The sequence below is a fragment of the Gopherus flavomarginatus genome, chromosome 16 (genome assembly GCF_025201925.1).
Source record: "Gopherus flavomarginatus isolate rGopFla2 chromosome 16, rGopFla2.mat.asm, whole genome shotgun sequence".
NCBI lineage: Eukaryota > Metazoa > Chordata > Testudines > Testudinidae > Gopherus > Gopherus flavomarginatus.
Genome location: NC_066632.1, coordinates 11,764,790 through 11,834,928, shown reverse-complemented (window position 1 = coordinate 11,834,928; position 70,139 = coordinate 11,764,790). Strand labels below are relative to the sequence as shown.

At 54.9% G+C, this 70,139-nt stretch overlaps 3 non-coding genes across 3 annotated transcripts; 2 read left to right on the top strand and 1 right to left on the bottom strand.

The window, feature by feature from the left end:
• Positions 1–2,355: 2,355 nt before the first annotated feature.
• Positions 2,356–2,427, top strand: TRNAQ-UUG (transfer RNA glutamine (anticodon UUG)). The gene has a single exon. It is a non-coding gene; the product is annotated as a tRNA-Gln (tRNA).
• A 34,242-nt stretch (positions 2,428–36,669) lies between these two features.
• TRNAQ-CUG (transfer RNA glutamine (anticodon CUG)) lies at positions 36,670–36,741 on the bottom strand. The gene has a single exon. It is a non-coding gene; the product is annotated as a tRNA-Gln (tRNA).
• Positions 36,742–56,932: 20,191 nt separating this feature from the next.
• Positions 56,933–57,004, top strand: TRNAQ-CUG (transfer RNA glutamine (anticodon CUG)). The gene has a single exon. It is a non-coding gene; the product is annotated as a tRNA-Gln (tRNA).
• The last annotated feature ends 13,135 nt before the right edge of the window (positions 57,005–70,139 follow it).

Sequence of the window (70,139 nt, the reverse complement as noted above, 5' to 3'; positions counted from 1 at the left end):
GTAGCTCAGTTGGGAGAGCGTTAGACTGAAAACTAAAGGTCCTTGTTCAATTATGGGCTTTGGCAGGCCCTTGTCATTATGCTTGTGCAGAGATGGCTGCCCTCGTAGCACAGCAGTGCCTCCACCCAAGGTGAGTTTCCTGACCTTGGGATCTGCAGTAGGAAAGGAAAAAACAGAAGGGGCTTACTTGCCCCTAGTTGGCCCATTGACCTTAATGAGGAAAGCTGTCTTCCCAACATGGTGGAAGAAAGTGAGGCAGGCAGCCTCAGGAATGGTGCCAGAGGGCTGCTAAGCAGGGTTGGGGATGAAAACTCTTCTGTGCAGCTGAGCAAGAGCAGTACCAAGCAGGGGGCATCTGTAAAAGTGACCCACACACTCTCCTCCCTGGGCAGTGGTGCTGACAGCTCCAAGGGAAGGCTTAAAAGCCACAGAGCAACTGAGGGCAGGACCCATATCTAGGTGTGGCCTTCAGACAGGCACAAAACACCCACGCCAGGCTGCTCCCGCCATGCCAAAACACCACTGAAGTTCACCAGGATGCAGACGCGCTGGCTGATGCTCTGTAGCCAACATCAGAAGATAGTAGGAGGAAGCAGGGCCAGGCCAGCCCCCATGGTGGGGCTCTGACTGGTCCCACTCAGGTTATTTCACTTTTGCTGTGGGCAGGAATTTTACCACCAAGAGGCTTTTCCAAGGGGCAAGAAGCAGAGAAACACCCAGGCTCCCAAGACGCTATGTAGCAAGTACCTTCCAGCACAGGGACAGGGCACACGCTAGCCCAGGTGCCGCCCACTTTCTTTGGTAAGTCAGCGAGGCAAAGCTAGACTGGAAGCACCTGGGGCTCCTGCCGCAGCTTTGTGACACCCAACCCCAACTCCTTCCCAGCCTCTAGCTGAAGCCCAAGGCATTGGTCTGAGCAGCCAAGAAGAGGTTCCAGCCTTGACGGGAGCAGGACGTTCAGCACAATAGTAAAACTGCAGAAACACAACCACCTAAAGACTCAAACCCTCAATTTTCTGATTCACACTCAGACGCCTTATCGTTAGGCCACATGTAACATAAAAAAGACCCTCCAAGCACTTCTTTTGAAAAGGCAGGACACTGTGTTTCTCAGGTCATCTACTGAGGGGGGCTGAGACTCTCTGCGCACAAGAAGTCGAGTCCAGCAACACGTGAGACTTAATTCTATGGAGCTAGGTGCAGGGCTTTGGAAGGGAGGCTCAGGCCATGGGGATTGGGGGCAGCGATGGACCGGCTGTCTAGGTGTGGAGATTTAGTCACACTGAGGCACAGAAGGGAGGAGAGGAGTAATCCTGCTGACAGTCAGCGGCTGTGCAGAAAAAGAGGAGGGGTTCTGGGGACACATTTTTGCCTCTCTTTTGCCTATCTGCTCGCTCTTGTGGTGAACTGGAGGAAATGATCTCAACTAGCTCAGTTGGTAGCACATCACGCTCCTAATCTGAGGATCAGGGTTCAAGCCCCTGTCTAGGCACCCAGTTTTATATTGCCTTGTGGCCAGGAGCCAAATGATTCCTGTGCTCTCCTGCCAGCCACATGCAGATTCCCAGAATCCATGGCCATTTCCTGGAAAGGTTCCTTTCCTCAGGAATCAGGAGAGAGGCAACATCCACAATTACCAGAGGACCTCCTGTAGGCATGCTGCTGAAGGCAGCCTGACTGCCACCCTCACAGTGACTGGCAGGCCGTTCCCTGCAGCTTGCCGTCCCAGGCATGCACTTGCTGCGCTGGAGCTGTCCCTGTCCCTGACCCAGGGCAGAGGACATTGGAAGCTGAACATCCAGAGCTTGCAAGATAAAGGAGCAGGGGGGTGAGGCCTGGCGGTGTTGGCAGAACAGGAAAGCATCAGAGGGTTCTATGGCAACCAGAGGGATTGGCGGAAGTCGGTGAGGGAGGAGTTGGCGGCTTCGTTCCAGCGGTCAGGCACACACTGCAATATCAAAAAACCAATGGTGCCAAGCCCTGCAGGGTTGCCTGTGGGATTTCCACAAGAGCATCCAGACTGGGGAGCCAGTGATCCTGTGACTGTACAACCGGATCAAGTGACAGCTGCCCGAGTTCCATGAGATGAGGCTGCAGCTGGCCGATATGAGTGGAAGCATCGAGTGAAGGGAGGGGCGTCCTCCCCTGACATTTTTGCAGCCTGCAGGGAATGGAGACCAAGCAGGGGGATGTGGGGACTCAGGGCAGGACCCGCGGATCCCATAGTGCAGGACAACAGTCGCTGGAGGAGGAGAGAGAGACCTGCGAGAGGAAGCCACTGGTGGGAAGCAATAAGTGCAGAGTGCAAACCAGTCAGCCGAGAGACCCAGGGGTCTAGAAAACAAAATGGGAGCAGGTTCCATGGTGTAATTGGCAGCACTCAGGACTTTGAATCCTGGAATCTGAGTTCAAATCTCAGTGGGATCTCCTGTAGATATTGTAGTTTGCTGCAAAGTCTTGGAGCTCAATGTGTATAGTTACTTTCTACCTGGGTAAACTTCAGCAAGGGTTTTTTCTCCTCCTCATGGGTCACTGATGCCCACTGGAGATAGACCTTTGGTCCAGCTGGCCGCTATAGGGTGGGGTCCTAGAACTTAACTGTCTGGCTAGAGATTCTTGCGGGTTGACCTGATGGTTTGGTTTCTTGCTGCTTCATCTGATGTCCACAACTTTGGTCCCCGTAGCTGCAGCTCTTCCTCTTGCCCACATGGCATTTAGAGGAAGGAGTGCCAGGGCCAGGCTTCCCAGGCTAGAGCCCAGCACACCTCTCCTCCTCTGGGCACCTAGAGCAGAGGCGGCTGGCGCTGACAGCTCCAAGGGAAGGCTTAAAAGCCACACAACAACCGAGGACAGGGCAAGAGGAGGGCAGGACCATGCCTATGTGTGGCCTTCAGACAGGCACAAAAACACTCAGCCAGCCTGCTCCCTGCCATGCCAAACACCCACTGAAGGCCACCCACAGACCAGCATGCGAGGCAGCTGCTGATGCTCTGTGGCCATTATCGAAGAGGGTAGGAAAGCAGGGCCAGCCCCCCTGGTGGGGCCTCTTACCATTCCCACTCAAGGTGCTCACTTTTGCCATGGGGCAGGAGATTTTACCCCAAGAGGCTTTTCTCCAGCTGGCGAGAAGCTGAGAAACACCCAGGCTCCATGTAGCAAACCACCTCAAACACAGAGACTGGCGCACATTTGGAAGAGGGAAACTGCTCTACACACTAGCCCTGGGCAGCCACCCATTTTCTTTGGCAAGTCAGGAAGGGCAAAGGCTACACTGGAAGCACCTGGGGCTCGTGCCCCAGCCTTTGTGATGCCCATTCCCCCCAACTCCTTCCCAGGGCTCTAGCTGAAGCCAGAGCATTGGCCTGAGCAGACAAGAAGAGGTTTCAGCCCTGAAGGGAGCAGGATTTTTAGCCCAAAGGTAAAGCTGCACAAGCACAACCACGAAGGGACTCAAACTCTCAATCCCCTGATCCGAAATCAGATGCCGTATCCATTAGGCCACGGGGTCACATAAAAAAATGCACTCCAGGCACTTCTTTGGAAAAGGCAAACACTGATACATCCAACGAAGTGGGGATTCACCAAAGAAAGCTCATGCTCCAATATGTCTGTTAGTCTATAAAGTGCCACACGACTCTTTGCTGCTTTTGCAGACGCTGTGTTTCTCAGGTCAGCTACTGAGGGGGGCCGAGACTCTCTGAGCACAAGAAGTCGAGTTCCCAGTGAGATGTGAGACTTAATTCTCTGGAGCCGGGTGCAGGGCTTTGGCAGGGAGGCTCAGGCATGGGGGACTGTGGTGCAGCAGATGCACCAGCTGTCTAGCTGCGGAGATTTAATCTTACTGAGGAGGAGGAGGAGGAATCCTGCTGATAGGCAGTGTCCAGGACCGGTGCAACCACTAGGCGAACTAGTCAGCTGCCTAGGGTGCCAAGTGGTTGGGGGAACCAAAAGCCACACTCAGATGAGGCAGTGGAGAGGAGGTAAGCTGGGGAGGGGGCTTTGGGGCGTGCGGGGAGAGGGCTTCCCACAGCAAGTAACAAGGGCGGGGGCGTGCAGAGGAACCGCTTCCTGTCCCAGCTCACCTCTGCTCTGTTTTCTCTCCTGAGCACGCCGCCCCCGATCTAATTCTCCTCCCCTCCTATGCTTGTCGCACTAAACAGCTGATTGGCACCGCAAGCCTGGGAGGCAGGAGAAGTGGAGCAGTGCCGGCGTGCTCAGGGGAGAAGGCAGAGCAGTGGGGAGCTGGGGCTGGGAGATGCTGCAGGAGGGGGTGCCTGGCTCTTCCCCATGGCCCCTGCCCCTGCTCCGCCCCAGTCCCGCCCTCCTGCCCCTGCACTCACTGCATGGTAAATAGAGTGACCCAGCCCCAGCCTGGTCCACTCCCCTGGTTCCCAGCCATGCCGCCATCAAGTGCTGTGGGGTGGTTCCCCCCTCCCGCCAAACTTGGGAGCCATGGGAGTTCTATGGCCCTGGGTCTCTCATCCCTCCATCCCTCCCCTGCCCCCAATATCCCTCCTGGGCTCTTTGGGGCTGGGTCTCTCTCTCTGCCCCTGTGCTCCCCCCTGCACAGCATGTCCTGGGAGAGACTCAGTTTCCCTGGACCAACATTTCACCACTCCACACATGTCTCTTCTGTTCCCTACCTCCCTCCACCCCACCTCATTTTCCCTGCACTCCAGGCTGGGTCTCTGCCAACCTCCTCTCCTCTCCTCCTGATCCCCATATCTCCTGCCCCTATGGGTCTATGGGGCTGGGTCTCTCCCTCCCTTCATCCCCTCCCCCAATATCTCCCTGCCCCTATGGGTCTATAAGGCTGGGTCTCTCCGTCCCCCATTCTCCCCTCATCCCCTCCCCCAATATCTCCCTGCCCCAGGCTGTGACGTGCTATGATGTGTGCTTGGGCTGTGACGTGCTGGGGCCAGGGCTGGGTTTTTGCCACCCCAAGCGACGGGGAAAAAAAACAACCCACGATCGCAATCGGCGGCTGCTCCATTGCGCTGCCTTATTCTTCGGTGGCAATTTGGTGGCAGCTCCTTCCCTCCGAGAGGGACCGAGCGACCTGCTGCCGAATTGCTGCCAAAGAGCCCGACGTGCCGCCCCTTCCCCTTGGCCGCCCCAAGCACCTGCTTGCTGAGCTGGTGCCTGGAGCCGGCCTGGCTGGGGCTGTGACGTGCTGTGACCTGCTCACTCCCCAAGGGCAACTCACTCCCTTGAAACCAGCAGGAGAGAAGGTGTCACGTGTCCGTGGGCGGGGTTATGCAGATGAGCAGTGTCTGGCGGCAGTACTGGGAGCAGCGAGATGAACCGAAGGAGCCGGGCAGAGAGAATTCTCTGTGTGTGGACAGAATCCGGTGTGGGGAGTTCGTGTGGGGAGTGCCTGCACCGGAGTCACTTCGGGGCAGTGATTGCCACAGAGCTACGTAGTGACAAAAGGTGTGTGAATGGGATGTGGTGCCTTGCTGGGAGCAGCTTGTGGTGATAAGAAAAGGGGTGGGAGCAAGAGGTCCTGTCCTAGCAGGGGGTGTATAGCCTGAGAGGGTGTTTTGTGGGTGCAAGTAGGTTTGGGGGCTTTTTGCAATGACAAGGGGTGTCTGCAGCTAGAACCCTCCTAACCCCACTAGTTTTCTCTGTGTTGGGGGGGTCAGTTTCAGTGATGTCACATTCCCTGGGGGAGGAGTTTGAATCATAACTCCAGAGTGGGAGAACAACTCCCCCGACTCCTGCTCAGTCTCCACTAGGGGGCTGGGCTGGGCTCTCGAGGGAGGGAAGCAAAGGGAAAAACAGTCTCCCCTATGGAACCCAGGAGTCCTGGATCCCAGTCCCCCTGTTCTAGACCCCTTCCTCTTCCAGAGCCAAGGATAGAACCCAGGGGTCCTGGTGTCCAGCCCCTCCCTGCTCTGACCACTAAACCCCACTGCCCTCCCAGGGTGGTGCAGGGGTCACTGGGTCTGTGTCCCAGCTCTGCTAAGGGCCTTGATTGATTTTCCCAAAGTGCTTCCTTCTGAATCTAGCCGACGAAGTGGGAATTCATGCACGAAAGCTCATGCTCCAATACGTCTGTTGGTCTATAAGGTGCCACAGGACTCTTTGCTGCTTTTAAAGATCCAGCACATCTGCCCTCTCTCCCCGGTCAATGCCCACCCTCGTGTGGGGGCACCAGCACTGTGCCGAGTAGTGATGGACAATTGTCCAAGCTGGCCCAGGGGAGACGTGTGTGTCCCTGCTGCCTTCTGCTGAGCCCTGCTCTGTGTGTGTGTGTGCATCTGTGACACTGTATCAGTGTGTTGCTAGGCTAACCAGTAGGAAATGGCTTTGCAGGATTTTGTATTCTGCAGCGAGTGACACACACACACACACACACAAAGGGACTCACACAATCCCAAGAATACTCACATACAACACACCCAGAGGGACATTTTAGTCCAACCCCCAGAGAGAGAAACATTCACACCCCCAGCCACACTCACAATAACCCCTCACACACACCATAACATTCACAGTTGTGCTCAGAGACACAACTGCACGCAGTTCACTCCCACTGCTCCAAATACAAGGACCTCCTGCCCCACACAGCATGTGCCAAGGCCTGTTGAACTCACTGCCACGAGACAGCTACCAATGAGAATGACCCCCTCGTGCTCGATCATCTGCTTGGCCCCCCACTCCCTCTCGGGGCACGCTGTGCGGCATGGCTGGGGATTGTGCAATAGCAGGCTGGGGCCGGGTCACTCCACTTCCTGCAGGAAGTAGGCAACCCCCTGTCACCCACAGAGGCCTGGGACCAGCCCCCCTCTGCTTCCCCACACACAGGCCTGGGGCCTCAGCCTGCTCTGCTCCCCTGGCTCCCAAGTTTGGGGAGAGAGGGGAACTGCCCCACAGCACTCGCCGGCAGCATGGCTGGGAGCCAGAGGAGTGGACCATGCAGTGAGTACAGGGGTGGAGGGGCGGGGGGGCAGGGCTGGGGCGGAGCAGGGGCGGGGACCATGGCAAAGAGCCAGGCAGCCCCCCCTGCAGCAGCTCCCCAACCCAGCTCACCTCCCTTCTGCCTTCTCCTCTGAGCACGCTGGTGCCGCTCCACTTCTCCCGCCTCCCAGACTTGCAGTGCTAATCAGCTGTTTAGTGCGGCAAGCCTGGGAGGGGAGGAGAATTAGAGCGGGGGCAGCGTGCTCAGGGGAGAAGACGGAGCAGAAGTGAGCTGGGACAGGGAGCAGTTCCCCTGCATGCCCCCACCCCCATTACTTGCTGCGGGCAGCCCTCTCCCCACACACCCCCCAGCTAACCTCCACTCCTACCCTGCCTCTTCCCCCAAGACCCCTCCTCCCGCTCACTGCTCTCGGCCCCCTCCCCCTCACTCTTACGGTCATTACAAAGTGGCAAGGCAGAGCTCTCCCATTTTTAAAAGTCCTGGGGTGTTGTTCGCCCCTGTTCAGGCACCCCTGGGTCCCAGCACTTCACACAGCTCTCCCTGATTTCAGCTGTTAGTGAGGGAGCCTCACTGCTAGCGCAGACTGGGCAGTTTGTTGGATGAGAGACGCTGTCTCAAAGCAGGACGAATGCTCAGACCTGGTGATCAGTGATTTCAGATCTGTTGGTCTGCAGCAAGACTCTACAGTGAGTCTCAGTCAGCTCTGTTATTACACAGGGACGAACAAAAGGGTCAAATGGTGCCTGGAAGCCTTAAGAAGAATCCACCCCACCAAGTACAACACTTGTTGATACCAGCTTCTAACCCCACTGAGAATGTTTTGGGGTCACTCCTTGCCTTTATCAACCTAGGGGACTGAGAGACTAGGAATTAACAGGTGCTCCAGTGGCACAATTGATTAGCACACAGTACTTATAGGGCAGTGCTGAGGTTGTGAGTGCAAACCTCCCCTGGATCACTGGTTTTCATTAGCCAAATGGCTTCACCCCCTCATTTGGCCCTATGGAATGTAGAATTCTAGCCCTGGGGACATTGAAGCAACGTAAGAATCAAAAATACTCCTTCACTTATTACCTCTTCTCCAGAGTGCAGGTCAGAATCTACAATCCTTTCTCCCCCACCAGCCCCTGTGCCAGGATCCCTCAAGCAGAGCCTGGAGTCCTGCCCATCCTTGAACCCTGAGCCTGGAGGGAGAGGAGCAAGGAGCCATTGTTAGAGGGCTTTCCCTTCCCCTGCCCGCTTCCCTGGCTCTTGTCACACTGACAGCAAGCAGCAAAAGACCAGAAGTCCGAAGCGCAGACAGAAGGATGTTTACTGGGGTTAGTTTCAAAGCAAGCAGATTCCAAAGCCCTTCACACCAGTCAGGCTGATCTCTATACATGGACAGAGTCCGTTCCCCAGTGTTCCCTACCCAGCTCTGACACCACAGAGCGTTTACCCCACATCCCTACAGACAATTCTTTCCTGGGTGTCCGGCTGGTGAGTCTTGCCCACATGCTCAGGGTTTAGCTGATCACCATATTTGGGGTCAGGAAGGAATTTTCCTCCAGGGCAGATTGGCAGAGACCCTGGGGGGGTTTTCACCTTTCTCTGCAGCGTCGGGCACGGGTCACTTGCTGGAGGATTCTCTGCACCTTGAAGTCTTTAAACAATGAGTTGAGGACTTCAGTAGCTCAGACATAGGTCAGGGGTTTGTTACAGGAGTGGGTGGGTGAGAGTCTGTGGCCTGCGTTGTGCAGGAGGTCGGACTAGACGATCATAATGGTCCCTTCTGACCTTAAAGTCTATGAGTCTATGAGCTCTCACACTGCAGAGTGTTTACCTCACGTCCCCCTTCCCAGCTCCGACACTCCAGAGCCTTGCCTGTGTCCCTGTTCCCCGTTCCCTATTCCCATCCCCCCGTTAGCAAGCATGATTCCAATTTCCCCGCCCACTGCCTGTTTGACCCCAGTTTATACGGTAATATTCTCAGCGAGACCTTAACCAATCATTTTTCTGAAATGTAATTAACCAATTCTAACCTATTGTAACAGAATTCTCTAACCAATTACATCTCACTCCCCTAATTAACTTACACCCAGTAAAATTAAATCTGCAGCAGACAGAAAGAATTAGAGGACCAGACAGACTGACAACAGAAAAGCGGGGGCCATAAAGATAAACTCTACAGAAATGACGGTTTCACAACCACAACCACTGAGAAGAGATTTCTTGCCAGACCGGATGCTCCCTTAAGATCTGTTTCTTTATCTGGTGGTGATGGACACTATTGGGAAAGGATCATTTTCCTAACAGCCCAACCCCACATTAGTTCAGTGTGACGGGTTTGGGAGGTGAGGATGTGACCGTTCACTTCCCAGTGTATGGCTGCCCCTGCTGCTTAGCCAAAGGCCTTAGCCTACTGTCAAGGTTTTTTCCCCACTCTGAACTTTAGGGTACAGATGTGGGGTACCTGCATGGATCCTTCTAAGCTTAATTACTAGCTTAGATATGGTAACACTGCCACCATCCAGAAGTTAGTGTCTGGATCACTCCCTGTCCCCCCAAAACATTCCCCTCCCTGGGCAGCCTTGAGAGGCGTCACCAATTCCCTGGTGAACACAGATCCAAACCCCTTGGATCTTAAAACAAGGAGAAATTAACCATCCCCACTCCTTTTTCCCTACCAATCCCTGGTGAGTCCAGACCCAATCCCCTTGGATCTTCAAACAAGGAAAAATCAATCAGGTTCTTAAAAGAAAAAACTTTTAATTAAACAAAGAAAGATAAAAATCATCTCTGTAAAATCAGGATGGAAAATACTTTTCAGATTTATATAGCCCAGAGGAAACCCCTCTAGCCTTAGGTTCAAAGTTACAGCAAGCAGAGGTAAAATCCTCTCAGCAAACAAGGATCATTTACAAGTTGAGAAAACAAAAATAAGACTAACATGCCTTGCCTGGCTAATTACTTACAAGTTTGAAACTTGAGAGACTGATTCAGAAAGATTTGGAGAGCGTGGATGGACGTCTGGTCCCTCTTAGTCCCAAGAGCGAACAACCCCCAAAACAAAGAGCACAAACAAAGACTTCCCTCCACCAAGACTTGAAAGTATCTGTCCCCCATTGGTCCTCTGGGCAGGTGTCAGCCAGCTTTATGGAGCTTCTTAACCCTTTACAGGTAAAAGAGACATTAACCCTTAACTATCTGTTTATGACACCTACGAACAAGGGCTCAGACTCTCCTAGGGAGAGAAGGCCCAGACAGGCAGACTGGGACTTTGGTTCTTTGTTTTATACCCCTGTCACTAGCTGAGTGATAAAAATACACCTAAGTTCTTAAAGTCTAGGCCTGTACAAGCAGCCTGAATAGCTCTATTCTAACAGCCATCGGTCCCTGTGGAAAAATCTATTCAGGGTTGTCCCTAGACATTTTGGTGCCCTACACAACACCCCGTCCCCCTGTCCGAGCTGGCAGAGCGGAGCAGGCTGGGGCCAGGTCACTCCACTTCCCGCCGCCCGGTAATTGCAGGGCAGGCCAGACCCCACACTCACGGGGCAGTGGGAAGTGGAGTGATCCAGCCCCAGCCTGCTGCACTCTGCTCCCAGCCTTGGAACTTGGGCGGTGGGGGGAAACGCCCCCCAGCACTCACCAGCGCCGCAGCAGGGAGCTGGTGGAGCAGAGCAGGCTGGGGCCAGGTCGTTCCACTTCCCGGCGCCCGGTGAGTGCAGGATGAGACTGATCCCTCCTGCAGTCCACCGGGATGCAGCTAAGGGGAAGGGGAGGAGTGGGGAGGGGGAATGGAGTGGAGCAGGGGTGGGGAGAGGCAGCATGGGGGCAGAGCAGGAGTGGGGGCTTTGGGGAAGAGGCGAAGCAAGGGCAGTTTTCCTGGCCGTCTCAGCCAGCCGGGGGATCGGGCTGGCCACCGGAGCAGTACACAGCTGCGTAGGGCACCAGGAAAAATGGGGCAACTTGGTGTCTCCACATCCTTTCACCAGGCAATGTCCCTGTAGTGTGTGCTGTCTTCATAGGTCCTTTCGCAGTCTTTCTCACCCTCCTGTTTTGAGTCTCCTGTGTCCCTGCTTTCAAGCACAGACTAACTCTGGCTGTTCAGGAGAGGGGAGGACCATGCCTATGTGTGGCCAGCAGACAGCGACAAAGACCCCTAGCCAGCCTGCTCCCTGCCATGCCAAACACCCACTGAAGGCCACCCGCAGACCAGCAGGCGAGGCGGCTGGTGATGCTCTGTGGCCAACATCAGAAGAAGGTAGGAAAGCAGGGCCAGCCCCCCGGTGTGGCCTCTGTCTGTTCCCACTCACAGTGCTCACTTTCGCAGTGGGGCAGGAGATTTTACCCCAAAAGGCTTTTCCCCAGCTGGCGAGAAGCAGAGAAACACCCAGGCTCCCAAGGTGCTATTTACCAAGCCCCCTCAAGTACAGGGACAGGCGCATATTTGGAAGAGGGAAACTGCTCTACACGCCAGCCCAGGCAGCTGCCCAGTTTCTTTGGCAAGTCAGGAACAGCAAAGGCTAGACTGGAAGTACTTGGGGCTCATGTCCCAGCCTTTGGGATGTCCAACACCCAACTCCTTCCCGGGGCTCTAGCTGAAGCCAGAGCATTGGCTTGAGCGACCAAGCGATTCCAACCCTGAAGGAAGCAGGACTTTCAGCACAATAGTAAAACTGCACAAGCACAGGTGCAGGGCGCTGGGCTCTGATGCACCTGGAAGTCAGATCCGTTGGGTTGGGGTGGGGTGGGGCAGGGCAGGGCAAGGCAAGGCAGGGCCTGTGGTTTACGTTCTGCCTTGCCTGGTGCTGGGCCATTGCACAATCCCCAGCCATGCCGCACAGCGCACCGCAAGAGGCAGGGGGGCAAGCAGATGATCCAGCACAAGGGGGGAGAGGAAATGTGGTTGGGGAGAGGAAAGGCCTTGGGTTGCACCGAGGGAGTGCAGATCAGGGGTGACACCTCAGAAACCTGCAGCAAAGGGATGGACAGGTGGGCTGCGTGGATAGAAAAGGCAGCGAGCCTAAAAGGGGAGTGGGGTCTAATGGTCAGAGCAGGTGGGGGTTGGGCTCTATCCCTGGCTCTGGGAGCAGAGGTGGGTCTAGAGGTGAGAGCAGGGGGACTGGGAGCCAGGACTCCTGGGTTCCATAGTGGCGGCTGTTTTTTCCTGTGTCTCCCTCCCTAGAGGTCCCAGCCCAGCCCCCTGGTGGAATCTGACTGGGGGAGGGGGTTGCCCTGCCACTCCAGATTCGTGATTCGAACCCCTCTCCCCACGGGCTCGGACATCACAGAACCTCCCCCTAAGTCAGAAAGTAGGAGCCCCTCCCCGCATGCAGAGGAAGCTAGTGAGATTCTAGGGGGTCCCTGGCAGAGGTGACAGCACCCACCAGACACCCACTCATGGTTGCAAGGAGAATCTCCTGCACAGCCCCCTGCTACGTGGGACCGGGGGCTCCCAGCCAGGGTCAGGAGGTGTGCTCCCCCTGAGCCCCTCCCCCGTTACTCCAGGATCTGAGCATCTTTCTAATTCGCAGGGTAATTCTCCTCCCAGGCTCGTGCGAGGGTGGGAAGCGCCACCAGCCCCATTTCCCAGACGGGAGAACTGAGGCCCAGAGAGGCTGAGTGATGTGCCCAAGGATACCCAGGAAGTCTGTGGCAGAGCAAAGCATGTTTCTGCCTCCTCACTCCCAGGTCTGGCTTGCTCCTGGGTCACTGGATGGTGCAGGGGGGGGGGCCTCGGGACAAGGGGCAGTGCAAGGGGGGGCCTCAGGGGAAGGGGCAGTGCAGGAGCGGGGTCCCAGGAGAAGGAGCAGTGGGAGGGCAGGGTCTCAGGGGAATGTGAGGGGGCGGGTCCCAGGTGAATGGGTGGTGTAAGGGTGGGGTCTCAGGTGAAAGGGTGGTGCAGGGGCGGGGTCCCAGAAGAAGGAGCAATAGGAGGGCAGGGTCTCAAGGGAATGTGAGGGCAGGGTCTCAGGTGAATGGGTGGTGCAGGGGCGGGGTCCCAGGAGAAGGAGCAGTGGGAGGGCAGGGTCTCAAGGGAATGCGAGGGCAGGGTCTCAGGTGAATGAGTGGTGCAGGGGCAGGGTCCCAGGAGAAGGAGCAGTGGGAGGGCGGGGTCTCGGGGCAATGTGAGGGCGGGGTCTCAGGTGATTGGGTGGTGCAGGGGGGTCTCGGGGCAATGTGAGGGCGGGGTCTCAGGTGAATGGGTGGTGCAGGGAGGTCTCGGGGCAATGTGAGGGCGGGGTCTCAGGTGAATGTGTGGTGCAGGGGGGTCTCGGGGCAATGTGAGGGCAGGGTCTCAGGTGAAATGATGGTGCAGGGGCGGGGTCCCAGGAGAAGGAGCAGTGGGAGGGCAGGGTCTCAGGGGAATGTGAGGGCAGGGTTCCAGGTGAATGGGTGGTGCAGGGGCAGGGTCCCAGGAGAAGGAGCAGTGGGAGGGCGGGGTCTCAGGGGACTGTGAGGGCAGGGTCCCAGGTGAATGGGTGGTGTAAGGGTGGGGTCTCAGGTGAATGGGTGGTGCAGGGGCAGGGTCCTAGGAGAAGGAGCAGTGGGAGGGCAGGGTCTCAGAGGAATGTGAGGGGGGGGGTCCCGGTGAATGGGTGGTGTAAGTGTGGGGTCCCAGGTGAATGAGTGGTGCAGGGGCAGGGTCTCGGGGGAATGTGAGGGCAGGGTCCCAGGTGAATGGGTGGTGTAAGGGCGGGGTCTCAGGTGAATGGGCGGTGCAGGGGCATGGAATCGGGAGAATGGGCAGTGTGGCACTGGGGACTTCGGGGAGGAGGCAGTGTGAGGGCAGGGTCTCGGGGCAAAGGGGAAGGGTGTAGACGGGGTCTCAGGCAAAGAGGTGATGTAGGGATGGCGATTCAGGGGAATGGGTGGTGAAGGGGCGGGAACTAGAGGGAAGGGGCCGAGGGGGGCTGGGACTGGGGGAGGGGCAGTGCAGGGGCGGGGTCTCAGGGGAAGGGGCGATGCAGGGGTGAGGTCTCAGGGAAAGGGGCGGGGACTAGGGGTAGGGGTGGTGCAAGGGCAGGACCTCGGGGGAAGGGGTGATGCAGAGATGGGGGTTAGAGGAAGGAGCAGGGCCTCGGGGGAAGGGACGATGCAGAGATGGGGGTTAGGGGAAGGGGCAGGACCTCGGGGGAAGGCACGATGCAGAGATGGGGGTTAGGGGAAGGGGCAGGACCTCGGGGGGAGGGACGATGCAGAGATGGGGGTTAGGGGAAGGGGCAGGGCCTCGGGGGAAGGGACGATGCAGAGATGGGGGTTAGGGGAAGGGGCAGGACCTCGGGGGAAGGGACGATGCGGCGGAAGGGATTAGAGGGAACAGGTGGTGCAGGGGCAGGGTTTTAGGATAATGTGAGCACAGGGTCTCGGGTGAATGGGTGGTGTAGAGGCGGGATCTCAGGGGGAAAGGGTGGTGCAGGGTCAGGCTCTCGGGGGGAAAGAGAAGCTCAAGGGCAGTGTCAGGGACTCTACCCCAGACGGCAAAGTTCGGTTGTCTGACCGCAAGAGAGACAGGCAACACCAGCAAGGTCCGATCAAAAGCTCTTTATTGACAAGTGCACGCATCAATAGAGAGCAGCTCGTCTCCAGAGAGAACCAGCCTGCTCTTTACATCTTAGTATAAGCCTATATAGACAGTTCCGTTGCGTCATAAATTATTCACTGGAGCAACCCACCCCCTTCTTCTAACAACTAGAAACTAGACACCTTTAGTATACATGCATGCCTAAAGTTAGAAATGTAGGGGAGTTAAAAACAAACAAAGAACAAAACCAGGGAGTGAAAACAAGGAGGCTGGGAAACTAGGACTCTTATCAGTTCTTCGAAGGAGCTGCCCGAACACAGCACATCTGGTACTATGCCAGGAATGCAGCTTCTCTCTTATCTCACTTTTTCCCAGCGCTTGTGAGACATGCTGCTGCTTCTCAGTGTTTTCCACTCAGGGATTACCCACAAACCTCTGTTAGCCTGACTTTGGTCAGGTTGGCATACCTGGTTTTGTCTGCTATATCTTTATTCAGGCCTAACAGCAGGAACTCTGGAGAAGGGGCAATGTGAGGGCGGAGGTGGGACCTTGGGGAAAGGGTGCAGGGGAGGGGTGTATTGGGGAGGCACAATGCAGGAGTGTGGATTTGGGGGAAGGGGCAGAGTGAGGGTGGCGTATTGGGGAAAAGGGGCAATGCGAAGACCGAGCCTTGGAGGAAGGAGCAGGGGCAGGGCTTTGGGGAATGGGGCAGGGATTAGGGGAACAGGTGACGTGAGGCCAGGACGTCAGGGGTAGGGGCAGTGTGGGGGCAGGACCCCAGGAGGAGGGGGCAGGGGCAGGGCTTTGGGGGGAGGGCGGAGCTCGGGGAATGAGGAGGATTAATTCGGTTCAGTTGCAGGTTTGTCTGCGGGTGACACTGGCACTGCAGGGGGGGTTAAAGCCGGGCTCACCCGAGGGAGGAGGACGGGGCTGGGTGGCCGGGCACAGCGGGAGTTCGGGGAGTGACAAGGAGCCGGTTCCAAGGCTCATCGGACACACCCAGAAACCAGCTCACACCCAGACGGGGGGTTAAAGCCCCAGCGAACAAGGGGCGCTGGGAACATCCCCGCGGTGCAGACAAATGTACCAAGTCACCGGGCAGAGACAGACCCGGCACTGACCTGCCCCCTCCCCCCCGGTCCTCGATCTCCCTCCCCCGTGCGCTCCCGCCCCCGCCCCGATCAGCTGCTTTGTGCGGGGGGTGAAAGGGGCGAAGCGGCGCGGCACGTTCCCACGCGGAGCAGGTTAATACACTGCACGGGGGGGCGGGGCTCTCTGGGGGGCGGGGCGGGGGGCGGAGTTGGAGGGGGTGTCAGGTTGACCCAGGGACCTGCCCTCACCTGGGCTCGAGAAGACGGAAGCGCCCCGGGGCAGGCTGGGAGTTGTGTTCATGGCTCGTCTCAGAGCGGAAGTGACGCACAGTTGCTCAGGCAACGCGCCTGCTCCCGGAGCACACTGGGAAGCGTAGTTCTCCCTCTCACACGCGACCTGTATTGGAAGAGGGGCCGTAAGTCGTCAGTTCGCCGTGCCCCTCCCGCTCCCTGATTGGTGGAGAGAGCGCGGGACAGACTCGGTGGGCGTGGCGAGCCTGGCCGGCTTTAGGGATGGGGGGGCCCAATTCGAACAGTCTCGCTGGGGCCCCGGCCGGGAAGACATAAAAAGCCCCCGGTACAAACCCTGAGGGGCGGTGCTCAGCGGGCGGCGCTCCCAGTCTGCGGCGGGTCCTGCACTCGCTCCCGATCTGCGGCGGCGCTGAGGGACTTGCTGCCGCAGACCAAGAGCCAGCGCAGGACCCGCCGCAGACCCGGAGCGCCGCCCGCTGAGCCAACATTAAACAGGCGTGTTGCAGACACATCAGTGCCAGAGGCAAGCAACAGTGGTTCGTTGCCTAGAGTGCTTAAGCGCCAATAAACACACTAGGGTGGACAAGCAAACAACCAAATTTATTTGAGCTCAAATAAGGTGCCAGGGAGAAATAACAATCTCAGATCCTGCACACAGCACACAGGCAGGGCAGGAATATTTATACCCTTCTTCTTGTATTCCTCTTTTGATGCTGACTAGCTGATCTCTTACTCCCCCCTCCTTTCCCATCCAGCTGCAGTATCTTCTCTCATTCAATCTTTTGACTTCCCCCTTCCTCCCCCCTCTCCGCTGCTGAGACATGTACACAGTATCTTAAAACGGCCTTGAGCGGGCTTTAGCCGAGCTTCAGTGTATTACAGCAGAGAACTGGCTGTTACAACCAAAACTAACTGCTAACACTACATTTTTGCAGCTATTAGTACATTAGGTTACACTAGGTTACACAAAGTGTTTAACATGGAGGAACACTGGTTCATTGAGGCCTACAACAGGAGGGCTTCAATGACACTTGTGGTCTATCACCTTTCCGAGTTATCTAGGGTTATGCCAGAGTGACACCAACAACTCCCTTCTTTGAGAATACTTAACAAACTTTTGGCTGAGTGTTTTCACATTTAAAGGATAACATGTGATTAAGCTCTAGGGAGCTGGAGTGCTTTATAGCAAGCAAGCAAGAAAAGAGTAATGATACACAACACCACACCAGTGAGCAGGAGGTGAACAATACCTTCCCTTAGTTCTTCCAGGTTGAGCAACCAGCCCCAGGGGGAATTAGAAATAGTAGGTTTCCTTTCCTGGGCCTTTTACTGTTCAAAAGCCTGTTTGGCTGACAGGATGCGCTTGTTAATATCCTGTGCACTTTTTGGGACATAAGTACAGTATTTATTCCCTATAAGGGCGCACACCCCGCCCTGGGAAGCCACACTTTCACCCGGGAAGTGTGCACATATGTCTTCATGATCACAGATCAGATGGTATTTTTGATGCGTTTGTAAGGGCAGTGGGCCAAGTCTGGTACTCAAGATTACTCCGAATGGCCATTAGCTGGTCATTCAGGAAATCCCGAATTCCTAAACATACTAGATTCCACTGCAATGCCTTTCCAGCCTTAGTTATAATTAATACCATTTTTTCTTGGTGTAGTACTATACACCTGTTATTTAACTATTTTTAGGTACTGTTAAAAGGCATTTCCATTAAGAGCATGCATTATTAGTTACTGGAATGGTTTTAATATGGGTAAAATTTTTAGTAGCAGAACAAACTTTTTGGGTACTTGTTATTTAAAATTTAATTAGAGAGAGCTATATATGCTTAAGGATTTATTTAAAACACAGGGCGCAGCCTGTAGAATAAACCCCAAAATTTATTTAATACTACATTTTTAAACATGGGTCCCACAAATGTTTTTCCACCAGTGTATAATTTTTTGTTTTTTTACCAGGGTCAGTTTTTAATGTCCTTTTTAGTCAGGAATTTTTGGACTTTGGCAATTTTAGTGGAGCGAGTGTTTCTTTTTTTTTTCCAAAACAGTTGTGGTACAGCATCCTACAGGGCAGAGGTTACTAGCACATAACCCTGTAATGGTTTTGATTTTTTTAGAAAAATTTAAAGGCACAGTAGATTTGTTAGTGGATAAGGGAGAGATTACTAGCACGTCACCTTGTACTTTTTCCCTGCTGTCCAAAAGGCACAGTGGAGCTAGAAGGTGAAATAAGCTAATTATTAGTAGGAGAATTCTCCCGATGTGAAGGGGTTTTTTTGCAGTGAGAATCTTGAGTCCAAGCAGTCAGTCTTTGACATTTTACAGCAATGTTGGTAGTCACCGGGACTTAAGGGCCTTTCCAGGGTGGAGCCAAGGCAGTCTTTCGTTGGTGGACCTTTACATCAATTTCGTTTCCTGGTTCCAAGGAGTGGCAGGGCTGCTAGGGTCTTTGGGTAGCGCTTTTTTACCTGTGAGAAAAGAAACTTACACATTTTATTAGTGCCTGGCAGTGTTTTTTAGATTTTATAGCTGTGTGGGCAAATTTAAGCCCTTCTTTTTCTAGTTGTTAGCCAAGTTTTAACTGTGAGCAGTGTTCTTGAATGGAGTTAGTGTCTTATTTATAGCCTGAGCTTGCTAGCTAATTCTTTTTTTTCAGTTAACTCATTTTGTTCTTTGTTCTTTTTCCTTTCTTGTCTTCTTTTAACCTGCAAAGGAAACTTTCACTTTTTACTCATACACCTTTTTGCCAACAAAGAAGACATAAACATTGTCATTATACAGTACATTAGTTTTATTATTTAATATATGCCACACACACCCTTTTACTAAAATAACCTTATTACAGAGCTTTGGAGCAACAAGCCAGGACAAGCACTCCCACTTTGAGGAGTTCATTCAATTTAACCTTTAGTCCAATAGCTTTTCACCATCCCCAGCCGTCTGGCTAGAAATTTGAGGTAGCCAGAAAGATCCCATGTACAATATGGGGAGTGGGTTAACTTTTCATGTCCTTGCTTTCAAAGACTGTTGGTATGCAAATTTTAACAACAATTTTTGCAATTAACAGTTTGACCAATGAAGTTTCTTTTCCTTACTTAAGGAAATGCATTAGACTTTAGTATATTACATTCTTTTGATTTACCCAAACACTTTGTATTCCAAGTTGAACAAAACAAGTATTTGCATTTTAATTTAACCTTTTTGTTTGATTTTAAACTAGACTATTTTATAAAAATATTAAACACAAAAATTCTGGCCACAAGACAAACACCACAAGACAGAACATAGAACACAAAACATAATTTTTATTGTGCCAGTAAATGCATGGTATGTTGAATGCTGTTCAGCTGGCATCAGTTTTTTTTGATTATCTGAAAGACAAAAAAAACAGAGGTCTACCCACCCTTTCTGAGCAGACAATCATTACTTGAAATATACAAATACTCTTGTTGACTTCAGGCAAAAACAGAGGAATTACCCCATATTTTCTTGTATTTGTTTCATAGGCAGCCCAGGTTTTCAATTACATAACACTGTATACATTCTTCAGCTAATTTAACTATATTGTTCATAGCCAAACCAAATGATTGCAATCCAATAATTTCTTTGCCTGAATTTATTTACAAACATTTCACAGACACCAAAAACCTTTTTTTCTTTAGCATTTTTACAAAGTTCAACTGCTGTTCCCTTCAGCAACTACAGAGTTAACTTCTCACTTTTCCTTAAATCACTTGCTTGTCTCCCAACAGCCACTTTTATCAACTCAAATCACCATTCCAAGTAAGTCCTGGGTATTTGAAATCCCCATGCTTACACTTACTGAATCCTTCCTTCCACTACACCCTTAAAGTTTTCCAACTCATATTCCAATCTCTCTGTCTGTTGCCTGCCCGCCTGGGCCCGATCCTGCCTTTTTCACTGAACCGTCCCTTCCATGGGCACCAACTTGTTCCACTACCAGTTTAGCTAGGAGGATGGGCTTCTCAACTAGCCCCCACCCTTCCTGGTCTTTTCCCTTAAACATTCTTACTCACAAGACTACCCGAGTCCTCCTTCATGAGGCTTGTCACCTGGACAAAAACACATGGCCCATTGGGCAAAGGCCATTTACTTAACATATAATTTAAAGGACTATTCTTAGAGGGTTTACCCAGAGACTCATTCATCTGTTTGACACTTAAACAGAAAAGAGAATTACACAGAGAGCAGAGGGAATTACAGTCTAAGCCAGAGTTTTCCACTTCTATACACTGACCACTACAAGGGACGGGACAGAAGGATCTCAATTCAACCTCAGAGCTTTCTCACACGCATGGCCTTCACTCCAAAGAATTACGAGAGGGTCAGCTCCACCCACACTCCCAACGTTTAAATGAACAGAGCAGAAAAACAACAGTAACCGGTTAAACAGAACAGAACCAGAACCAGATAGTGTTTCCTTATCCTATTAGGGCTCACTTTTACTCATGCAATTCTCAACATATAACACCAACAGTACCAAGCAAAGCAAACATAAAATAACAAGGGTAAAACAAATAGATGGTGTAAGTTCTGCAGGGCTCCTCCCTTTTTAATTGCTCACCAAACTGTGACAAATTTTTGTTACCAAGCTATTCCTCGTGTCAGGTGATTAGGCTGACACTACAGGATCATTGGGGGAAGATAAAGAAAACACACCATATAACTGAATTTTAAAGCTTCATTAATAAAATAATAAAACAACAGAGAATGTTGGGAATGCTCCCTCATCACTCAGGTAAAATATTAATGCCCCAGGCCCCTTTCATACCCACACACGTACTTCCAGACTGGCCACTTCTGTGTATAATATTCAGAGGAGGGGGAGAGGTGGACAGGAGATTATCCTGTATAAAGCTTGTCCAGAATTTCCAACATGCTTTTGCTCTTGGGAAGGCTGTTCTCTTACACCCTGGAATCTCCTGCGGTGTCTCTTTCAGAGATTTCAGTCCAGGTCGGCTGCCTGTGGCTTCTTTGGTGTCACCAAGCCACACCGACTCCAGGGTCACAAAGGCACACTTACTGGACAGTTAAGCTTTGCAAATGTAATCTCAGTTTTGTAACTTGTATTGCCTTTGGTTCGCCTCTGTCTATATTTTTTTTACAGCCAGCTGGGGCTGAAAGCAGCCCCTCCCTGCACCAAGCACAGTCCGTGCTGATTTTTGACCCTGAATGCAGAGCAACCCCCCCACCCTTCCATCCCTGGGCCAAGATGATTTTTAAATTAACCCATTCCTTTCCTCAACAGACAAATTTGCTCACGCTGTGTCAGGGCTTTTTGGTGATTAAACACTCCTCTTAGATGTATGATCTTATCTAGATTGAAGTACCTTCTAGTGGGCATTGTTTAGATGGATTTTCACGCATGTAAATATTCCAATTCTCTAAATACCTGCAAGTTGTTGAACCATAGTGTACATACATGTAATATGCTGGGGTACTCTTTGGGGGTGAGGTGGAATGTTTAGACTGCCCCCCCATTTTCCACTTACACACACAGGGAGGGTGCCCTGTCCGTGCTAGCGGCTCATAAACTAAGGATTTTTCCCTACAGGGTACTCACACAGGAGAGGCTAACGAGGATGGCCACGACCCTCCTACACCTCCCTTCAGCAAAGAGCGTCGGCTAGTCTCTGGGAGACGGCGCCGCTTACTCTGATTGCATTCAGTGAGATGATCAGACTGTCAGTAGCCCACACGGAAAGGAAAGGGGAAGGGAAGATGGGTACACACACTCCTAGACCCAGGTAGCTTCCTCACCGGACGATGCCAGGCCGAGTCAGCCCACCATGGGTCGGACCTCCTAAAGATCCACTAGTTACCGGGCTTTTTTTTTTTTTTTTTTTTTTGCATCCACAACAGGGAGAGAGTGCACTAGGACATAGGGTCTCCCATTCCTAGACAGGTCCCTCCTTTGTCCCTGCACTATCCCTAACCTGCTTTTGGATCCTTGCACTCCGCCAGACAGGGGGAAGAACAGGAGTTACAGTTTGTTTTTTGTTTTTTTCTTTTTCTTTCTTTTTTTTTTTTTTAACCAGAGCTTTTCATACAAACAGTTTCAGAACCTACCTGTTCACTGACAAAACAGGAGTAATTGTACTCTAATTTACTGATCCTTCAGGTGGCCACCTTTCCTGACCCTTTAATTTGTACTGAGGCCAGTCCACTGTACAAAACCTTTGTAACCTAGTTTTGGATAACGGATCCGATCCAAACACTTTCCAGTTCTCCAGAATGCATTCTAGGGGGGAGCACTTTGCCTTCCCCACCTTGCTCTGCCCCAGCACCATGTCGCAGGTAGATGCTGGGCGTCCCCAGATCCTAACAGAGAAAGTCCGGACAACCGGACTGTTCCTACCTTATCCAAGGGACCGGTTCCTCACCGTCGCCCGGGACCGGTTTCACACCGTCGCCCATAACTGCTTCTCCACTATTTGAACGCGTTGCACAGTTGTGCCCTTTGGGGTCGCTCACACCGCGTCTCCACCGAGGCCCCCGGTAAAGTCACCGGTGTGCACTGGGCGTCGGTCGTCACCGCGATCCGTTGACCTCCAGGAGGGATCCAGGCAAGGCTAATTTTCGCCTCAGCCCACCCAGAGACGCCAAAAACTGTTGCAGACACATCAGTGCCAGAGGCAAGCAACAGTGGTTCGTTGCCTAGAGTGCTTAAGCGCCAATAAACACACTAGGGTGGACAAGCAAATAACCAAATTTATTTGAGCTCAAATAAGGTGCCAGGGAGAAATAACAATCTCAGATCCTGCACACAGCACACAGGCAGGGCAGGAATATTTATACCCTTCTTCTTGTATTCCTCTTCTGATGCTGACTAGCTGATCTCTTACTCCCCCCTCCTTTCCCATCCAGCTGCAGTATCTTCTCTCATTCAATCTTTTGACTTCCCCCTTCCTCCCCCCTCTCCGCTGCTGAGACATGTACACAGTATCTTAAAAAGACCTTGAGCGGGCTTTAGCCGAGCTTCAGTGTATTACAGCAGAGAACTGGCTGTTACAACCAAAACTAACTGCTAACACTACATTTTTGCAGCTATTAGTACATTAAGTTACACTAGGTTACACAAAGTGTTTAACATGGAGGAACACTGGTTCATTGAGGCCTACAACAGGAGGGCTTCATTGACACTTGTGGTCTATCACCTTTCCGAGTTATCTAGGGTTATGCCAGAGTGACACCAACAGGCGCCTCCAGCCAGAGCAGAGATTCGCACTGCGGGGCCGGGATTGGGGGTTGGTCTAACGCCAGCCCTGGGGGGAGGCCTGGTTCCTGGCCCCGAGGCTTCGCTGCCCCCCCGCGCCACGGGGACAGCCAGGGGGCGGGGCGGGGCTGGGTCGAGGAACACAGAGGCGGGACGGGGAGAGGCGGCTCCACACTAGGGGACCAGGGGCTCAGACACCCAGTTCCAGGCGCCAGGCCCAGCCCCTGCCCCGGGAGCAGCCCCGGGCCCGTGGGAGCTGGGCTGCGGGGGGCACAGGGCAGAGGCAGCGCAGAGTGAAAGGGCTTCACCCCCCCCTCCGCTGGGCCTGGAGGGCAGCGGGGGGGGGCGGTAAACTGCCTGGGAGCAGCCCCACAAGCGGCAGCCTGGGGCTGCAGGGCCTTCAACCTCCCCCAACCTGCCCCCCAGTGTCCCCCCCATCCGCTGTGACTCTCCTGCCAGCACCGCCCCCTCCTCTCCTTCTGTAGGGCCCCAGCAGCCCCTTCAAGCCCCCCCAACCAGCTCCCCAGTGTCCCCTCATCTGTTGTGACCTTCTCGCCAGCCCCACCCCCATCTGTGGGGATCCCTCAGCCCCGAGCATCCCCTCCCCCATCGTGTACACTCTACCTGGCCTTTCCCTTCGCTCCGACCTCCTCCTCCCCCTCCGTCCTCAGCACCCTGACACTGACCTCCTCCTCTCGCCCCACCCCTGACATCCTCCTTCCCGATCTCAGCACCCCACCACCCCTTCCTCCTCCTCCCCCCCAACCCCATCCTCAGCGCCCCACCCCTAATTGCCTCCAACTCATTTTTGATTGCTGGAACCCACTTTCCCATCCCCCCACTCCCTCAGTCCATCCCCAGGGTGTGAGGTTCCTCATCTTCAATCTCTGCTACACCCAAACCTGCCAGGTTCCCCTTTTCAACAACTGTGGGGTCATCCAACCCACCGACACCCATCCACTCTGGGCTCTCTAAATCCCACATTCCCACAATGCACGTTGGTAATCCCACCCTCCTCTATCCCAAATCCCCCTATTCCCTTCCCTGGGGTCCTCCTGGACACCCCAACCCACAGTCAGGCCCCCACATACATCCCAGTCACTCACATGCTGAGTTACTTCTTCAGAGACCCCCACAGCCCGGCAAACTTCTCCATCCATGAGCCCTATGGACCTGTGGCCAGGAAGCTCCCACTTTGGCTGGGCAGGGTGTGGGTGTTAATCTTTTCCTGTCTTGTGTGTGCTGTGCTCACAAAGGCTTTTTGCTCCCTCGGAGTGAGGTGTGGTTTTGGCCGAAGATGAGGTGTTTGGTAGTCCTGTGGATGCTGTGTGGTGTCTGGAATTGGGCGTGTGTGTTCCCATCATGCCCTTTCCCCTCTGCCTGCAGAGCTGAGGACAGACAGGTCTGAGGAGCAGAGCAGGAGCTCTGGGAAGGAGAAGAGCAATATGAAGATGGAGTGTAAGATGAGGCCAGGTAACTTCTGTGGAGGGAGACATGCTGGACAGGGCCTAGGATTGGGGAGACAAGCAGGTGTGAGTCCCGGGCTCAGATTTCTAATTGTAGCTGTGATGGCAGAATGGGAGGAGGGTTGAAGCTGAAGCCCTCGTGTGCGGGAGTAGTGAGAAGAGGAACCTCACCACCATTGCTTTTTCTTTTCCTCTTGTGTTGTGTTTCATACCAAGGGAAAAGAATTCGCGGGGATGGAGTCCAGCCCTGAGATGAGATGGAAAGTGATCAAGAGCAGTGACAGCGTGAATCCTGTTGATGCCAGGCAAGAGCTGCCCAACTGGGACAAGAGTAACCGTCTCTGTCTGTGAGATGTGTATCTGGTTTGGGAAGGGCTCTGGTCACAGCCCTCCTGGCTCAGGCAGGGACTTCCCGTTATCTGGGTGTGGGTTTCCGGACTATCTGTGGCTTCAAGGGAGATGATGTTGCCATTTGAGAGGGCTGATCATCTCTCTTGCGAGGAGTGGTGTGTGCTCCCTAGCAGAAAGTTGGATCCATGAGGGTGACTCCCTGTTCTGAATTTCTTTCTTCCTCCTAGGTTTCTCTCTCTGTGTTGGCCAACTTTCACGCAAACTCTCTCTGTCTCTAATTTCATGGACACCTTTCATGTTCAGTTGCCTGCATTCTCTTTCTCTGCTCCCCCTTCCCCAGTCTCCTATGGACTCAGCTGGGTCTATCTGCCCACGGGCAGGGTCTCTGCCATACTGGGAAGGATGTTTCCTGCCTGCCAGGATAAGGGGGTTGCTCCTCCCACCCCCTATCTTCAGGGAGACCTCATTGCTGTAACTGGGTCACAGCGTGAGTGGCCAGTAATGTCTTTGGGGCTATGAGGTCTGAGACTGAGAAGGGTGGGCTCACGGTCATGGCTTTGGGCAGAGGAGAAGTGGGGCTGGGATTAGAGATGCCCCTTATCACCAGCTAGCTCCATTACTGCATCACCCAAAAGTCTTGCTCAGGGTCCATTATGCCTCCTTGTGCTGGGCACTGCAGGGACAGTCAGAGGGACAGCAGGATGCATGAGGAAATAGATGAGTGTGAGAGGCAGATGGGTGAAGGGGTGTGTGTGACATACATTGGGGACGGATGAGGGGTTGAGGGCTGGACGGACAGCGGGACAGATGGAGAGCTGCAGGGACGGATGGTGATGTCACAGGCTGGACTTGTGATGGGTTCAGCTCTTGGCCACTGGCTCTGTCATCTCCTGCCCCCATCTGCCCGTCTGACTCTGTCCCTGTCTCTCGCAGGCAGCAGTCAGCAGAGTCTGACCCTGTTGTTACACTGGTGCCTACATCCAGTGCACAACTGTGCATAATGTGCTCCTGGAGAGCTCAGGCAGGGAGAAGCATGTGGCTCATGGCTGCTGAACCAGCTACTCCAAAGAGTGCCGCAGATCTCCCCCTCCTTGGGCAGCAACACCCTGACCGGGGGGTTCCCTGTCCCTCCTCGCTGCCAAAGCAGTCTCCTCAGCGCAGAAACCGAGGTCACCTGCCTCCGCCCAGCCTCTAGCTGGAGCTACTTCAGCCCCGAATTGCTGGTATCCAGCCTGGCCGGAGTTGGTGCGATGTCCTAGTGGAGTCTGTTCTTTCTCCCTGGTAGATTATGATTTTCCCCACTGCAGTTAGTTGCTCTTTCTCTGCTTCCCCATAGCCCCTCCCCAGTGATAGTGACCCCTGCTGGCCAGGAACGGGAGTGTCCTGTAGGTGCCTTCTTGTAGGAGCAGTGACTCCTGGTGGCGAGGGGCAGCAATGCCTGGCATGTATCCCCCCTGGCATTGCTGCAGAGACCCCTGGTGGCAACTGAGGGCAGTTGCCTATGTGACCCCACTACTGCCATTGCGCCTGTGAGCGCTGGTGGGTAGGTGAGGCAGAGCCCTGTATGTACATCAGCCATTGGGGCAGGGCCCTCTGTGTATCCCACTCTCATCTCGACTGTAAGCTGACTAAACTCCTACCTGCCTCATGGGGACACAACCGTGGTACCCCCAACCCACCCAGCAATGTCGTCAATCTATCCAACTACACACTCAGCCCAGAAGAAAAGCCTGTCCTATCTCGGAGACTCTCTTTCTGCCCTGCCACCTCTACCAACATGATACAGTTCTGCAGCAATCTGGAAGCCTACTTTCGCCGTCTCTGATTCAAAGAATATTTTCAGGACAACACTGAACAGCGCACTGATACACAGATACCCTCCCACCAACAGCACAAGAAGAAGAACTCCACATGGACTCTTCCTGAGGGTCGAAATGACAGTCTGGACCTATACATTGAATGCTTCCGCTGACGTGCACAGGCAGAAATTGTGGAAAAACAACATTGCTTGCCTCATAACGTAAGTCGTGCAGAACGCAATGCCATCCACAGCCTCAGAAACCACCCAGACATCAAAGAGGCTGATAAAGGAGGTGCTGTTGTCATCATGAACAGGTCTGACTACCAAAAGGAGGCTGCCAGACAACTCTCCAACACCAAATTCTACAGGCCACTTTCCTCAGATCCCACTCAGGAATACACTAAGAAACTGCAACATTTACCCAGGACACTCCCTACACTAACACCGGAACAAATCAACATACCCTTAGAGCCCCGACCAGGGTTATTCTATCTACTACCCAAGATCCACAAACCCGGAAATCCTGGATGCCCCATCATCTCGGGCATTGGCACTCTCACTGAAGGACTGTCTGGATATGTGGACTCTCTACTCAGACCCAATGCCACCAGCACTCCCAGCTATCTCTGTGACACCACTGATTTCCTGAGGAAACTACAATGCATTGCTGACCTTCCAGAAAACATCCTCCTAGCCACCATGGATGTAGAGGCTCTCTACACGAACATCCCACACACAGATGAAATACAAACTGTAAGGAACAGAATCCCTGATGATGGCGCAGCACAATTGGCTGCTGAGCTCTGTGCCTTTATCCTCACACACAACTATTTCAAATTTGATGACAATATATATCTCCAGATCAGTGGCACCGTTATGGGCACCCGCATGGCCCCACAATACGCCAATATGTTTATGGCCGACCTGGAACAACACTTCCTCAGCTCTTGTCCACTCACGCCCCCTTCTCTACCTACGCTACATTGATGACATCTTCATCATCTGGACCCATGCGAAGGAGTGTCTGGATAAATTCCACCACGATTTCAACAGCTTCCACCCCACCATCAGCCTCGTCCTGGACCAATCTACACAGGAGTTCCACTTCCTAGACACCACGGTGCAAATAAGTGATGGTCACATTACTACCACCCTAGACCGAAAACCTACCGACCGCTATGCCTACCTTCATGCCTCCAGCTTCCATCCCGGACACATCACACGATCCATTGTCTACAGCCAAGCACTGAGGTACAACCGCATCTGCTCTAACCCCTCAGACAGAGACCAACACCTACAAAATCTCCACCAATCATTCTCAAAACTACAATACCTGCACGAGGAAATAAGGAAACAGATCAACAGAGCCAGACGTGTATCCAGAAGCCTCCTACTGCAAGACAAACCCAAGAAAGAAACCAACAGGTCTCCACTAGCCATCACATACAGCCCCAGCTAAAACCTATCCAACGCATCATCAGGGACTTGCGTGGCAGGCCGGTCCTCGCCCACAGGCAACCTGCCAACCTGAAACATATTCTCACCAGTAACTGCACACCGCACCATAGTAACTCTAGCTCAAGAACCAATCCATGCAACAAACCTCGATGCCAACTCTGCCCACATATCTACACCAGCGATACCATCACAGGACCTAACCAGATCAGCCACACCATCACCGCTTCATTCACCTGCACGTCCACCAATGTAATATACGCCATCATATGGCAGCAATGCCCCTCTGCTAAGTACATCGGCCAAACTGGACAGTCGCTACGGAAAAAGATAAACGGAGACAAATCAGATATTAGGAATGGTAATATACAAAAACCTGTAGGAGAACACTTCAACCTCCCTGGCCACACTATAGCTGACCTTAAGGTGGCCATCCTGCAGCAAAAAAAACTTCAGGACCAGACTTCAAAGAGAAACTGCTGAGCTTCAGTTCATCTGCAAATTTGACACCATCAGCTCAGGATTAAACAAAGACTGTGAATGGCTTGCCAACTACAAAACCAGTTTCTCCTCCCTTGGTTTTCACACCTCAACTGCTAGAGCAGGGCTTCATCCTCCCTGATTGAACTAACCTCATTATCTCTAGCTTGCCTGCATATATATACCTGCCCCTGGAAATTTCCACTACATGCATCTGACGAAGTGGGTATTCACCCATGAAAGCTCATGCTCCAAAACGTCTGTTAGTCTATAAGGTGCCACAGGATTCTTTGCTGCTTTTACAGATCCAGACTAACACGGCTACCCTTCTGATACTTTCAGGATATGTTTTGGTTCTGAGAGGTGAAAGGCTGCTCTGTGTGTGATGTTATGGAGTGACGTAGCAAAGGTTGATTGCAGAGGTGATGCATGTGCCACAAAAGTTGTGGGGTCCCTCCCCTAGCTCTGGCCCCAGAGTCCAGAATTTACATAAACCCACCCTCTGACCTGTGACTAAGAATCAGGTTGCAGAAGTATTTCGTGTCCCACAGCTGACTTCCCACAGTCCAATCTGCAAAATTTTCTTGTTGTCTGAGGGGAAAGAAGCATTTTCCCCAACTACGGAGTTGTTTAAAACTTTCAGTGTGGAAATGAGATCAAAGCCCAGCAGCTTATGTATGTCTAAAAATTGCATTTAGTCATTAATCATTTTTTATCTGTGGTATTGATCTAAATATGAACTAGAATGATAAAAAACACTATTTTAAAACTAGAGAAATACAAAGGACATAAAATGTGCATTTAAACATTTCACAAGAAAAGCATGCTGCTAAATACAAATATTCCTTTTCAATCTCTTTTATTTCACTATCCTTTGGAACCCATGTCCCTTGCCTAACGAGAGCTATGTAGGTTCGGATAAGTCCCGAAATCATGAACTGCTAAGTTCCGTTCTACTGTCTTTGATTCATATCACCAGAATAACTGTACTTTATTACCCCTGCCCTAATAAGTAAGAGACCGGGGATCCCACAGCAGCTGAATTAACCCTTTGGACATGCACCCCCATCATGCAATGCGGGGTGGGTGTGAGCATGCATATCAGCAACAAAAGGCCTTTACAACAGATCACCAACAGATGTCAGGGTAAAGTTCATTCTCACCTTGCTTACATCCTCCCCCTAGCCAAGAATTGGTGGTCCTGATAAATCACACTCCCTGTTATACCAACACATTGGTATTGAATGCGAAGTTATGGCTAGCAAAAGTAGCCACCCATCCCTGCCTTGTAGCATCCAACTTAGCCCTTGTTAACACATAAGTCAGTGGATTGTTCTCTGTCCACACCTGAAACTGAGCACCACACAAGTAGTCTCGAAATTTCTCAGTGATGGCCCATTTCAAGACCAAGAACTGCTGCTGGTGGTGGGATAGCGAGTTTCGCTATCAGACAGTCCTCAGCTGTCAATGCCTACGGATTTAGATTTCCTTCCACTTCCTGGTACGGGACTGCTCCCAGACCCTCCAAACTGGCATCAGTATGCAGGATAAACGGGCTTGTTTGTGTTAACAAGGACTTGGACTGGCACATGAATCAGGCAAATTATTATTTCCCGTAAAGCTCTGTCACTTCTCTCATCCCACCATGTCCCAAATGGAGAAGAGAGGAGCCCCTCCCATGTCCCAGTCCAGGAACACCAGAGTGTGGTGTGGTTGTGACTCAGTCCAGGTCTGCTAGTGCTGCAAAGGAGAAGGTTTCCTTCCTCAGTCCAGGTCAACTGGAATTGTTGTTGCAGTGGGGAAAAGATGTCTTTCATCTGGTTCTTAGATGCTTTGGTGAAAGGGGACAGGCAGAGGCTTTTTTCTTCCCTCTGTAGCTCAAATTGCACACTTCTTCTCTGCTTTTTGCTCTAGCTTGACTTCTCTCTTGCATCTCAATTTTCTCTTTCCTGACCTCATTCCAGAGCATTCACAGCCCAATTCTCTATCCTAACCCTGAGCTCTCTACTGCACCCTGAATGTCTCATTCTAACCCCACCCCACAGTCTGCACCCCCAGAGCCAGTGCCTTCATCCCTCTGCATTCCAACTCTCTGTCCCATGTAGCCTGATATAGGGTGTACTAATAATATTAATTTGGATAATTTGATGAAAATTTAATTGATTAGCTTACATGTTATTTAATTTAATTGAGTTACAAAGTTACATTTGCATTACTGCTATTCAAAATATACATATGGCATTATATACAACAAAGTTTTGGTTAATATACTCACAGCCTTCCTTGATAACCTGGTGGTAAGAGACACAGGAACAGCCTTGCAGTTCAAGTTTCTCAATTCTTAAGTGAAAGATGCTGTGCTTAGGGAAAGCTAGTGTTACTTAGGGTTTACTTGAATATGTTAAACTTAAAATCAGAAACTAATAAACAAAGACTAAAAACGTAGGGAAACAGAACTTAGCCTAGTTCCCTTGAAACTTAAAGTTTCAGAACAAGTACAGCCTACTGCTAGTACATAGAGAGAGAGTGGAGGACGTAAGTCACAATGATAGAGCAAAGTGCTCTAGCGAGGTGACTTACCTCTTTTATAGGGCACAAGGGCCGGAAATCCTTCCTCCTATGCCCAAATTTCATTCCTCACCCACAAAACATTAGGGTACATTTACTTCATAGACTAGTATGTTTGTGCTTGTTGATGACATGTACATATGCACATAAGTTACCTTGTAGTGTACCTGTTAAATCTGTGGGTACAACACTGAATAAAACTCTATGCCATTCTCCATTGTCGATTGGTCTAAGTAAAGGTCTTGGACAGGCATGGGTACTTATCTATTTAAGTAACATGAGAAAGGTCGATTTTCCTCTCTGAGTAAAAGGTCACGATATAGATATGCTAACTTTGCCTTAGCTTAACATACAGGATATGGCCTCTAGGTTCTCGTAAGTCATGTGTCTCAGTCTCCTAATCATTTTTATTGCCCTCTTCTGGACTCTCTCCAGTTTGTCCACATCCTTTCTCACGTGGGTCCCAACTCCAAAAGTACTCACATTTTACCCCATTGACCCCAAAATGCCAGCTTTTAATATGTAAATAGGGTGCTGCCATGGTCAAGTCACTCTCGAGCTCTCCAGCGGAGCCTGCTGGCACAGAACAAGGTGAAAATTAGCCAGGATGTCACTCAGTCAAATCCCTGTGCTCCCGCAGGTGATATCGGAAGGCTCCAAGATGGATCATTTCCCTTTCTCTCATCAGCTTCAGGCCCCAGGGTTACAAATGCACAAACCAGTTGGGATTCTCCCCTGGCCTCAGGGTGTGGGGCTGCTCTGAGGGGATGGACTTGCACACTTGTGATATTAGTGCAAAGATACAATTTCAATTTCTCTTAGAGAAATTGGAGGGCAATTTATATTTGGTACAAATCTTATTTAGTGAAAGGAAAGCTGCAGTGACAGCCTGGTTACTGGGGTGCAAAACACCTTACTCCTGGGAGAAACAATAAGTTAGAATTAGAAATTTACATCGTTTGTTCCAGTGTAGGTACAGGTTTAATTTTGCTTCTGTGTAGGTTTGCTTCAGGCTGTGACCATTTTGGTTTATTGGGTTGTTTTGTTTTTTTTAGTTGGAATGGAGCTTTTAATTGACATTTGCTGGATTCAAATGGCTGACTTGCAACACCAGTTTTGACATAGTTCTACATATTTTATTACGATTTGACTAGTATTCAAGGATTCAATTCCTTTATAGGAGGTTTTAGAGGTCATGCTTATTTATTTGATGTTATTTTATCATTCTGCTGTAGCACACTTTTTTGATAAAATGTTGAAATTATTAATTTACAGCATTTGTTAGTTTTTATTTTTACAAACAAAGTTTTTCTTAATGTTTGGGTTTTAAATTAAGCCTTGTTTTTGGTTTCAATTTTTCATTTAGGTTTTGGTTACTGATGGGATCTTTAAGAGAACTTTGGATTCAGTACTAAAATTTGGACAGATTTAGAATATTTTAAGTAAACCGTGTTTACTATTTTATTTTAATAAAGTTTGTATTGCTGTAAACCCTAGCCGGGGGGAGAGGAGATGAGCCTGGCCTTTAACTGAGAAGGAACAGAGGCATGGCCCCCGTGAAGGGTGAGGCCAGGTGATGGGGGGCACAGCTCCCCAATTTTTTTTGTCTAGCCCATCTCAGGCCTGGTCTACACTACGCTGTTAAACTGATTATAACAGCATTAAATCGATTTAGCGCTGCACCCGTCCACACTACACTGCTCTTTATATCAATTTAAAGGGCTCTTTAAATCGATTTCTGTACTCCTACAAAACTAGAGGAGTAACGCTAAAATCGATATTACTATATCTGATTAGGATTAGTGTGGACACAAATCGACGTTATTGGCCTCATTATTTTACAGTAGCTACCCACAGTGCACCGCTCCAGAAACTGACGCTAGCCTCGGACCATGGACGCACACCACCGAATTCAGGTGCCTAGTGTGGACGCTCACAATCGACTTTATAATATCTGTTTTATAAAATCGGTTTAAGCTAATTCGAATTTATCCTGTAGTGTAGATGTAGCCTCAGTCCCCCACTAAAGGAGAAGAGTCTGATGCCACCCCTGCCGGTCACTGAGTGTCACTGCTGCTCCATGGGAAACATGCTCTGTGCCTTACCCAGATTGGTGGGAAACACACTCTGTGCATTACCGTGACTGGTCCGTGGGTGTCACTGCTTGTAGAGGGCAGACACATGCTGTGCGTTACGCCACCTGACCAGTGGGTGTCACTGCTGTATCAAGGGAAACACCTTCTGTGCATTACCTTGAATGACCACGAGGTGTCACTGCTGCTCCAAGGGAAACATACTCTGTGTGTTACCCTGATTGGCCACTTGGTGTCACTGCTGCGCCAAGCAAAACAACTTCTGTGCATTACTCTGCCCACTGGGTGTCACTGCTGCGCCAAGGGAGACATAAGAACGGCCAGACTGGTTCAGACGCAAAGTCCATCTAGCCCAGTATCCTCCTGTCTTCTGACAGTGGCCAGTGCCAGGTGCCCCAGAGGGAATGAACAGAGCAGGGAATCATCAAGCGATCCATCCCCTGTTGCCCATTCCCAGCTTCTGACAAACAGAGGCTACAGGCACCATCCCTGCCCACCCTGGCTAATAGTCCTTGATGGATCTATCCACCATAAACTTATCTAGTTCTTTTTTGAACCCTGTTATAGACTTGCCCTTCACAACATCCTCTTGCAAGGAGTTCCACAGGTTAACTATGCAACTGCCTTGAGTTTACCCCCCCTCCTCTGGCCAGGTTGTATATGGAAAAGAGGATGAGGATGAGGAGAGCCACGATGTGTCTGTCAGTGGCTGGTGCCTCAGTTTCCTCTAGGCAGCAGTGCTGCAGGCTCCTTTGGTTTGTGCCCAAGCAACTGTGTCTGGGGAAGGAGGAGTAGAGGCTCATTCTTCCCAACCCCACCCCCCACCCCCAGCAGCTGGGGAATCCAGGCCAAATTTAATCCTGGTAGCTGGGCTGGGATTAGCCTGGGCTGGGGTAGGGCTGAGGAGGAATTGGGAGGGAGACAGACGCACCTGCTGTGAGGGAAGATCCTCCCATTCCCTGTCAACCCCATTCACTCCTTGCAGCACAGCACCCCCTAGCATTTCTTTCTCTGTCATGGGAGCTGTCTGCTGCTTGCTTCTCCCTTAGCATCATCTCTCCCCATCCTGGAGCACTGGCATTGCCCATCCTGTGCAAACAGGGAGGCCCCGGTGTGCCCCATGGCACTGCCCTGCAATTGTGAGGGCAGCTGTTGGATGGAGCCATATCAAAATATGGGGATGGGCAAGGCTGGGGACCAGGACTCCTGGGTTCTCCCCTCAAATGTGGGAGGGGAGTGGAGATTAGGGGGTAGAGTGGGGGAGGGACAGGGCTGGGATCCAGGGCTACTGCTCTTTCTGGTTTTCTCCACTTCCTGCAGCTGCCTCGATCCTTTCAATGTGTTTCTTGTTCCATATTCATTTGCTGACTTGTGTAAATCACCCCAGAGGTGGCTGCATCTCAGTGTTGGGTGAGGCACCCTTGGCTGCATCACCTCCTAACCGCGTCTCTCTCCTCCCTCGGGTGACACTGCAGCACTCAGCAAACATCCACAAGATCATAGGGCACTTTGAGCACTGCGCAGGCAGGGGCCAGGCGCCCAGCCCTCCCTCCAGAGAATGGGACACAGCATCGACTACTTTTTACAGGGATTAAAAAGGGGCAAAGGAGGGCAAATCAGAGGAGTAGGTGGCCAGGGTCTGAGCAGGGAGTGGAAATTGACTGGTCTGGGGTCAAGCAGCTGGAGGCAGAGTTAGGAGAGGGACTGAAGGCAAAGTCAGGGAGGTGGGAAGGAGCCGGAGTTAAGCCCGGAGGGAGGCGCTGCCAGAGGGTTAAACCCCGGCACAGGCAGGGGCCGAGGGGGAACAGTTATCCCGGTGGGCTGAGACTCCAGTGTTTGCAATCATGGGTGGGGGGAGCACAGGGCTTTTTTATTTCCCCTCTCACAGGCAGCACCTCTCAGCATGGACTTCCCAGGGCTGGGCTCTTAAAGGCACAGGCATCCCACCGCCTAGACACTGCAGCTGCTCTCTGATGTAACCTACTGAGGTGCTGCAGTAGGAGACTCAATTCAGTGAAACTGGGCATTCCCTATACGCCCCCCAGCCAGGGGGCTGTACACCCCCTTCCCCGATTTTCCCCAACACCCCCTCCCTCAGTGGTCAGGTAGTTACACGCAGCGCTGCCAATGTTGTCATTGGTTGCAAATTTGAATGGAAATTGAAACGTTAACACACACTTTAAAAGCAGATACAACGTCTGAAAACTACTTGTACCTGAGAAAGTCAAATAGGTTTGGAAAGTCTGGACAAAGCCGGGTTTCCTCACCCAGCTGGTGTGTTTGCTGACAATGTCGGTGCATTGGCTTCGGCAGTGTTGGCCAACCTTAGAATTTCAAATGATGATTTGTAAGCGAGGTGTGAATGAGCTCTCCCCTGACAGCCACTGATGACCAGGGTTGGGGGGAAGCTTTGGGACCAGACTGTATTTACATGAACTCACCTACTCTGCTGAGGTATCCAGCGGACAGAGCTGGGCTGCCTCTGCTCTAGGTGCCCGGAGGAGGGAAGGTGTGTGGGGCTCCAGCCTGGGACTCTTCCTCCCTCCTGCCAAGCCCTGACAATTAATCCCAGCGCTGGCACTCCTTTCTTCAAGCGCCATGTGGGCCAGAGGAAACGTGTGGTAGGAAGCACAAGGGCCAAGCTTGTGAACATCAGGTGCAGCAGCAAGAATCCCAACTATCAGGGTAGCAAGTTCTAGAGCCCTATCCCATTGTGGCCATCCCTGCCAAAGACCTGGCTCTAGGAGGTGTGAGTCACACAGCAGGAGGGGAAAGATTCACTCTTACACAGCTGGAGACAGGGGAGTTGAGCTCTGGGGCATTACCACAAGCATGGGTGGGTGGCAAGTTTGTAGAAATTTTGGTGGTGCCCAGAACCCGCCCCCAAACTCCACCTCCACCTGCCTAAGGCTCTGGGAGGGGGTTTGTGGGGGATTAGGGTGCAGGATTCAGGCATTAGGATGGAGTTTGGGTGCTGGGTGCAGGCTCCGGCAGGGGTGAGAGGTGCAGGCTCTGGGGGTGGGAAGGAGTGTGTGGGAAGGTTTGCACCCTCTGGGAGGGAGCGTAGGGCTGAGGATCAGGGATTCATGATGCAGGAGGGGGCTCAGGACTGGGGCAGAGTATCAGGGTTCAGAGGGAGCTCAGGGTTGAGGGTGTTGGAGAGACTGAGGGCAGCCTGCACTAGGACTCTGGGGCAGCAGTTCTGCCCAGAATCCCTCTACTCCAGCAGCAGGAGCAGGCAGGGGACAGGCACATGCTGCTTTTTGTCATGCAGGGATGCACCACAGCAGAGGGGAGGGGTGCCAGGCAGGGGCCAGGGGAAGAGACTCAACTCCAAATATTGCTGGAGCAGGGCCCCCAGCCCTGAATGTTCCTGGAGCAAGAGCACCACAAATGTATATAACCTACCGCCTATGACCACAAGCCAACACAAGGTCCCACTGAGATTTGAACTCAGATTACAGGATTCAGAGTCCTGAGTGCTGCCCATTACACCATGGGAGCAGCTTGTGTTGCTTTCTCTGCACATCGGTGACCCTCATGGGGCTGCTTGTGTAAGGGGGCTCTTGGCCCTTTACTAAAACTTACTGTGTGTGTGGGGGGGCGTTGGTTGGCTAGTTCCCAGCACCAATAGAAGGGGGAAGGATCAATGGGAAATCAGGGTCCTGAGACTGACAGTCCCCAGGGACAATGGGGAGAGGCCAAAGCTCCAAGTTAGCTGCACTGACAGGCCAGGCAGTGTAATGAGGGAGTCACCAGGCCAGGGGGTCCCATCCTCCATGTGAGCTGGAACTGCCTGGGTGAGAGTGGGGCAGAGCTAAGGAGAGAGCAGGAGCCCGAGAAGAGCCGGGGAGCAGAGCTGTGCAGGTGTAGTGCCAGAAACTGCTGCATGTAGGAATTTGCAACCTGTAGCAGTTACTGATACCTGAGGTTGTTCTTATTTGCTGACTTGTCCTAATTGGCTAAAACTTGACAGTGGTTTCTCTAGCAAAGGCCAGTCCCTGGCCCCTTGGTCCAGACATCCTCCTTCATATCAGGCTAGGGTGACCAGATGTCAAAGATGAAATATTGGGATGTGGGGGGCGGAGCAAAAAAAAAAAAGCCAGAGGGCCCCCCTGCCGCCAAGCGGAAGTGGCATAACTCCATCTCCAACCAATTCTTGGCTCCAACCTCTGCTACACTCCCAGCTCCCCCATCCTCTCATTCCTGGGCCCAGCCTGGACTCCAAGCTCTGCAGCCGAGCCATGATCCGGGCCCCTCCTGCAGCTCCCGGGCAAGGGGTGAACCAGGCAGCTCCTGGCAGGAGCGTGTCCGCCCCACTTGTGTCTCCGCACCCAGCCCACCTGGGCCCTGCCTGCTCCGTGCTGCCCCCACACCAATGCGCTGCCCGCAGGCTGCAGGGCTGGAGCAGCTTCTGCGCTGCGCTCCTGGCCATGGCCATGGCCAGTGTGCAGACCTGCAGGGGAGGGGCGCAGTCTTCCCTCTCCAGGTCTGCAAGGGGAATGTAAAGCGGCCGTTTGTCCGGGAGAAAGGCGCTGCCATCCCTCCCTAGCTCTGCCAGAGGACTGGGCAGCAGCAGTATTAGCAGGGGCAGGGCTCTTGATTGTTTCCCGGGCTCTGCGAGGGGACTGGAGAGCGGCTGTTCCAGGGCGCGTGGTGTGCTAGGTTCCTTCCAAGCTCTGTGATGGGAGTGGGGAGCGGCCGATACTGTGGGGGTGGGGCACTGGGTTCCCTCCCCAGCTCTGCCAGGGGCCTGCGGAGCAGCCCTTCCTGCGGGATTATGGCACTGCCTTCTCTCCCTAGCTCTGCGAGACCACTGGGGAGTAGCATTTCCTGCGGGATTAGGGCGCCGCCCACTCTCCAGAGCTCTGCGAGACCACTGGGGAGAGGAAGTTACTACGGGATTAGGGCGCTGCCTTCTCTCCCTAGCTCTGCGAGACCACTGGGGAGCGGCTCTTCCTGCTGGGGTGGGGCGCTAGCTTCCCTCCCCAGCACTCCCAGGGGCCTGGGGTGCAGCCCTTCCTGCGGGATTAGGGCTTTGCCTTCTCTCCCTAGCTCTGCGAGACCACTGGGGAGCAGCCCTTCCTGCGGGATAAGGGCACTGCCATCTCTCCCTAGCTCTTCGAGACCACTGGGGAGCGGCCCTTCCTGCGGGATTAGGGCGCTGCCTTCTCTCCCTAGCTCTGCGAGACCACTGGGGAGCAGCCCTTCCAGCGGGATTAGAGCGCTGCCTTCTCTCTCTAGGCCTGCGAGACCACTGGGGAGCGGCCCTTCCTGCGGGATTAGGGCGCTGCCTTCTCTCCCTAGCTCTCCGAGACGACTGGGGAGCGGCCCTTCCAGCGGGATTAGAGTGCTGCCTTCTCTCTCTAGGTCTGCGAGACCACTGGGGAGCGGCCATTCCTACGGGGGCGGGGCGCTGCCTGCTCTCCCTAGTATTGTGAGACCACTGGGGAGTGGACCTTACTGCGGGATTAGGGCGCTCCCTTCTCTCCCAAGGACTGCGGGACCACTGGAGAGCGGCCATTCCTGTGGGATTAGGGCACTGCCTTCTCTCCCTAGCTCTGTGACACCACTGGGGAGCGGCCATTCCTACGGGGGCGGGGCGCTGCCTGCTCTCCCTAGTATTGTGAGACCACTGGGGAGTGGACCTTACTGCGGGATTAGGGCGCTCCCTTCTCTCCCAAGGACTGCGGGACCACTGGAGAGCGGCCATTCCTGTGGGATTAGGGCACTGCCTTCTCTCCCTAGCTCTGTGACACCACTGGGGAGTGGCCATTCCTACGGGGGCGGGGCGCTGGCTGCTCTCCGTAGCTTTGTGAGACCACTGGGGAGTGGATATTACTGCGGGATTAGGGCGCTGCCTCCTCTCCCAATCTCTGCGATACCACTGGGGAGTGGCCCTTACTGCGGGATTAGGGCGCTGCCTTCTCTCCCTAGCTCTCCGAGACCACTGGAGAGCAGCCATTCCTGCCGGATTAGAGCACTTCCTTCTCTCCCTAGGTCTGCGAGACCACTGGGGAGCGGCCCTTCCTGCGGGATTAGGGCGCTGCCTCCTCTCCCTAGCTCTCCGAGACCACTAGAGAGCAGCCCTTACTGCGGGATTAGGGCGCTGCCTCCTCTCCCAAGCTCTGCGATACCACTGGGGAGCGGCCCTTCCTGCGGGATTAGGGCATTGCCTCCTCTCCCCAGCTTTGCGAGAGCACATGGGAGAGGCCCTTCCTGCGGGATTAGTGCGCTGCCTCCTCTCCCCAGCTCTGCGAGACCACTGCGGAGCGGCCCTACATGCGGGATTAGGCCGCTGCCTCCTCTCCCCAGCTCTGCGAGACCACTGGGGAGCAGCCCTTCCTGCGGGATTAGGTCGCTGCCATTTCTCCCTAGCTTTGCTAGACCACTGGGTATCGGCCCTTCCTGCAGGATTAGGGCGCTGCCTTCTCTTCCTAGCTCTGCGAGACCACTGGGGAGCAGGCCTTCCTGCAGGATTACGGTGCTGCCTCCTCTCCCTAGCGCTGCGAGACCACTGGGGAGCGCCCCTTTCTGCAGGATTAGGGCGCTGCCTCATCTCCCTTGCTCTGCGAGACCACTGGGGAGCAGCCCTTCCTGCGGGATTAGGGCGCTGCCTCCTCTCCCGAGCTCTACGAGACCACTGGGGAGCAGCCTTTCCTGCGGGATTGGGTCGCTGCCTTTTCTCCCTAGCTTTGCGAGACCACTGGGTATCGGCCCTTCCTGCGGGATTAGGGTGCTGCCTTCTCTTCCTAGCTCTGCGAGACCACTGGGGAGCGGCCCTTCCTGCGGGATTAGGGCGCTGCCTCCTCTCCCCAGCTTTGCGAGACCACAGGGGAGAGGCCCTTCCTGCAGGATTAGGGCGCTGCCTCCTCTCCCTAGCTCTGCGAGACCACTGGGGAGCGGCCCTTCCTGCGGGATTAGGGCGCTGCCTCCTCTCCCCAGCTTTGCGAGACCACAGGGGAGAGGCCCTTCCTGCGGGATTGGTGCGCTGCCTCCTCTCCCCAGCTCTGCGAGACCACTGCGGAGCGGCCCTACATGCGGGATTAGGGCGCTGCCTCCTCTCCACAGCTCTGCGAGACCACTGGGGAGCGGCCCTTCCTGCGGGATTCGGTTGCTGCCATTTCTCCCTAGCTTTGCGAGACCACTGGGTATCGGCCCTTCCTGCGGGATTAGGGCGCTGCCTTCTCTTCCTAGCTCTGCGAGACCACTGGGGAGCGGCCCTTCCTGCGGAATTACGGCGCTGCCTCCTCTCCCTAGGTCTGCGAGACCACTGGGGAGCGGCCCTTCCTGCTGGATTAGGGCGCTGCCTCCTCTCCCTAGCTCTCCGAGACCACTAGAGAGCAGCCCTTACTGCGGGATTAGGGCGCTGCCTCCTCTCCCAAGCTCTGCGATACCACTGGGGAGCGGCCCTTCCTGCGGGATTAGGGCATTGCCTCCTCTCCCCAGCTTTGCGAGACCACATGGGAGAGGCCCTTCCTGCGGGATTAGTGCGCTGCCTCCTCTCCCCAGCTCTGCGAGACCACTGCGGAGCGGCCCTACATGCGGGATTAGGCCGCTGCCTCCTCTCCCCAGCTCTGCGAGACCACTGGGGAGCGGCCCTTCCTGCGGGATTAGGTCGCTGCCATTTCTCCCTAGCTTTGCGAGACCACTGGGTATCGGCCCTTCCTGCAGGATTAGGGCGCAGCCTTCTCTTCCTAGCTCTGCGAGACCACTGGGGAGCGGCCCTTCTTGCAGGATTACGGTGCTGCCTCCTCTCCCTAGCTCTGCGAGACCACTGGGGAGCTGCCCTTTCTGCAGGATTAGGGCACTGCCTCATCTCCCTTGCTCTGCGAGACCACTGGGGAGCAGCCCTTCCTGCGGGATTAGGGCGCTGCCTCCTCTTCCGAGCTCTACGAGACCACTGGGGAGCAGCCCTTCCTGCGGGATTGGGTCGCTGCCTTTTCTCCCTAGCTTTACGAGACCACTGGGTATCGGCCCTTCCTGCGGGATTAGGGCGCTGCCTTCTCTTCCTAGCTCTGCGAGACCACTGGGGAGCGGCCCTTCCTGCGGGATTAGGTCGCTGCCTCCTCTCCCCAGCTTTGCGAGACCACAGGGGAGAGGCCCTTCCTGCGGGATTAGGGCGCTGCCTCCTCTCCCTAGCTCTGCGAGACCACTGGGGAGCGGCCCTTCCTGCAGGATTAGGGCGCTGCCTCCTCTCCCCAGCTTTGCGAGACCACAGGGGAGAGGCCCTTCCTGCGGGATTAGGGCGCTGCCTCCTCTCCCTAGCTCTGCGAGACCACTGGGGAGCGGCCCTTCCTGCAGGATTAGGGCGCTGCCTCCTCTCCCCAGCTCTGCGAGACCACTGCGGAGCGGCCCTACATGCGGGATTAGGGCGCTGCCTCCTCTCCCCAGCTCTGCGAGACCACTGGGGAGCGGCCCTTCCTGCGGGATTCGGTCGCTACCATTTCTCCCTAGCTTTGCGAGACCACTGGGTATCGGCCCCTCCTGCGGGATTAGGGCGCTGCCTTCTCTTCCTAGCTCTGCGAGACCACTGGGGAGCGGCCCTTCCTGCGGGATTACGGCGCTGCCTCCTCTCCCTAGGTCTGCGAGACCACTGGGGAGCGGCCCTTCCTGCGGGATTAGGGTGCTGCCTCCTCTCCCTAGCTCTCCGAGACCACTAGAGAGCAGCCCTTACTGCGGGATTAGGGCGCTGCCTCCTCTCCCAAGCTCTGCGATACCACTGGGGAGCGGCCCTTCCTGCGGGATTAGGGCATTGCCTCCTCTCCCCAGCTTTGCGAGACCACATGGGAGAGGCCCTTCCTGCGGGATTAGTGCGCTGCCTCCTCTCCCCAGCTCTGCGAGACCACTGCGGAGCGGCCCTACATGCGGGATTAGGCCGCTGCCTCCTCTCCCCAGCTCTGCGAGACCACTGGGGAGCGGCCCTTCCTGCGGGATTAGGTCGCTGCCATTTCTCCCTAGCTTTGCGAGACCACTGGGTATCGGCCCTTCCTGCAGGATTAGGGCGCTGCCTTCTCTTCCTAGCTCTGCGAGACCACTGGGGAGCGGGCCTTCCTGCAGGATTACGGTGCTGCCTCCTCTCCCTAGCTCTGCGAGACCACTGGGGAGCGGCCCTTTCTGCAGGATTAGGGCGCTGCCTCATCTCCCTTGCTCTGCGAGACCACTGGGGAGCAGCCCTTCCTGCGGGATTAGGGCGCTGCCTCCTCTTCCGAGCTCTACGAGACCACTGGGGAGCAGCCCTTCCTGCGGGATTGGGTCGCTGCCTTTTCTCCCTAGCTTTGCGAGACCACTGGGTATCGGCCCTTCCTGCGGGATTAGGGCGCTGCCTTCTCTTCCTAGCTCTGCGAGACCACTGGGGAGCGGCCCTTCCTGCGGGATTAGGTCGCTGCCTCCTCTCCCCAGCTTTGCGAGACCACAGGGGAGAGGCCCTTCCTGCGGGATTAGGGCGCTGCCTCCTCTCCCTAGCTCTGCGAGACCACTGGGGAGCGGCCCTTCCTGCAGGATTAGGGCGCTGCCTCCTCTCCCCAGCTTTGCGAGACCACAGGGGAGAGGCCCTTCCTGCGGGATTGGTGCGCTGCCTCCTCTCCCCAGCTCTGCGAGACCACTGCGGAGCGGCCCTACATGTGGGATTAGGGCGCTGCCTCCTCTCCCCAGCTCTGCGAGACCACTGGGGAGCGGCCCTTCCTGCGGGATTAGGTCGCTGCCATTTCTCCCTAGCTTTGCGAGACCACTGGGTATCGGCCCTTTCTGCAGGATTAGGGCGCTGCCTTCTCTTTCTAGCTCTGCGAGACCACTGGGGAGCGGGCCTTCCTGCGGGATTACGGTGCTGCCTCCTCTCCCTAGCTCTGCGAGACCACTGGGGAGCAGCCCTTTCTGCAGGATTAGGGCGCTGCCTCCTCTCCCGACCTCTACGAGACCACTGGGGAGCAGCCCTTCCTGCGGGATTAGGTCGCTGCCTTTTCTCCCTAGCTCTGCGAGACCACTGGGGAGCGGACCTTCCTGCGGGATTACGGCGCTGCCTCCTCTCCCTAGCTCTGCGAGACCACTGGGGAGCGGCCCTTCGTGTAGGATTAGGGCGCTGCCTCCTCTCCCTAGCTCTGCGAGACCACTGGGTAGCGGCCCTTTCTGCAGGATTAGGGCGCTGCCTATTTTCCCTTGCTCTGCGAGACAACTGGGGAGCGGCCCTTAATGCGGGATTAGGGCGCTGCCTCCTCTACCTAGCTCTGCGAGACCACTGGGGAGCGGCCCTTCCTGCGGGATTAGGGCACTGAATCCTCTCCCTAGCTCTGAGAAACCACTGGGGAGTGGCCCTTCCTGCGGGATTAGGGCGCTGCCTCCTCTCCGTAGCTCAGCGAGTCCACTGGGGAGCGGCCCTTCCTGCGGGATTAGGGCGCTGCCTTTTCTTCCTAGCTCTGCAAGACCACTGGGAAGCGGCACTTCCTGCGGAATTAGGGCTCCGCTTTCTCTCCCTAGCTCTGCAAGACCACTGGGGAGCGGCCCTTCCTGCGGGATTAGGGCGCTGCCTTCTCCTCCTAGCTCTGCAAGACCACTGGGAAGCCGCCCTTCCTGCGGAATTGGGGCGCTGCCTTCTCTCCCTAGCTCTGCGAGACCAATGGGGAGCCGTCCTTCCTGTGCGATTAGGGCGCTGCCTTCTCTCCCTAGCTCTGCGAGACCAATGGGGAGCCGTCCTTCCTGTGCGATTAGGGCGCTGCCTTCTCTATCTAGCTCTGCGAGTCCACTGAGGAGCGGCCGTTCCTGCGGGATTAGGGCGCTACATTCTCTCCCTAGCTCTGCGAGACCACTGCAGAGGAGCCCTTCTTGTCGGATTAGGGCGCCGCCTCCTCTCCCTAGCTCTGCGAGATCACTGGGGAGCAGCCCTTCCAGCAGGATTTGGGCGCCGCCTTGTCTCCCTATCTCTGAGAGACCACTTGGGAGCGACCGTTCGTGCGGGATTAGGGCACTGCATTCTCTCCCTAGCTCTTTGAAGCCACTGGGGATCAGCCCTTCCTGTGGGATTAGGGCGCTGCCTTCTCTCCCTAGCTCTGCGAGACCACTGGGGAGCGGCCCTTCCTGCGATATTAGGGCGCTGAATCCTCTCCCTAGATCTGTGAAAGCACTGGGAAGCGGCCCTTCCTGAGGGATTAGGGCGCTGTCTCCTCTCCGTAGCTCTGCCAGTCCACTGGGGAGCGGCCCTTCATGCGGGATTAGGGCGCTGCCATCTCCTTCTAGCTCTGCGAGACCCCTGGGAAGCGGCCTTCCTGCGGAATTAGGGTGCTGCCTTCTCTGCCTAGCTCTGCAAGACCACTGGGGAGCGTTCCTTCCTGTGGGATTAGGGAGCTGCCTTCTCTCCCTAGCACTGAGAGACCACTGGGGAGCAGCCCTCCCTGCGGGATTAGGGCGCTGCCCTCATTCCCTAGCTCTGCGAGACCACTGGCTAGCGGCCGTTTTTGCGGGATTAGGGCGCTGCCTTCTCTACCTAGCTCTGCGAGACCACTGGGGAGCGGCCCTTTCTGCAGGATTAGTGCGCAACCTTCTCTCCCTAGCTCTGCGAGACTACTGTGGAGGAGCCCTTCCTGCGGGATTAGGGCACTGCCTCCTCTCCCTAGCTCTGCGAGAGCACTGGATAGCAGCCGTTCCTGCAGGATTTGGGCGCCGCCTTCTCTCCCTAGCTCTGCGAGACCACTTGGGAGCGACCGTTCCTGCGGGATTAGGGCACTGCATTCTCTCCCTAGCTCTTTGAAACCACTGGGGATCAGCCCTTCCTGTGGGATTAGGGCGCTGCCTTCTCTCCCGAGCTCTGCGAGACCACTGGGGAGCGGCGTTCCTGCGGGATTAGGGTGCTGCCTACTCTCCCTAGCTCTGCGAGACCACTGGGGAACGCACCTTCCTGCGGGGACCGGGCGCTGGCTTCCCTCCCCAGCTCTGTGAGACCATTTGGGAGCGGCCCTTCCTGCGGGATTAGGGCGCCGCCTTCTCTCCCTAGCTCTGCAGACCAGTGTGGAGCATCCCTTCCTGCAGAACTAGGGCGCCGCCTTCTCTCTCTAGCTCTGCGAGACCACTGGGGAGCAGCCGTTCCTCCGGGATTAGGGCGCTCCCTTCTCTCCCTAGGTCTGCGAGACCACTGGGGAGCGTCCCTTCCTGCGGGGGCGGGGTTTTGGCTTCCCTCCCCAGCTCTGACAGGGGTCTGGGGAGCAGCTCTTCCTGCGGGATTAGGGAGCTACCTTCTCTCCCTAGCTCTGCGAGACCACTGGGGAGAAGCCCTCCCTGTTGGATTATGGCGCTGCCCTCATTCCCTAGCTCTGCGAGACCACTGGGGAGCAGCCGTTCCTGCGGGATTAGGGTGCTGCCTTCTCTCTCTAGCTCTGCAAGACCAGTGGGGAGCGGCCCTTCGTGCGGTTGCGGGCGCTGGCTTCCCTCCCCATCTCTGCCAGGGGCCTGGGGAGCAGCCCTTCCTGCGGGATTAGTACGCTGCATTCTCTCCCTAGCTCTGCGAGACCACTGGGGAGCGGCCCTTCCTGCGGGATTAGAGTTCTGCCTTCTCTCCCTAGCTCTGCGAGACCACTGGAGAGCGGCCCTTCCTGCGGGATTAGGCTGCTGCCTTCTCTCTCTAGCTCTGCTAGACCACTGGGGAGCAGCCCTTCCTGCGGGATTAGGGCGCTGCCTTCTCTCTCTAACTCTCCCAGACCACTGGGGAGCGGCCCTTCCTGCTGGATTAGGACGCTGACTTCTCTCCCTAGCTCTGCAAGACCACTGGGGAGCGTTCCTTCCTGTGGGATTAGGGAGCTGCCTTCTCTCCCTAGCACTGAGAGACCACTGGGGAGCAGCCCTCCCTGCGGGATTAGGGCGCTGCCCTCATTCCCTAGCTCTGCGAGACCACTGGCTAGCGGCCGTTTTTGCGGGATTAGGGCGCTGCCTTCTCTACCTAGCTCTGCGAGACCACTGGGGAGCGGCCCTTTCTGCAGGATTAGTGCGCAACCTTCTCTCCCTAGCTCTGCGAGACTACTGTGGAGGAGCCCTTCCTGCGGGATTAGGGCACTGCCTCCTCTCCCTAGCTCTGCGAGAGCACTGGATAGCAGCCGTTCCTGCAGGATTTGGGCGCCGCCTTCTCTCCCTAGCTCTGCGAGACCACTTGGGAGCGACCGTTCCTGCGGGATTAGGGCACTGCATTCTCTCCCTAGCTCTTTGAAACCACTGGGGATCAGCCCTTCCTGTGGGATTAGGGCGCTGCCTTCTCTCCCGAGCTCTGCGAGACCACTGGGGAGCGGCGTTCCTGCGGGATTAGGGTGCTGCCTACTCTCCCTAGCTCTGCGAGACCACTGGGGAACGCACCTTCCTGCGGGGACCGGGCGCTGGCTTCCCTCCCCAGCTCTGTGAGACCATTTGGGAGCGGCCCTTCCTGCGGGATTAGGGCGCCGCCTTCTCTCCCTAGCTCTGCAGACCAGTGTGGAGCATCCCTTCCTGCAGAACTAGGGCGCCGCCTTCTCTCTCTAGCTCTGCGAGACCACTGGGGAGCAGCCGTTCCTCCGGGATTAGGGCGCTCCCTTCTCTCCCTAGGTCTGCGAGACCACTGGGGAGCGTCCCTTCCTGCGGGGGCGGGGTTTTGGCTTCCCTCCCCAGCTCTGACAGGGGTCTGGGGAGCAGCTCTTCCTGCGGGATTAGGGAGCTACCTTCTCTCCCTAGCTCTGCGAGACCACTGGGGAGAAGCCCTCCCTGCGGGATTATGGCGCTGCCCTCATTCCCTAGCTCTGCGAGACCACTGGGGAGCAGCCGTTCCTGCGGGATTAGGGTGCTGCCTTCTCTCTCTAGCTCTGCAAGACCAGTGGGGAGCGGCCCTTCGTGCGGTTGCGGGCGCTGGCTTCCCTCCCCATCTCTGCCAGGGGCCTGGGGAGCAGCCCTTCCTGCGGGATTAGTACGCTGCATTCTCTCCCTAGCTCTGCGAGACCACTGGGGAGCGGCCCTTCCTGCGGGATTAGAGTTCTGCCTTCTCTCCCTAGCTCTGCGAGACCACTGGAGAGCGGCCCTTCCTGCGGGATTGGGGCGCTGCGTTCTCTCCCTAGCTCTGCGAGACCACTGGGAAGCGGCCCTTTCAGCTCCCGGCCCCCACTCGAACGGCCACTCCCCATGGCCATCTCAGAGCTGGGGATGGAAGCCAGTGCCCCAGCCTTACTGGAAATGATACTCCGAAGGCCCCTCGCACAGTTTGGGAGGGAAGGCAACTCCCCAACCCCGCTCGAAGCGCCACTCCCTGCTCTCCTTCCAGAGCTTGGGATGGAAGCCAGCGCCCCACCCCCGCAGAAAGGGCCGCTCCCTAGTGGTCTCACAGAGCTAGAGAGAGAATGCGGCGCCCTAATCCCGCAGGAACGGTCGATCCCCGGTAGTCTCGCAGTGCTAGGGAGAGAAGGCAGCACCCTAGTCCCACAGGAAGGGAAGCTTCCCAGTGGTCTCGCAGAGCTAGGGAGAGAAGGCAGCGCCCTAATCCCGCAGGAAGGGCCGATCCCCAGTGGTCTAGCAGAGCTAGGAAGAGGAGGCAGCACCCTAATCCCGCAGGAAGGTCAGCTCCCCAGTGGTCACGCAGAGCAAGGGAGAGTAGGCAGCGCCCTAATGCCGCAGGAACATCCGCTCCCCAGTGGTCTCGCAGTGCTAGGGAGAGAACGTGGCGCCCTAATCCCGCAGGAAGGTCCGCTCCCCAGTGGTCACGCAGAGCAAGGGAGAGTAGGCAGCGCTCTAATCCCGCAGGAACGGCCGCTCTCCAGTGGTCTCGCAGAGCTAGGGAGAGAGGGAGGCGCCCTAATCCCGCAGGAAGAGCCGCTCCAAAGTGGTCTCTCAGAGCTAGGGAGAGAAGGCAGCACCCTTATCCCGCAGGAAGTGCTGCTCCACAGGCCCGTGGCAGAGCTGGGGATAGAAGCCAGCGCCCCCCCCCCCCCGCAGGAAGGGCCGCTCCCCAGTGGTCTTGCAGAGCTAGGGAAGGAAGGTGGCGCCCCAATCCCGCAGGAAGGACTGCTTCCCAGTGGTCTCGCAGAGCTAGGGAGAGGAGGCAGCGCCGTAATCCCGCAGGAAGTGCTGCTCCCCAGTGGTCTCCCAGAGCTTGGAAGAGGAGGCAGCACCCTTATTCTACAGGAGGAGCCGGTCCCCAGTGGTCTCGCAGAGCTAGGGAGAGAAGGCGGCACCCTAATCCCGCACGAACGGCCGCTCCCCAGTTGCCTCGCAGAGATTGGGAGAGGAGGCGGCGTCGTAATCCCGCAGGAAGAGCCGCTCCCGAGTGGTCTCGCATAGCTGGGGAGAGGAGGCAGCGCCTTGATCCCGCAGGAAGGGCCGCTCCCCTGTGGTCTCGCAGAGCTAGGGAGAGAAGGCAGAGCCCTTATCCCGCAGGAGGAGCCGCTCCCCAGTGGTCTCGCAGAGCTAGGGAGAGCAGGCACCGTCCCAATCCCACAGGAAAGACCGCTCCCCAGTGGTCTCGCAGAGCTAGGGAGAGAAGGCAGCGTCACAATCCCACAGAAAGGGCCGCTCCCCAGTGGTCTCGCAGAGCAAGGGAGAGGAGGCAGCGCCCTAATCCCACAGGATCGGCCGCTCCCGAGTGGTCTCTGGGAGCTACGGAGAGGAGGCAATGCCCTAATCCCTCAGGAAGGGCCGCTCCCCAGTGGTCTCGCAGATCTTGGGAGAGGAGGCAGTGTCCTAATCCAGCAGGAAGGGCCGCTCCCCAGTGGTCTCGCAGAGCTTGGGAGAGGAGGCAGTGTCCTAATCCAGCAGGAAGGGCCGCTCCCCAGTGGTCTCGCAGAGCTGGAGAGAGAAGGCAGCACCCTAATCCCGCAGGAAGGACCGCTCCCAAGTGGTCTCGCTGAGCTTTGGAGAGGAGGCAGCGTCCTAGTCCCGCAGTAAGGGCCGCTCCCCTGTGGTCTCGCAGAGTTAGGGAGAGAAGGCAGCGTCCCAATCCCACAGGAAGGGAAGCTCCCCAGTGGTCTCACAGAGCTGGGGAGAGGAGGCAGCGCTCTAATCCCGCTGGAAGGGCCACTCCCGAGTGGTCTCGCAGAGCTGGGGAGAGGAGGCAGCGCCAGGATCCTTAGGGAAGGGTTGCTCCCCAGGCCCCTGGCAGAGCTGGGGAGGGAAGCCAGCGCCCCGCTCCCTCAGGAAGGGCCGCTCCCCTGTGGTCTCACAGAGCTAGGGAGAGAAAGCAGCGTCTCAATCCCACAGGAAGGGCCGCTCCCCAGTGGTCTCGCAGAGCTAGGGAGATGAGGCAGCGACCTAATCCCGTAGGAAGTGTCACCTCCCAGTGGTATCGCAGATCTAGGGAGAGGAGGCAGAGCCCTAATCCCGCAGGAAGGGCCGCTCCCCAGTGGTCTCGCAGATCTTGGGAGAGGAGGCAGCGCACAAATCCCGCAGGAAGGGACGCTCCCCAGTGGTCTCACAGAGCTGGGGAGAGGAGGCAGTGTCATAATCCAGCAGGAAGGGCCGCTCCACAGTGGTCTCGCAGAGCTTGGGAGAGGAGGCAGTGTCCTAATCCAGCAGGAAGGGTCGCTCCCCAGTGGTCTCGCAGAGCTGGAGAGAGAAGGCAGCACCCTAATCCCGCAGGAAGGACCGCTCCCAAGTGGTCTCGCTGAGCTTTGGAGAGGAGGCAGCGTCCTAGTCCCGCAGGAAGGGCCGCTCCCCTGTGGTCTCGCAGAGTTAGGGAGAGAAGGCAGCGTCCCAATCCCACAGGAAGGGAAGCTCCCCAGTGGTCTCACAGAGCTGGGGAGAGGAGGCAGCGCCCTAATCCCGCTGGAAGGGCCACTCCCGAGTGGTCTCGCAGAGCTGGGGAGAGGAGGCAGCGCCAGGATCCTTAGGGAAGGGTTGCTCCCCAGGCCCCTGGCAGAGCTGGGGAGGGAAGCCAGCGCCCCGCTCCCTCAGGAAGGGCCGCTCCCCTGTGGTCTCACAGAGCTAGGGAGAGAAAGCAGCGTCTCAATCCCACAGGAAGGGCCGCTCCCCAGTGGTCTCGCAGAGCTAGGGAGATGAGGCAGCGACCTAATCCCGTAGGAAGTGTCACCTCCCAGTGGTCTCGCAGATCTAGGGAGAGGAGGCAGAGCCCTAATCCCGCAGGAAGGGCCGCTCCCCAGTGGTCTCGCAGATCTTGGGAGAGGAGGCAGCGCACAAATCCCGCAGGAAGGGCCGCTCCCCAGTGGTCTCGCAGAGCTGGAGAGAGAAGGCAGTGTCCAAATCCCGCAGGAAGGGCCGGTCCCCAGTGGTCTCGCAGACCTGGGGAGTGGAGGCAGTGCCCTAATCCCGCAGGACGGAATGCTCCCCTGTGGTCTCGCGGACCTAGCGAGAGAAGGCAGAGCCCTTACCCCGCAGGAGGGGCCGCTCTCCAGTGGTCTCGCAGAGCTAGGGAGAGAAGGCAGCGTCACAATCCCACAGGAAGGGCCGCTCCCGAGTGGTCTCGCAGAGCTGGGGAGAGGAGGCAGCGCCATGATCCCGCAGGAAGGGGTGCTCCCCAGGCCCCTGGCAGAGCTGGGGAGGGAAGTCAGCGCCCTGCTCCCGTACGAAGGACCGCTCCCCTGTGGTCTCGCAGTGCTAGGGAGAGAAGGCAGCGTCCCAATCCCACAGGAAGGGCCGCTCCCCTGAGGTCTCGCAGAGCTTAGGAGAGAAGGCAGCATCCCAACCCCAAAGGAAGGGCCGCTCCCCAGTGGTCTCGCAGAGCTATGGAGAGGAGACAGCGCCCTAAACCCGCAGGAAGAGCCACTCCCCAGTGGTCTCGCAGATCTAGGGAGAGGAGGCAGCTCCCTAATCCCACAGGATCGTCCGCTCCCGAGTGGTCTCTCAGAGCTACGGAGAGGAGGCAGCGCCCTAATCCCGCATGAACGGCCGCTCCCCAGTGGTCTCACAGAGCGACGGAGAGAAGGCAGAGCCCTAATCCAACAGGAGCGGCCGCTCCACAGTGGTCTCGCAGAGCTACGGAGAGAAGGCGGCGCCGTATTCCCGCGGGAAGGGCCACTCCCCAGAGGTCTCACAGAGCTAGGGAGAGAAGCCGGCGTCCTTATCCCGCGGGAAGGGCTGCTCCCCGGTGGTCTCGCAGAGCTAGGGTTAGAAGGCAGCACCCTAATAACGCAGGAACTGTCACTCCCCAGTGGTCTCGCAGAGCTGTGGAGAGGAGGCAGCGCCCCAATCCCGAAGGAAGGGCCGTTACCCAGTGGTCTCGCAGAGCTAGGGAGAGGAGGCAGTACCCTAATCCCTCATGCAGGGCCGCTCCCCAGTGGTCTCGCAGTGCTGGTTAGAGGATGCAGCGCCCTAATACCGCAGGAAGGGCTGCTCAACAGGCCCCTGGCAGAGCTGGGGAGGAAAGCCAGCGCCTCGCCCCCACAGGAAGGGCTGCTCCCCTGTGCTCTCACAGAGCTTGGAAGAGAAGGCAGCGACCTAATCCCGCAGGAACGGCCGATACCCAGTGCTCTCGCAGAGCTAGGGAGAGAAGGCAGAGCCCTAATCCCGCAGGAGGGGCCACTTCCCAGTGGTCTCGCAGAGCTAGGGAGAGGAGACAGCGCGCTAATCCAGCAGGAAGGGCTGCTCCCCAGTGCTCTCGCACAGCTGGGGAGAGGAGGCAGCACCCAAATTCCGCAGGAAGGGCCACTCCCCAGTGGTCTCGCAGAGCTGGGGAGAGGAGGCAGTGCCATAATCCCGCAGGAAGGACTGCTCTCCACGCCCCTAGCAGAGCTGGGGAGAGAAGCCAGCACCCCGCCCCCGCTGGAAGGGCCACTTCCCTGTGGTCTCGCAGAGCTAGCGAGTGAAGGCTGCGCCCTCATCTCGCAGGAGGGGCCGCTCCCCAGTGGTCTCGCAGAGCTAGGGAGAGAAAGCAGCGAACTAATCCCACAGGAATGGCCGCTCAACAGTGGTCTCGCAGAGCTAGGTAGAGAAGGCACCTCCATAATCTCGCAGGAAGGGACGCTCCCTAGTGGTCTCGCAGATCTGGGGAGAGGAGGCACCTCCATAATCCCGCAGGAAGGACCGCTCCCCAGTGGTCTCGCAGAGCTGGGGAGATTAAGCCCCTGTCAGAGCTGGGGAGCAAAGGCAACGCCCCGCCCCCGCTGGAAGGGCCGTTCCCGAGTGGTCTCGCAGAGCTAGTGAGAGAAGGCAGCGCCCCAATCCCACAGAAAGGGCCGCTTCCCAGTGGTCTCGCAAAGCTAGGAAGAGAAGGCAGCGCCGTAATCCCACAGGAAGGATCGCTCTCCATTGGTCTCGCAGAGCTATGGAGAGATGGCAGCGTCCTAATCCCGCAGGAAGGGCTGCTCCCCAGGCCCCTGGCAGAGCTAGGGAGAGAAGGCAGCGCCCTAATCACGCAGGAACGGCCGCTCCCCAGTGGTCTCGCAGAGCTAGGGAGAGAAGGCAGCGCCTTAATCCCGCAGGATCGGCCGCTTCCTGGTGGTCTCCCAGAGCTAGGGAGAGAAGGCAGCGCTCTAATCCCGCAGGATGGGCCGTTCCCCACTGGTCTCGCAGAGCTAGGGAGAGAAGGCAGCGCCCTAATCGTGCAGGAAGGGCCGCTCCCCAGTGGTCTCGCAGAGCTAGGGAGAGAAGGCAGCGCCCAAATCCCGTAGTAAGGGCCGCTGCCCTGTGGTCTCGCAGAGCAAGGGAGAGGAGGCAGCGCCCTAATCCCGCAGGAAGGGCCTCTCCCCAGTGTTCTCGCACAGCTAGGGAGAGGAGGCAGCGCCCTAGTCCCGCAGGAAGGGCCGCTCCCCAGTGGTCTCGCAGAGCTGGGGAGAGAAGGAGGCGCCCTTATTCTGCAGGAAGTGTCGCTTCCCAGTGGACTCGTAGAGCTATGGAGAGCAGGCAGCCCCCTAATCCCGCAGGAAGGGTGGCTCCCAAGTGGTCTCGCAGAGCTGGAGAGAGAAGGCAGCGCCCTAATTCCGCAGGAAGTCCGCTCCCCAGTGGACTCGGAGAGCTAGGGAGAGAAGGCGGCATCCTAATCCCGCACGAACGGCCAGTCCTCGTGGTCTCGCAGAGCTAGGTAGAGAAGGCAGCACCCTTATCCCGCAGGAAGGGCCGCTCCCCAGTTGTCTCGCAGAGCTAGGGAGAGAAGGCACCGCCCTAATCCCGCAGGAAGGGCCGCTCCCCAGTGGTCTCGCAGAGCTAGGGAGAGAAAGCAGTGCCAATATCCCGCAGGAAGGGCCACTCCCCAGTGGTCTCGCAGAGCTATGGAGAGGAGGAAGCACCCTAATCCCGAAGGAAGGGCCACTCCCAAATGGTCTCGCAGACCTAGGAAGAGGAGGCAGCGCCCTAATCCCGCAGGAAGGGCCGCTCCGCAGTGGTCTCGCAGAGCTAGGGAGAGGAAGCAGCGCCCTAATCCCGCAGGAAGGGCCGCTCCCCAGTGGTCTCGAAGAGCTAGGGAGTGAAGGCAGCACCCTAATCCCGCCGGAAGTGCCGCTCCCTAGTGGTCTCGCAAAGTTATGGAGAGGAGGCAGCAACTTAATCCCGCAGGAACGTCCGCTCCCCAGTGGTCTCGCAGAGCTAGGGAGAGTAGGCAGCGCCCTAGTCCCGCAGGAAGGTCCACTCCCCAGTGGTCTCGCAGAGCTAGGGAGAGTAGGTAGTGACCTGATCCCGCAGGAAAGGCCGCTCCCCAGTGGTCTCACAGAGCAAGGGAGAGAAGGCAGCGCCCTAATCCCGCAATAAGGGCTGCTCCCCAGGCCCCTGGCAAAGCTTCGGAGGGAAGCCAGCACCCTTATCAAGCGGGAACGGCCGATCTCCAGTGGTCTCGTAGAGCTAGGGAGAGAAGGCAGTGCCCTAAACCCGCAGGAAGTGCCGCTCCCCAATGGTGTCGCAGAGCTGGGGAGAGGAGGCAGCGCCCTAATCCCGCAGGAAGGGCCGCTCCCCAGTGGTTTCGCAGAGCTGGGGAGAGGAGGCAGCGCCCTAATCCCGCAGGAAGCGCCTCTCCCCAGTGGTCTCCCAGAGCTGGGGAGAGGAGGCAGCGCCCTAATCCCGCAGGAAGGGCCGCTCCCCAGTGGTCTCGCAGAGCTAGGGAGTGAAGCCAGCGCTCCGCCCACACAGGAAGGGCCGCTGCCCTGTGGTCTCGCAGAGCTAGGGAGAGCAGGCAGCGCCCTAATCCCGCAGGAAGGGCCGGTCCCCAGTGGTCTCGCAGACCTAGGGAGAGAAGGCAGCGCCCTAAACCCGCAGGAAGGTGTGCTCTCCAGTGGTATCGCAGAGCTAGGGAGAGAAGGAAGTGCCCTAGTCCCGCAGGAAGGGCTGCTCCCTAGGCCCCTGGCAGAGCTGGGGAGGGAAACCAGCGCCTCGCCCCCGGTGGAAGGGCCGCTCCCCAGTGGTGTCGCAGAGCTAGGGAGAGATGGCAGCGCCCTAATCCCGCAGGAAGGGCCGCTCCGCAGTTGTCTCACAGAGCTAGGGAAAGAAGGCAGCGCCCTAATCCCGCAGGAAGGGCCGCTCCCCAGTGGTCTCGTAGAGCTAGGGAGAGAAGGCAGCGCCCTAATCCCGCAGGAAGGGCCACTCCCAAGTGGTCTCGCAGAGCTAGGAGAGAAGGCAGTGCCCTAGTCCCGCAGGAAGGGCTGCTCCCCAGTGGTCTCGCAGAGCTAGGGAGAGATGGCAGCGCCCTAATCCCGCAGGAAGGGCCGCTCCGCAGTTGTCTCACAGAGCTAGGGAAAGAAGGCAGCGCCCTAATCCCGCAGGAAGGGCCGCTCCCCAGTGGTCTCGTAGAGCTAGGGAGAGAAGGCAGCGCCCTAATCCCGCAGGAAGGGCCACTCCCAAGTGGTCTCGCAGAGCTAGGAGAGAAGGCAGTGCCCTAGTCCCGCAGGAAGGGCTGCTCCCCAGTGGTCTCGCAGAGCTAGGGAGAGATGGCAGCGCCCTAATCCAGCAGGAAAGGCCGCTCTCCAGTGGTTTCGCAGAGCTAGGGAGAGAAGGCAGTGCCCTAATCCCTCAGGTAGAGCCGCTCCCCAGTGGTCTCGCAGAGCTAGGGAGAGAAGGCAGCGCCATAATCCAGTAGGAAAGGCCCCTCCCCAGTGGTCTCGCAGAGCTAGGGTGAGAAGGTGGCGCCCTAATCCAGCAGGAAAGTCCGCTTCCCAGTGGTCTCGCAGAGCTAGGGAGAGAAGGCAGCGCCCTAGTCCCGCAGGAAGGGCTGCTCCCCAGTGGTCTCGCAGAGCTAGGGAGAGATGGCAGCGCCCTAATCCTGCAGGAAAGGCCGCTCCCCAGTGGTTTCGCAGAGCTAGGGAGAGAAGGCAGTGCCCTAATCCCTCAGGTAGAGCCGCTCTCCAGTGGTCTCGCAGAGCTAGGGAGAGAAGGCAGCGCCCCAGTCCCGCAGGAAGTTCTGCTTCCCAGTGGTCTCGCAGAGCTAGGGAGAGAAGGCAGCGCCCTAGTCCCGCAGGAAGGGCTGCTTCCCAGTGGTCTCGCAGAGCTAGGGTGAGAAGGCGGCGCCCTAATCCAGCAAGAAAGGCCGCTCCCCAGTGGTCTCGCAGAGCTAGGGAGAGGAGGCAGTGCCCTAATCCCGCAGGAAGGGCCGCACCTCAGTGGTCTCGCAGAGCTAGGGAGAGGAGGCAGCGCCCTAATGCCGCAGGAAGGGCCGCTCTCCGACGGTCTCGCAGAGCTGAGGAGAGAAGACAGCGCCCTAATACCGCAGGAGGGGCTGCTCCTCAGACCCCTGGCAGAGCTGGGGAGGGAAGCCAGCGTCCCGCCCCCGCAGGAAGGGCCGCTCCCCAGTGGTCTCACAGAGCTAGGTACAGAAGGTAGCGCCCTAATCCCACGGGAAGGGCTGCTTCCCAGTGGTCTCGCAGAGCTGGGGAGAGGAGGCAGCGCCCTAATCCCGCAGGAAGGGCCGCTCTCCAGTGGTCTCGCAGAGCTGGGGAGAGAAGGCAGCGCCCTAATTCCGCAGGAAGGGCCGCTCCCCAATGGTCTCGCAGAGCTGAGGAGAGGATTCAGCGCCCGAATCCTGCAGGAATTGCCTCTCCCCAGTGGTCTCGCAGAGCTAGGGAGAGAAGACAGCGCCCTTATCTCGCAGGAAGGGCCGCTCCCCAGTGGTCTCGCAGAGGTAGGGAGAGGAGGCTGCACCCTAATCCCGCAGGAAGTGCTGCTCCCCAGTGGTCTCGCAGAGCTAGGGAGAGAAGGCAGTGCCCTAATCTCGCAAGAAGGGCCGCTCCCCAGACCCCTGGCAGAGCTGGGGATGGAAGCCAGCGCCCCACCTCCACAGTAACGGCCGCTCCCCACTCCCATCGCAGAGCTAGGAAGGAACCTAGCACACCACGCGCCCAGGAACGGCCGCTCTCCAGTCCCTTCGCAGAGCCAGGGAAACAATCACGTGCCCTGCCCCTGCTAATACTGCTGCTGCCCAGTCCTCTGGCAGAGCTAGGGAGGGATGGCAGCGCCTTACTCCCGGAGGAACGTCCGCTTTACATTCCTCTTGCAGACCTGGAGAGGGAAGGCAGCGCCCCTCCCCCGCAGGTCAGCACACTGGCCATGGCCATGGCCAGGAGCGCAGCGCAGAAGCTGCTCCAGCCCTCATTACACTGCCTGGCCTGTCAGTGCAGCTAACTTGGAGCTTTGGCCTCTCCCCATTGTCCCTTGGGACTGTCAGTCTCAGGGCCCTGATTTCCCATTGATCCTTCCCCCTTCTATTGGAGCTGGGAACTAGCCAACCAACCCCCCCCCCCCGACACACACACTAAGTTTTAGTAAAGGGCCAAGAGCCCCCTTACACAAGCAGCCCCATGAGGGTCACCGATGTGCAGAGAAGGCAGCACAAGCTGCTCCCATGGTGTAATGGGCAGCACTCAGGACTCTGAATCCTGTAATCTGAGTTCAAATCTCAGTGGGACCTTGTGTTGGCTTGTGATCATAGGCGGCAGGTTATACACATTTGTGGTGCTCGTGCTCCAGGAAGATTCAGGGCTGGGGTCCCTGCTCTAGCAATATTTGGAGTTGAGTCTCTTCCCCTGGCGCCTGCCTGGCACCCCTCCCCTCTGCTGTGGTGCATCCCTGCCTGACAAAAAGCAGCATGGGCCTGTCCCCTGCCTGCTCCTGCTGCTGGAGTAGAGGGATTCTGGGCAGAACTGCTGCCCAAGAGTCCTAGTGCAGGCTGCCCTCAGCCTCTCCAACACCCCCACCCCTGAGCTCCCTCTGAACCCTGATACTCTGCCCCAGTCCTGAGCCCCCTCCTGCATCATGAATCCCTCATCCTCAGCCCTACGCTCCCTCCCAGAGGGTGCACCCCTTCCCATACTCCTTCCCACCCCCAGAGCCTGCACCTCTCACCCCTTCCTACAACCCTGCCGGAGCCTGCACCCAGTACCCACACTCCATCCTAATACCTGAATCCTGCACCCTAATCCCCCCAAACCCCCTCCCAGAGCCTTAGGGAGGTGGAGTTTGGGGGCGGGTTCTGGGCACCATCAAAATTTCTACAAACTTGCCACCCACCCATGCTTGTGGTAATGCCCCAGAGCTCAACTCCCCTGTCTCCAGCTGTGTAAGAGTGAATCTTTCCCCTCCTGCTGTGTGACTCACACCTCCTAGAGCCAGGTCTTTGGCAGGGATGGCCACAATGGGATAGGGCTCTAGAACTTGCTACCCTGATAGTTGGGATTCTTGCTGCTGCACCTGATGTTCACAAGCTTGGCCCTTGTGCTTCCTACCACACGTTTCCTCTGGCCCACATGGCGCTTGAAGAAAGGAGTGCCAGCGCTGGGATTAATTGTCAGGGCTTGGCAGGAGGGAGGAAGAGTCCCAGGCTGGAGCCCCACACACCTTCCCTCCTCCGGGCACCTAGAGCAGAGGCAGCCCAGCTCTGTCCGCTGGATACCTCAGCAGAGTAGGTGAGTTCATGTAAATACAGTCTGGTCCCAAAGCTTCCCCCCAACCCTGGTCATCAGTGGCTGTCAGGGGAGAGCTCATTCACACCTCGCTTACAAATCATCATTTGAAATTCTAAGGTTGGCCAACACTGCCGAAGCCAATGCACCGACATTGTCAGCAAACACACCAGCTGGGTGAGGAAACCCGGCTTTGTCCAGACTTTCCAAACCTATTTGACTTTCTCAGGTACAAGTAGTTTTCAGACGTTGTATCTGCTTTTAAAGTGTGTGTTAACGTTTCAATTTCCATTCAAATTTGCAACCAATGACAACATTGGCAGCGCTGCATGTAACTACCTGACCACTGAGGGAGGGGGTGTTGGGGAAAATCGGGGAAGGGAGTGTACAGCCCCCTGGCTGGGGGGCGTATAGGGAATGCACAGTTTCACTGAATTGAGTCTCCTACTGCAGCACCTCAGTAGGTTACATCAGAGAGGAGCTGCAGTGTCTAGGCGGTGGGATGCCTGTGCCTTTAAGAGCCCAGCCCTGGGAAGTCCATGCTGAGAGGTGCTGCCTGTGGGAGGGGAAATATAAAAACCCTCTGCTCCTCCCCACCCATGTTTGCAAACACTGGAGTCTCAGCCCACCGGGATAACTGTTCCCCCTCGGCCCCTGCCTGTGCCGGAGTTTAACCCTCTGGCAGCGCCTCCCTCTGGACTTAACTCCGTCTCCTTCCCACCTCCCTGACTTTGCCTTCAGTCCCTCTCCTAACTCTGCCTCCAGCTGCTTGACCCCCGACCAGTCAATTTCCACCCCCTGCTCAGACCCTGGCCACCTACTCCTCTGATTTGCCCTCCTTTGCCCCTTTTTAATCCCTGTAAAAAGTAGTCGATGCTGTGTCCCATTCTCTGGAGGGAGGGCTGGGCGCCTGGCCCCTGCCTGCGCAGTGCTCAAAGTGCCCCATGATCTTGTGGATGTTTTCTGAGTGCTGCAGGGTCACCCGAAGGGGAGAGAGACACGGTTAGGAGATGATGCAGCCAAGGGTGCCTCACCCAACACTGAGATGCAGGCACCTCTGGGGTGATTTACACAAGTCAGCAAATGAATATGGAACAAGAAACACATTGAAAGGATCGAGGCAGCTGCAGGAGGTGGAGAAAACCAGAAAAAGCAGTAGCCCTGGATCCCAGCCCTGTCCCTCCCCCACTCTACCCCCTAATCTCCACTCCCCTCTCACATTTGAGGGGAGAACCCAGGAGTCCTGGTCCCCAGCCTTGCCCACCCCCATATTTTGATATGGCTCCATCCAACAGCTGCCCCCACAATTGCAGGGCAGTGCCATGGGGCACACCGGGGCCTCCCTGTTTGCACAGGATGGGCAATGCCAGTGCTCCAGGATGGGGAGAGATGATGCTAAGGGAGAAGCAAGCAGCAGACAGCTCCCATGACAGAGAAAGAAATGCTAGGGGGTGCTGTGCTGCAAGGAGTGAATGGGGTTGGCAGGGAATGGGAGGATCTTCCCTCACAGCAGGTGCGTCTGTCTCCCTCCCAATTCCTCCCCAGCCCTACCCCAGCCCAGGCTAATCCCAGCCCAGGTACCAGGATTAAATTTGGCCTGGATTCCCCAGCTGCTGGGGGTGGGGGGTGGGGTTGGGAAGAATGAGCCTCTACTCCTCCTTCCCCAGACACAGTTGCATGGGCACAGACCAAAGGAGCCTGCAGCACTGCTGCCTAGAGGAAACTGAGGCACCAGCCACTGACAGACACATCGTGGTTCTCCTCATCCTCATCCTCTTTTCCATATACAACCTGGCCAGGGGAGGGGGGGGTAAACTCAAGGCAGTTGCATAGTTAACCTGTGGAACTCCTTGCAAGAGGATGTTGTGAAGGGCAAGACTATAACAGGGTTCAAAAAAGAACTAGATAAGTTTATGGTGGATAGATCCATCAAGGACTATTAGCCAGGGTGGGCAGGGATGGTGCCTGTAGCCTCTGTTTGTCAGAAGCTGGGAATGGGCAACAGAGGATGGATCTCTTGATGATTCCCTGCTCTGTTCATTCCCTCTGGGGCACCTGGCACTGGCCACTGTCAGAAGACAGGAGGATACTGGGCTAGATGGACTTTGTGTCTGAACCAGTCTGGCCGTTCTTATGTCTCCCTTGGCGCAGCAGTGACACCCAGTGGGCAGAGTAATGCACAGAAGGTGTTTTGCTTGGCGCAGCAGTGACACCAAGTGGCCAATCAGGGTAACACACAGAGTATGTTTCCCTTGGAGCAGCAGTGACACCTCGTGGTCATTCAAGGTAATGCACAGAAGGTGTTTCCCTTGATACAGCAGTGACACCCACTGGTCAGGTGGCGTAACGCACAGCATGTGTCTGCCCTCTACAAGCAGTGACACCCACGGACCAGTCACGGTAATGCACAGAGTGTGTTTCCCACCAATCTGGGTAAGGCACAGAGCATGTTTCCCATGGAGCAGCAGTGACACTCAGTGACCGGCAGGGGTGGCATCAGACTCTTCTCCTTTAGTGGGGGACTGAGGCTACATCTACACTACAGGATAAATTCGAATTAGCTTAAACCGATTTTATAAAACAGATATTATAAAGTCGATTGTGAGCGTCCACACTAGGCACATGAATTCGGTGGTGTGCGTCCATGGTCCGAGGCTAGCGTCAATTTCTGGAGCGGTGCACTGTGGGTAGCTACTGTAAAATAATGAGGCCAATAACGTCGATTTGTGTCCACACTAATCCTAATCAGATATAGTAATATCGATTTTAGCGTTACTCCTCTAGTTTTGTAGGAGTACAGAAATCGATTTAAAGAGCCCTTTAAATTGATATAAAGAGCAGTGTAGTGTGGACGGGTGCAGTGCTAAATCGATTTAACGCTGTTAAAATCAGTTTAACAGCGTAGTGTAGACCAGGCCTGAGATGGGCTAGACAAAAAAAATTGGGGAGCTGTGCTTCCCATCACCTGGCCTCACCCTTCACGGGGGCCATGCCTCTGTTCCTTCTCAGTTAAAGGCCAGGCTCATCTCCTCTCCCCCCGGCTAGGGTTTACAGCAATACAAACTTTATTAAAATAAAATAGTAAACACGGTTTACTTAAAATATTCTAAATCTGTCCAAATTTTAGTACTGAATCCAAAGTTCTCTTAAAGATCCCATCAGTAACCAAAACCTAAATGAAAATTGAAACCAAAAACAAGGCTTAATTTAAAACCCAAACATTAAGAAAAACTTTGTTTGTAAAAATAAAAACTAACAAATGCTGTAAATTAATAATTTCAACATTTTATCAAAAAAGTGTGCTATAGCAGAATGATAAAATAGCATCAAATAAATAAGCATGACCTCTAAAACCTCCTATAAAGGAATTGAATCCTTGAATACTGGTCAAATCGTAATAAAATATGCAGAACTATGTCAAAACTGGTGTTGCAAGTCAGCCATTTGAATCCAGCAAATGTCAATTAAAAGCTCCATTCCAACTAAAAAAAACAAAACAACCCAATAAACCAAAATGGTCACAGCCTGAAACAAACCTACACAGAAGCAAAATTAAACCTGTACCTACACTGGAACAAACGATGTAAATTTCTAATTCTAACTTCTTGTTTCTCCCTGGAGTAAGGTGTTTTGCACCCCAGTAACCAGGCTGTCACTGCAGCTTTCCTTTCACTAAATAAGATTTGTACCAAATATAAATTGCCCTCCAATTTCTCTAAGAGAAATTGAAATTGTATCTTTGCACTAATATCCCAAGTGTGCAAGTCCATCCCCTCAGAGCAGCCCCACACCCTGAGGCCAGGGGAGAATCCCAACTGGTTTGCGCATTTGTAACCCTGGGGCCTGAAGCTGATGAGAGAAAGGGAAATGATCCATCTTGGAGCCTTCCGATATCACCTGCGTGGAGCACAGGGATTTGACTGAGTGACATCCTGGCTAATTTTCACCTTGTTCTGTGCCAGCAGGCTCCGCTGGAGAGCTCGGGAGTGACTTGACCATGGCAGCACCCTATTTACATATTAAAAGTTGGCATTTTGGGGTCAATGGGGTAATATGTGAGTACTTTTGGGGTTGGGACCCACGTGAGAAAGGATGTGGACAAACTGGAGAGAGTCCAGAAGAGGGCAATAAAAATGATTAGGAGACTGAGACACGTGACTTACGAGAACCTAGAGGCCATATCCTGTATGTTAAGCTAAGGCAAAGTTAGCATATCTATATCGTGACCTTTTACTCAGAGAGGAAAATCGACCTTTCTCATGTTACTTAAATAGATAAGTACCCATGCCTGTCCAAGACCTTTACTTAGACCAATCGACAATGGAGAATGGCATAGAGTTTTATTCAGTGTTGTACCCACAGATTTAACAGGTACACTACAAGGTAACTTATGTGCATATGTACATGTCATCAACAAGCACAAACATACTAGTCTATGAAGTAAATGTACCCTAATGTTTTGTGGGTGAGGAATGAAATTTGGGCATAGGAGGAAGGATTTCCGGCCCTTGTGCCCTATAAAAGAGGTAAGTCACCTCGCTAGAGCACTTTGCTCTATCATTGTGACTTACGTCCTCCACTCTCTCTCTATGTACTAGCAGTAGGCTGTACTTGTTCTGAAACTTTACGTTTCAAGGGAACTAGGCTAAGTTCGGTTTCCCTACGTTTTTAGTCTTTGTTTATTAGGTTTTGATTTTAAGTTTAACATATTCAAGTAAACCCTAAGTAACACTAGCTTTCCCTAAGCACAGCATCTTTCACTTAAGAATTGAGAAACCTGAACTGCAAGCCTGGTCCTGTGTCTCTTACCACCAGGTTATCAAGGAAGGCTGTGAGTATATTAACCAAAACTTTGTTGTATATAATGCCATATGTATCTTTTGAATAGCAGTAATGCAAATGTAACTTTGTAACTCAATTAAATTAAATAACATGTAAGCTAATCAATTAAATTTTCATCAAATTATCCAAATTAATATTATTAGTACACCCTATATCAGGCTACATGGGACAGAGAGTTGGAATGCAGAGGGATGAAGGCACTGGCTCTGGGGGTGCAGACTGTGGGGTGGGGTTAGAATGAGACATTCAGGGTGCAGTAGAGAGCTCAGGGTTAGGATAGAGAATTGGGCTGTGAATGCTCTGGAATGAGGTCAGGAAAGAGAAAATTGAGATGCAAGAGAGAAGTCAAGCTAGAGCAAAAAGCAGAGAAGAAGTGTGCAATTTGAGCTACAGAGGGAAGAAAAAAGCCTCTGCCTGTCCCCTTTCACCAAAGCATCTAAGAACCAGATGAAAGACATCTTTTCCCCACTGCAACAACAATTCCAGTTGACCTGGACTGAGGAAGGAAATCTTCTCCTTTGCAGCACTAGCAGATCTGGACTGAGTCACAACCACACCACACTCTGGTGTTCCTGGACTGGGACATGGGAGGGGCTCCTCTCTTCTCCATTTGGGACATGGTGGGATGAGAGAAGTGACAGAGCTTTACGGGAAATAATAATTTGCCTGATTCATGTGCCAGTCCAAGTCCTTGTTAACCCAAACAAGCCGTTTATCCTGCATGCTGATGCCAGTTTGGAGGGTCTGGGAGCAGTCCCATACCAGGAAGTGGAAGGAAATCTAAATCCGTAGGCATTGCCAGCTGAGGACTGTCTGATAGCGAACTCGCTATCCCACCACCAGCAGCAGTTCTTGGTTTTGAAATGGGCCATCACTGAGAAATTTCGAGACTACTTGTGTGGTGCTCAGTTTCAGGTGTGGACAGAGAACAATCCACTGACTTATGTGTTAACAAGGGCTAAGCTGGATGCTACGAGGCAGAGATGGGTGGCTACTTTTGCTAGCCATAATTTCGCATTCAATACCAATGTGTTGGTATAACAGGGAGTGTGATTTTTCAGGACCACCAATTCTTGGCTAGGGGGAGGATGTAAGCAAGGTGAGAATGAACTTTACCCTGACATCTGTTGGTGATCTGTTGTAAAGGCCTTTTGTTGCTGATATGCATGCTCACACCCACCCAGCATTGCATGATGGGGGTGCATGTCCAAAGGGTTATTTCAGCTGCTGTGGGATCCCTGGTCTTTTCTTATTAGGGCAGGGGTAATAAAATACAGTTATTCTGGTGATATGAATCAAAGACAGTAGAATGGAACTTAGCAGTTCATGATTTCGGGACTCACCCGAACCTACATATCTCTCGTTAGGCAAGGGACATGGGTTCCAAAGGATAGTGAAATAAGAGAGATTGAAAAGGAATATTTGTATTCAGCAGTGTGCTTTTCTTGAGAAATGTTTAAATGCACATTTTATGTTCTTTGTATCTCTCTAGTTTAGAAATAGAGTTTTTTATCATTCTAATTCATATTTGGATCAATACCACAGATAAAAAATGATTAATGACTAAATGCAATTTTTAGACATACATAAGCTGCTGGGCTTTAATCTCATTTCCACACTGAAAGTTTTAAACAACTCCGTAGTTGGGGAAAAGGCTTTTTTCCCCTCAGACAACAAGAAAATTTTGCAGATTGGACTGTGGGAAGTCAGCTGTGGGACACGAAATACCTCTGCAACCAGATACTTAGTCACAGGTCAGCGGGTGGGTTTATGTAAATTCTGGACTTTGGGGCCAGAGCTAGGGGAGGGACCCCACAACTTTTGTGGCACATGCATCACCTCTGCAATCAACCTTTGCTATGTCACTCCATAACATCACACACAGAGCAGCCTTTCACCTCTCAGAACCAAAACATATCCTGAAAGTATCAGAAGGGTAGCCGTGTTAGTCTGGATCTGTAAAAGCAGCAAAGAATCCTGTGGCACCTTATAGACTAACAGACGTTTTGGAGCATGAGCTTTCATGGGTGAATACCCATTTCGTCAGATGCATGTAGTGGAAATTTCCAGGGGCAGGTATATATATGCAGGCAAGCTAGAGATAATAAGGTTAGTTCAATCAGGGAGGATCAAGCCCTGCTCTAGCAGTTGAGGTGTGAAAACCAAGGGAGGAGAAACTGGTTTTGTAGTTGGCAAGCCATTCACAGTCTTTGTTTAATCCTGAGCTGATGGTGTCAAATTTGCAGATGAAACTGAAGCCTCAGCGTTTCTCTTTGAAGTCTGGTCCTGAAGTTTTTTTTGCTGCAGGATGGCCACCTTAAGGTCTGCTATAGTGTGGCCAGGGAGGTGAAGTGTTCTCCTACAGGTTTTTGTATATTGCCATTCCTAATATCTGATTTGTCTCCGTTTATCTTTTTCCGTAGCGACTGTCCAGTTTGGCTGATGTACATAGCAGAGGGGCATTGCTGCCATATGATGGCGTATATTACATTGGTGGACGTGCAGGTGAATGAAGCGGTGATGGTGTGGCTGATCTGGTTAGGTCCTGTGATGGTATCGCTGGTGTAGATATGTGGGCAGAGTTGGCATCGAGGTTTGTTGCATGGATTGGTTCTTGAGCTAGAGTTACTATGGTGCGGTGTGCAGTTACTGGTGAGAATATGTTTCAGGTTGGCAGGTTGCCTGTGGGCGAGGACCGGCCTGCCATGCAAGTCCCTGATGATGCGTTGGATAGGTTTTAGCTGGGGACTGTATGTAATGGCTAGTGGAGACCTGTTGGTTTCTTTCTGGGTTTGTCTTGCAGTAGGAGGCTTCTGGTACACGTCTGGCTCTGTTGATCTGTTTCCTTATTTCCTCGTGCAGGTATTGTAGTTTTGAGAATGCTTGGTGGAGATTTTGTAGGTGTTGGTCTCTGTCTGAGGGGTTAGAGCAGATGCGGTTGTACCTCAGTGCTTGGCTGTAGACAATGGATCGTGTGATGTGTCCGGGATGGAAGCTAAAAGCATGAAGGTAGGCATAGCGGTCGGTAGGTTTTCGGTATAGGGTGGTAGTAATGTGACCATCACTTATTTGCACCGTGATGTCTAGGAAGTGGACCTCCTGTGTAGATTGGTCCAGGACGAGGCTGATGGTGGGGTGGAAGCTGTTTAAATCGTGGTGGAATTTATCCAGAGACTCCTTCCCATGGGTCCAGATGATGAAGATGTCATCAATGTAGCGTAGGTAGAGAAGGGGGCGTGAGTGGACGAGAGCTGAGGAAGCGTTGTTCCAGGTCTGCCATAAAAATATTGGCATATTGTGGGGCCATGCGGGTGCCCATAGCGGTGCCACTGATCTGGAGATATATATTGTCATCAAATTTGAAATAGTTGTGTGTGAGGATAAAGGCATAGAGCTCAGCAGCCAATTGTGCTGCGCCATCATCAGGGATTCTGTTCCTGACAGCTTGTATTTCATCTGTGTGTGGGATGTTCGTGTAGAGAGCCTCTACATCCATGGTGGCTAGGAGGATGTTTTCTGGAAGGTCAGCAATGCATTGTAGTTTCCCCTGGAAATCAGTGGTGTCACAGAGATAGCTGGGAGTGCTTTTGGCATTGGGTCTGAGTAGAGAGTCCACATATCCAGACAGTCGTTCAGTGAGAGTGCCAATGCCCGAGATGATGGGGCATCCAGGATTTCCGGGTTTGTGATCTTGGGTAGTAGATAGAATAACCCTGGTCGGGGGCTCTAAGGGTATGTTGATTTGTTCCGGTGTTAGTGTAGGGAGTGTCCTAGGTAGATGTTGCAGTTTCTTAGTGTATTCCTGAGTGGGAATCTGAGAAAGTGGCCTGTAGAATTTGGTGTTGGAGAGTTGTCTGGCAGCCTCCTTTGGTAGTCAGACCTGTTCATGATGACAAACAGCACCTCCTTTATCAGCCTCTTTGATGTCTGGGTGGTTTCTGAGGCTGTGGATGGCATTGCGTTCTGCACGACTTATGTTATGAGGCAAGCAATGTTGTTTTTCCACAATTTCTGCCTGTGCACGTCAGCGGAAGCATTCAATGCATAGGCTCCAGAACTGTCATTTCGACCCTCAGGAAGAGTCCATGTGGAGTTCTTCTTCTTGTGCTGTTGGTGGGAGGGTATCTGTGTATCAGTGCGCTGTTCAGTGTTGTCCTGAAAGTATTCTTTGAATCAGAGACGGCGAAAAGTAGGCTTCCAGATTGCTGCAGAAACTGTATCATGTTGGTAGAACGGTGGCAGGGCAGAAAGAGAGTCTCACGAGATAGGACAGGCTTTTCTTCTGGGCTGAGTGTGTAGTTGGATAGATTGACGACATTGCTGGGTGGGTTGGGGTACCACGGTTGTGTCCCCATGAGGCAGGTAGGAGTTTACTCAGCTTACAGTCGAGATGAGAGTGGGATACACAGAGGGCCCTGCCCCAATGGCTGATGTACATACAGGGCTCTGCCTCACCTACACCACCAGCGCTCACAGGCGCAATGGCAGTAGTGGGGTCACATAGGCAACTGCCCTCAGTTTGCCACCAGGGGTCTCGTGCAGCAATGCCAGGGGGGATACATGCCAGGCATTGCCTTGCCCCTCGCCACCAGGAGTCACTGCTCCTACAAGAAGGCACTACAGAAACACTCCCGTTCCTGGCCAGCAGGGGTCACTAACACTGGGAGGGGCTAATGGGGAGCAGAGAAAGAGCAACTAACTTGCAGTGGGGAAAATCATAATCTACCAGGGAGAAAGAACAGACTCCACTAGGACATTGCACCAACTCGGCCAGGCTGGATACAGCAATTCGGGCTGAAGTAGCTCCAGCTAGAGGCTGGGCGGAGGCAGGTGACCTCGGTTTCTGCGCTGAGCAACTGCTTTGGCAGCTAGGAGGACAGGAACCCCCCGGTCAGGGTGTTTGCCTGCCCAAGGAGGGGGAGATCTGCGGCACTCTTTGGAGTAGCTGGTTCAGCAGCCATGAGCCCCATGCTTCTCCCTGCCTGAGCTCTCCAGGAGCACATTATTCACAGGTGTGCGCTGGATGTAGGCACCAGTGTAACAAATCAGGGCCAGACCTCTGCTGAGTGCTGCCTGCGAGAGACAGGGACAGAGTCAGACGGGCAGATGGGGCAGGAGATGACAGAGCCAGTGGCCAAGAGCTGAACCCATCACAAGTCCAGCCTGTGACATCACCATCCGTCCCTGCAGCTCTCCATCTGTCCCGCTGTCCGTCCAGCCCTCAACCCCTCATCCGTCCCCAATGTATGTCACACACACCCCTTCACCCATCTGCCTCACACACTCATCTATTTCCTCATGCATCCTGCTGTCCCTCTGACTGTCCCTGCAGTGCCCAGCACAAGGAGGCATAATGGACCCTGAGCAAGACTTTTGAGTGATGCAGTAACGGAGCTAGCTGGTGATAAGGGGCATCTCTAATCCCAGCCCCACTTCTCCTCTGCCCAAAGCCATGACCGTGAGCCCACCCTTCTCAGTCTCAGACCTCATAGCCCCAAGACATTACTGGCACACTCACCGCTGTGACCCAGTTACAGCAATGAGGTCTCCCTGAAGATAGGGGGTGGGAGGAGCAACCCCCTTATCCTGACAGGCAGGACACATCCTTCCCAGTATGGCAGAGACCCTGCCCGTGGGCAGATAGACCCAGCTGAGTCCATAGGAGACTGGGGAAGGGGGAGCAGAGAAAGAGAATGCAGGCAACTGAAGATGAAAGGTGTCCATGAAAGGAGAGATAGAGAGAGTTTGAGTGAAAGTTGGCCAACACAGAGAGAGAAACCTAGGAGGAAGAAAGAAATTCAGAACAGGGAGTCACCCTCATGGATCCAACTTTCTGCTAGGGAGCACTACACCACTCCTCGCAAGAGAGATGATCAGCCCTCGCAAATGGCAACATCATCTCCCTTGAAGGCACAGATAGTCCGGAGACCCCACACCCAGATAAACGTGGAAGTCCCTGCCTGGAGCCAGGAGGGCTGTGACCAGAGCCCTTCCCAAACCAGATACACATCTCACAGACAGAGACGGTTACTCTTGTCCCAGTTGGGCAGCTCTTGCCTGGCATCAACAGGATTCACGCTGTCACTCCTCTTGATCACTTTCCATCTCATTTCAGGGCTGGACTCCATCCCCGCGAATTCTTTTCCCTTGGTATGAAACACAACACAAGAGGAAAAGAAAAAGCAATGGTGGTGAGGTTCCTCTTCTCACTACTCCCGCACACCAGGGCTTCAGCTTCAACCCTCCTCCCATTCTGCCATCACAGATACAATTAGAAATCTGAGCCCGGGGCTCACACCTGCTTGTCTCCCCAATCCTAGGCCCTGTCCAGCATGTCTTTCTGCACAGAACTTACCTGGCCTCATCTTACACTCCATCTTCATATTGCTGTTCTCTTTCCCAGAGCTCCTGCTCTGCTCCTCAGACCTGTCTGTCCTCAGCTCTGCAGGCAGAGGGGAAAAGGGCCATGATGGGAACACACACGCCCCATTCCAGACACCACACAGCATCCACAGGGCTACCAAACACCTCATCTTCGGCCAAAACCACACCTCACCCCGAGGGAGCAAAAAGCCTTTGTGAGCACAGCACACACAAGACAGGAAAAGATTAACACCCACACCCTGCCCAGCCAAAGTGGGAGCTTCCTGGCCACAGGTCCATAGGGCTCATGGATGGAGAAGTTTGCCGGGCTGTGGGGGTCTCTGAAGAAGTAGCTCAGCATGTGAGTGACTGGGATGTATGTGGGGGCCTGACTGTGGGTTGGGGTGTCCAGGAGGACCCCAGAGAAGGGAATAGGGGGATTAGGGATAGAGGAGGGTGGGGTTACCAACGTGCATTGTGGGAATGTGGGATTTAGAGAGCCCAGAGTGGATGGGTGTCGGTGGGTTGGATGACCCCACAGTTGTTGAAAAGGGGAACCTGGCAGGTTTGGGTGTGGCAGAGATTGAAGAATGAGGAACCTCACACCCTGGGGATGGACTGAGGGAGTGGGGGGATGGGAAAGTGGGTTCCAGCAATGAAAAATGGGTTGGAGGCAATTAGGGGTGGGGTGCTGAGGACGGGGTGGGGGGAGGAGGAGGAAGGGTGGTGGGGTGCTGAGAACGGGAAGGAGGTGTCAGGGGTGGGGCGAGAGGAGGAGGTCAGTGTCGGGGTGCTGAGGATGGGAGGGTGAAGGAGGAGGTCGGAGCGAAGGGAAAGGCCAGGAGAGTGACACGATGGGGGAGGGATGCTCGGGGGCTGAGGGATCCCACAGAGGGGGGGTGGGGCTGGCGAGAGGGTCACAACAGATGGGAGGACACT